The sequence below is a fragment of the Rhinopithecus roxellana genome, chromosome 8, assembly GCF_007565055.1.
Source record: "Rhinopithecus roxellana isolate Shanxi Qingling chromosome 8, ASM756505v1, whole genome shotgun sequence".
Taxonomy (NCBI): domain Eukaryota; kingdom Metazoa; phylum Chordata; class Mammalia; order Primates; family Cercopithecidae; genus Rhinopithecus; species Rhinopithecus roxellana.
This window is the reverse complement of record NC_044556.1, coordinates 121,264,912-121,321,681: the sequence shown is the minus strand read 5'-3', so window position 1 is coordinate 121,321,681 and position 56,770 is coordinate 121,264,912. Positions and strand designations below refer to the sequence as shown.

General features: G+C 40.6%; 1 protein-coding gene, 1 long non-coding RNA gene and 1 pseudogene across 4 annotated transcripts; 2 read left to right on the top strand and 1 right to left on the bottom strand.

Annotated features, from left to right (window-relative positions):
• Positions 1 to 14,405: 14,405 nt before the first annotated feature.
• FMO1 (flavin containing dimethylaniline monoxygenase 1) lies at positions 14,406 to 52,523 on the bottom strand. 2 transcript variants are annotated; one of them, XM_010371302.2, is made up of 9 exons: positions 52,372 to 52,523; positions 42,320 to 42,457; positions 33,318 to 33,506; positions 25,504 to 25,666; positions 22,125 to 22,267; positions 19,192 to 19,391; positions 17,854 to 18,209; positions 17,015 to 17,087; positions 14,406 to 15,069 (listed from the first exon to the last, which is right to left on the bottom strand). In XM_010371302.2, exons 2-9 carry the CDS (start codon positions 42,449 to 42,451, stop codon positions 14,727 to 14,729), a joined length of 1,599 nt encoding a protein of 532 aa, XP_010369604.1. In that variant the 5' UTR covers positions 42,452 to 42,457; positions 52,372 to 52,523; the 3' UTR covers positions 14,406 to 14,726. The 2 variants fall into 2 exon arrangements, with proteins under 2 accessions (XP_010369604.1, XP_010369605.1); XM_010371303.2 differs by lacking the exon at positions 33,318 to 33,506 and having other exon boundaries at positions 52,372 to 52,496.
• On the top strand, positions 29,435 to 30,057 carry LOC115898970 (annotated as a pseudogene).
• LOC115898971 lies at positions 41,854 to 43,818 on the top strand. 2 transcript variants are annotated; one of them, XR_004058602.1, is made up of 3 exons: positions 41,854 to 41,919; positions 42,231 to 42,365; positions 43,741 to 43,818. It is a non-coding gene; the product is annotated as an uncharacterized LOC115898971 (long non-coding RNA). The 2 variants fall into 2 exon arrangements; XR_004058603.1 differs by having other exon boundaries at positions 41,872 to 41,919; positions 42,207 to 42,365.
• Positions 52,524 to 56,770: the final 4,247 nt, after the last annotated feature.

Genomic DNA, 56,770 nt, shown 5'->3' with positions numbered 1-56,770 from the left:
TTCATGAATTTTTTTTTGCTTGGAATCTGTTGCTGGAAAATTATTGTGTTCCTTTGGGGGTGTCATATTTCCTTGTTCTTGTTTCCTTGTTCACATTTTCTCTTCCCTTATATTGATATCTCTGCATCTGGTATAAAAATAACTTCTTCCAATTTCTTTAAGTTGCTTTTGCTGGGGAGGATTTTCCCTGAAGATGTATATACATTTTTGGTTGCATAGGGTGCTTTTACTTTGATTTTAGGTGCATGCAGGAGAGTAGACATCGAATAATTTCTTCAGCTGTAAACAGTATCAGTAGTATCTATGATTTCCTCAGTGGCTTAGGGTGTGGTTGTTAGTAGAGTCTAACTCCCCTCTCCCTAGGCAGCAGGTATGATGTGAGCAATGGCAGTAGCAATGGTGGAGCCACCCTCTGGAGCCCATGCAGTCTGTGCTAGTTTTAGTGTTGGTTGTGACAGGTTGTGTAGGCCAGTCCCTTGGCCTACTGGTAGTGCATGTGAGTGGGTGCTTGCTGTGGTGATATCAGCAGGTTGGGTCAGCCTGTTTAGGTGCCAGTGAAGGTAGACTAGATTTGGCAATCTCCAGGCCTCTGGATAGTGTGTTTGAGTTCTAGAGGGATGGACTGGACTGGCTGTATTGACCTTGCCATGACTATGACTGCTTGCAGAAAAGAGAAAGTGAGAAGTTTAGAGTAAAAAATTTCCTTTTTTAAGTAAATGAGGGAGAAATGGCACACATTATCTCTATTCACATTCTATGTCAAGAACTTCATCTCATGGCCACACAAACTGCAAGGAAAACTGGGAAATGTACTTGCCAGAGAAGTGACAATGTGACCAGGATGAAGGGAGAAACAGACTTTTTGGGTACAAGCAGCTGCCTGTCAGATTCTCCTTCTGGAAGTTTCCTGGAATTACTTCATCCTCTTTTTCTGCAGATTGTGGTCTGAAATTTTGGTCCTATCCACTTACTACCCTGAGAATGAAGCTGGCCCAGGGAGAAGGGCAGATCCAAGGGAAATGTGGAGAATTCCCATTCTAAGGGAATGTCACTGAAGCTACTGGATTAAGTCAACCCAGAAGCCCTCCCTATTTCTGGACTCCCAATTATGTGAGCCACCAACTGTTTCTTGTCATGCTGGTTAACTTTGAAATTTCTGTTTCTTGAAGTATGATGTTTTATAAATTAACCATACTAACATAGGAGTTATTAAGAAATTATTTTTAGACAACTAGAAAGGGTAAAAGAGTTCTCAGTGAAATTTTCCTTCAATAAAAAGCAGCCCCCAAACCATTTCTTCCCTAACAGAAAGCAGCCTGAAAAGTCAAGCTGCAAGCATAAATATGCAAGCTAGAAGCTTTTATATGTAAATGCCAGCAGTTGTACCTGGAAGTCAGGTATGTTCAATATGGTGTTTTGTGCTCTCTTTTCCTTGTCACCACCTGTGCAGGTGTCATAGTGACCGCCAGGTAGAAGCCACATTTGCATAATAAAAAATTAGGGTGGTAGGGCCAGTCTTTTCATGGGCTATTTAAATAGCACACCTGGTCAAACCAATTTCTGGGTCCAAGGTAAATCAATCACTGTGTCCTCAAGCCTCTGTGCAAAATTGATTGTGTTCCACCCCAAACCTGGAGACCTTCTCTTGGGCAGTCTGCTTTCTCAGCATGAGAAAGCTTTCTTTCTCTTCTTTGTCTATTGAACTTTCCACTTCTAAACTCAATCTTTGTGTGTCCATGTCCTGAATTCTTTCTTGGAGCAAGACAAAGAACCACCGGTATATCCTCAGACAACGGAGCCATTTCCATACCACTACTGAGAGACACTGTTATTTACACTGAGAAAGGAAATTAATTTGGGGACCCCGAACACATTTAGCCAAAGGGAAAAGTCAAGCTGGGAACTGGGTCATGAAAATCTGCCTTCCCCTTTTAGTTCCTAAATAAGATGGCTACAAGATGAGGAGCTTGTATTTTGCCCACAAGAAAATTACTAGTGAATTGTTAAAACTTCACCACGGCAGTGCAAATTGATAGCTTATCTTTATAAGGTGCAGTTACCTCAGCTCACCATACCTAAATGCATATCTGATTGTTCCGCTACCCCATGTTGTCTGTGTTATCTTATATAAAATGCAGATTCCTGCATTTTTCCTCTGCTCCTTTCATGTCATCTTATGTAAGAAATGCACTTACCTGAAAACTGTGTGCTTCTTAATATCCTGCCATTTCCACTTTAAATTTGGAGCCCTCAAAATCACCTTTGGAGAAAGGCATAGATCTGTCTCCTGGGTTAGTCCTTAACTTTGGCAAATAAATCTCATAAAATGATTGAGACTTGTCTCATCATTTTTCTTGATTGACATGTGGTAACCACAAAGGGATCCTGAGTGAAAGATACCTGGCTTGCTGCAGTTTGCCTCTTGGTGCTTGGTAGTAGCTTGGACACCTCAGAGCCCAAACCCATAGGATGATTTGCCAAAGTCTGGGACTTCTTTCCTCCAGGAATCTACCAACGTTTTTCAGTTGGGGATCTGAAGTTTGAATGTTGTTAAAAAAAAAAAAAAGTATTTTGTGGGAGTTTTTCCACTCGTTTCCATCAAGGAAGGCAAGCTCATCTGCTTCTGCATCAATGGAGAGTGGTCTTCAGCTTGGGCCCCCATCACTAGGTAAGAAACTGGTTTGGGGTTCTGTCTTGCAAATTCTTTTAAATGACTAACAATAGCATTAACAACAAGCTGGTGTTAATTTCTTGCTTACACTTAGAACACTCAGAAATCGTATAATTTGTGTGATCATTGTGAGTTTTGCTTAACTGTTTTGTTTGTTTATGTTTTTGTGTATGTGTATATGTGTATGGTCAAATCTCTGTTGGATTTGCTTCCCTTAGCCTTTCTAGGCATTCTCAGGTGACTGAGAATCACGTGAGGGTGTCTGGGAGAAATGCTCCCTAAGATGTGCAGTGGCTCTAAATAAGTTTCCCCCTCAGAAGAACATACTTAGGTTCTAATCTCAGTTGGCACTGACCCCTCCTGCACGTTGAGCCCCAACACGTTGCACCTGGTAGCTGCAATGTGTGTGGACCAAACCAGTTCAGCGTGAAAAGCTAGGTTTCCAAGCAGCACATTTTGGGTGTTCCACATGTCCTGACTTAGTCAAATCCAAAGAGGAACTCTAAATTGTGGAGAACGAGGCCTCTAAGACCGCAGCAGCTACACAAGATAAACTTTCCCCTTTAGAAACTCTGGCTGGGTATAAGCAAAATACTTATGGTGAATCATCATGCAAATATTTAACCAAGTGGACCACTATAACTAAAGCAGTTTCTAAATGGCTTAAATGGGGATCTTTTGAGATGCTCAAATTAGTGTACCTGCAAACCAAGATGGAAAACGGAGGGACAAAAACTAAACAACCAGAATGGGAGAGCCATTTTTAGTGGTATCTGGAAAGTAGCAAAAGTGGGAAAGACCATCTCATCTCCCTACAGGAGGTGAACAAACAAGTTAGAAATGCTAGCCAAGAATTTTCTAATCTTTTAACTCCCTTAAAGAAATCCTCAGGGTCTCTTGCTTCCTCCAAGGCACCTCCCTCATCTCCACCTTCACTCCCACTCTACCCTGACCTCTCTGAAATTCCCGGACCAGATCTGTCCCTTACTTCTCCTGCATGTTTAACACTCACTTAACACAAGGCAGTTGGGAATCTGATTTCAAAGACCCCACCCGTTGATGATTACCTGACAGTCCCAGTGCAGCATCTCATTTGGAAGACGTGGAAAAGGGGATTCCGCAGGGACTTCCCTCATGATAACCCCATTTTGGGACCAACAAATAACAGGTATGGGAACCCCATTGGTTGTCTACCAACCCTGGTCAAAGGCCTGGTCAAAAGAATTTCCTGACCCTCATAAATATCCAGTTGGGTTTGCCTGAGAATTTGAGCTCATTATCAGAACCAATGACCCAGGTCATTCAGACCTTTATCAGCTAGTCCGCATGTTGATCTCAGAAGCTAAAGCTAAAGAATGACGGGAAAAACATAACGGTCAGATCCTATAGCAGATTTGACCCCTGAAGGCCCAATAGCATCACAAGAACCAGCCCCACCGAATTCAGAAGACAGGCATAAAAACATGCAGGAACGAGTCACTGCTCTTTTAAATAGCATTCCTTCAGTGTTCCAAAGGGTTATGGATTGGAATAAAATCCAATAATGCTGCTAGAACCCACATGAATCGGTTTTAGATTATTTCACACATTCTGATAAAACTTTAAGACAGTGTTGCAATATGTCAGCTAATTGCTTTAAAAACAATAAAAATGATACATTATTATATGCAAATTTCTTTATTAATTGTTTTTTGAGACGGAGTCTCGCTGTGTCACCCAGGCTGGAGTGCAGTGGTGCGATCTCGGCTCACTGTAACCTCTGACTCCCTGGTTCAAGCAATTCTCCTGCCTCAGCCTCCTAAGTAGCTGGGATGACAGTCACGTACCACCATGCCTGGCTAATTTTTGTACTTTTAGTAGAGACAGGATTTCACCATGTTGGCCAGGATGGTCTCGATTTCCTGACCTCGTGATCCGCCTGCCTTGGCCTCCCAAAGTGCTGGAATTACAGGCACGAGCCACTGCGCCCAGACAAAAAATTTCTCAATTACACGGACTAGATGATGATTTAGCCACCCTTGTAAAACACCACATGACAAATTGGGCCATAGCCAGAACTAATGAACTAGTTAACCTAGCTGACCAGTTAGCCCACACTATGATAAAAAAGGAAAAACAAGATTGAAGATTGCTTGAGTTATGCATTTACAGCTAAAGCAATGAACTTCTCAAACCTCTTGGCCGCAGGAAGATTCTAAGCTTCCTCAGTCTGAGAACTCTTCACTCCCAGTCTGTTACTACTATAAAGACTGGGATACCTTAAGAGGAATTGTCTTAGGCTGAAAGAAAAGGCAGGAAAATGCAACTCTGGAAGATGAGGGATGCTCCAAGGAAATGCAGGGGTTTTACCTCTTCAAATATTCTACCCTGACAGACAAATTGGGAGAGACTAATAAAATAAACCGTAAGCTTACAACTGCCTTAATTGACACAGGTGTGACTATATTTCTGATAACTCCCATCTTAATTAGAACCTCATTGTTGGAGTAATGAAAGAATTTACATGGCGGGTGTGTCTAATAAAACAATCTTTTGTTTTAAGTCCAAACCTGTACCTTACCGGTTCATCAGGTTCAGCTCCTCCACTGAAGGCTCTAAGTGTGACATGCTCAGTAGGTCCCATATGTTTCTTATATGCCCTGGGTCACCTGTCAATCTTTTGGGCTGTGATATCCTCAACATCCATAATGCCCATATCTCTTTTTCATAAAAAGGTGAACTTTTTTTAGAATTGGAGCCAGAGTACCAAAAATACCAAATTAAAAAATGTCCTGACAATGTACCACAATTTACTACTAGTAATGTTAAAACATCAGCTTGTGACTGGGAAAATGAAATGGAGACAGAGGAGGAAATATTGGGGGGAAGAGAAAACATTGGAATAAAAAGCAGGAAACATTACAACTCTTTCTAGCTTCCCCAATCTTCCTTTTAACGCCAGAAGCAGAGCACTCACTCAAGGATGTCCCCTCCCATTTATGGTCTCAGTCAAATACAGATATAAGAAAAATATTCTCAGCCACTCCAATAAAGGTAGAGATGAACCCAAAGAAACCCCTACCCAACCTTAAACAATATTTTCTACGACAGGAAGCCATAGATGGAACTGCCCCTATCATACAAGATTATCTGATAAAGGGGGTTCATTATTCCCTGCACAAGCCCCTGCAACAGCCCTATGTTCCCTGCAAAGAAACCAAGTGGGAGAGAACAGAGAGTTGTGCAGGACTTGAGGGCAATAAACAATACTGTAATACCCAGGTACCCAGTAGTCCAAACCCGCATACCCTTCTATCAGCTAAACCCACTACCAGCCGGTATTTCTCAGTTGTGGATCTCTGTAGTGCCTTCTTTAGTATTCCTGGAGATCCAGACAGTCAGTATTTGTTTGCTTTTGCTTGGAAAGAACAGCAATATATTGGACTGCAATGTCCCAAAGGGTATACAGAAAGTCCGACTTACTTTTCCCAAATATTAAAAGCTGATTTAGATTTAATTTTTCCCCAGGGCTCAACACTCATTCAGTATGTGGATGACTTTCTCCTTTGTCCAGACACATTATCTATCCTTTCAGGAAGATAGTTTATATTTACTCAAACAGCCACCAAGGGACACAAAATGTCCAAAGACAAACTTCTGCTATGATTACTGCAAGTTAAGTGTTTGGGGCATATTATCTTGGTCAAAAGACTGAGTATTAACCCTGACAGAGTGAGAGGAATTTTAGCTTTCCCAATGCCCATCGCTAAGAAAAAACTTTGAGGATTTTTAGGCCTGGGAGGCTGTTGTAGAACTGGATACCATATTTCTCCCTTATGTCTCAACCTCTGTATGCATACCTAAAAAATAAACAACCTGATCCCATCAGGTGGACTCCAGAGGCACAATCAGCTGTACAACAAATAAAGGAAATTCTAACTAATGCCCCAGCTTAAGGCACCCAAATTGCCTTTCTCCCTTTTCGTACATGAAACTAGAGGTACTGCACCCAGGGTACTGACCCAGAGACATGGTGATCATCAGAGACCTATAAGCTGTTATAGCCAACACCTGTACCCTGTGGCGCAAGGGCTGCTTCCTTGTGTGATGGCAATATCAGCCATGACCCTTCTGTACAAGTCTGTTGAAGATATAGTTATGGGTTCCCCTCTTACTATTTTTGTGCCACATTCTCTTGAGGCCCTTCTAAACTCTCATCATACTCAACATCTGTCTGTCAACTGGTTAGCCTCTTATGAAATTTTGCTTTTATCATCTCCTAATATTACAATTTCTTGCTGTAATAATGTTAATCCAGCCACTCTCTTGCCAGGCCCTTCCAACAAAACCCCCCATGACTGCGTTCTGATGACTGACCGACTTCTCTCCCCCAGGACAAACCTACAGGAGATGCCACTGGATAATGCTGAATGGTATACAGATGGATCTTATTTAAGAGGAGAGGATGAAAATTTTAGAGCAGGATATGCTGTGGTTTCCTTACTAGAGGTAATTAAAGCCAGTCCTCTTCCCTAGACCAGATCAGCTGAAGAGGCCAGATTGATTGCCCTGACCCGAGCTTGTCAACTGGCAAAAAGACAAAGCCGCAACCATTTACACTGACAGCTGCTCTGCTTTTGGGGTTGCTCATGACTTTGTTATGTTATGGAAAGAGAGAGGATATTTAACCTCCTTGGGGCACCCATAAAAAATGGACAACAAGTATCAGAGCTGTTAGAAGCGATTCTAAAACCAAAATGTTTGGCAACTGTAAAAATCCCAGGTTATTCAAAATTAGACACCAAAGAAAGTTAGGGTAACCAACTGGCTGATGCTACAGCTGAAAGGGCAGCATCTGAGCCACCAGTCCCATTCGGGAAATGGCCATAAAACCCTAAATACTTAAAAACATGTTGAAAGAAACCCAGAGCATAGCTCCTACAGAAGAGAAATCTACTTGGAAATAGGCAGGGGGATACTTGTCTCTTGAAAGTGAAATATGATGTGGACCTAATAATAAACCCATTATTCCAAAGGGATGTCAGGTGTCCCTTATGGAATACGTTCATAATCTAACCCACTGGAATCTAAATAAAATAATACCCTGGTGTAAACGATATTACTGGAAACCATCCTTCACAGTGGCACAAAAAGTTTACTCTTGATGTGCTATTTGTCCCAAATATAACTTAGGAAAGACCCTCCATGGGGCCCAGGGTCATTTTTTACTTCTGGCTGGACCTTTTGAGGTATGGCAGCTTGACTTTATCTGACTGCCATCATCTCAAGGTTGGAAATACGTTTTTGTAATGGTCTGCATGTTTGCCCATTGGGTTGAAGCTTTTCCCTGCAGGCAAGCAGTAGCCATGGCAGTTGGAAAATTCTACTAGAAAAAATTATCCCACTGTAGGGAGTCCCCTGTGAACTTCACAGTGACAGGGGAGCTCACTTTACTGGCTAGGTTATTCAAAATGTTTGTGAAATTTGACCCATATTTCAACATTTCCATTGTGCCTACCATCCCCAGTCCTCAGGCCTGGTAGACAGGACCAATGGAATAATTAAAACACAATTGGCTAAGCTCACAGAGGCATTTCACCCCCCTGGCCCAAAGCTGCTTACACTCTGATCTACCCCTTTTGGAAAACATTAACTTTCCCCTTATGAAATTATAACAGGAAGGCCCATGTGTATGGGAATGAACATAACCAATCCAACTCTTCTCAAGGGAGATATATAGCAATATTGTGAGGGACTCATTTATTATCTTAAAAAAAATTAAGATTTGGACCAGGCGCCGTGGCTCATGCCTGTAATCCCAGCACTTTGGGAGGCCGAGGCAGGTGGATCATGAGGCCAGGAGTTCGAGACCAGCCTGGTCAATATGCTGAAAACTGTTCCTACTAAAAACACAAAAATTAGCTGGGTGTGGTGGCATGCACCTGTAGTTTCAGCTACTTTGGAGGGTGAGGCAGAAGAATGCCTTGAACCCGGGAGGCGGAGGTTGCAGTGTGCTGAGATCCCTTGAACCCAGGAGGCGGACGTTGCAGTGTGTTGAGATCATGCCACTGCACTCCAGCCCGGGTGACAGAGTGAGACTCCGTCTCAAAAAAAAAAAAAAAAAAAAAAAAAAAAAGAAATCAAGATTTAATAAATAATTCTTCTCACACTGTGCTTCCTGAAGATAAGGTGCCTGGTCATAGTCTGCAACTCAGAAATTTTGTCTACTGGAAAGGACATCTAATAAAGGATTTCCTTCAACCCCAGTGGAAGGGGTACCGTACCAGGTATTATTGACTAATCCATATGCCACAAAATTAGAGGGTATAGACTCATGGATTCACATCTCTCATCTTAAAAAGGCACATCTTAAAAAAACCTCCTGAGTGGACTGTAACTCCCACCAAAGACCTTTGCCTCCAGTTCATTAAACATCAACCTTTAACACAGGATTAGAAGCAGACGACAGCTGTTGTGGACTGCTTAAACCCAAGACATAGAACCAGACCTGTATACAAAAGAATGCCTATGTTTATTGTACAATAACCATTACCATTATTGTCCTAGATATGCTGGCAACCGCTGTCTTATAAAGAACAGAGCACTTACCTTGTCTGATTTAACACCCTTTAGTAACTAAATAAATTTCACAACCTTGAAATGAGACTTGTCTCATCATTTTTCTCCATTGACAACACTTTTTTGTTTCTACAAACAATATGACAACGAACATCTTTGTATAAATATCTTTGTATACATGACAATTTCTATAGAATAGACTGAGATACATAATTGTGTCAAAGGATACATGTGTTTAAAATTATGGACAATATTGCCAAATCGCCCCCAAATATATTTAGTATCATTTTGATTCCACAATGACCACTTTCCTCCCCTAATGGCCTGGAATATCTTCCTTTGAGTCCTTTTATGTCTTGATTTTATAGTATGGCTTTTGCAGAGGAGCATTTTGTTAACATGGGTTCTCCTTTGCTGCCGGCATTTAAGATTAGCTCCTATTTCTAACCTCATATTGCACTCGCTCCTTCTACTCATCTGGCTATAACTCTAATAAGAAGCATACTCTTTATAAAGGCTGCTTATACTTCCACAAAAATGAATGTCTGAAATTAAAAATAATGCATAATTAAATAGTATAAGTTTTACTCTGTAGGGAAATTTGCTCAATAATAGAGGCCGATCTCATATTTTTCCTTTTGGCTTAAAATATTTAGGTCCACTTTAAAATGTCTAACCAAGTTTTCTTTTTTCAGAGGGAGAATTAAATGCAGTCTTCATTCATTTTTAATCAAAGTGCTCTCAAGTTAGAACATGTTAAAAAATGTATTCTGTCTCATGAGGGACAGGACAAGCCTAACGGTGTTGTTTTTCTCAGTTGTTTACAGCCCCCATGTGAAACTTCCTAAATTGGGAAGCAGTGATTGAGACAGGGACACTGAGGTCAGGAGAACCTAGGAAGCTCTTTATTTTTATCTCCTCTTACTATGACTGCTTCTGAGAATGGCATCACCCACAAATTATTCTGGGGGAAGCAGGGAGACAGGAGTAGAGGGACTAAATGGTGGCAAGAGGACCAGGGAAGCCAGGTAGCACTAACCTAGGCAAGAAATTAAATGGGCCTAAACTACCCAGTGAGGAAGGAGGGAGGATAAGGGAGAGATGAGTCTGTGAGATATTAATAGTTAACCTTTAGGTGAGCACTGACCACATGCCAGGCACTGGGCTTAACGCTTTACATGTATTATCTCCATTAATTCTCCCTTATAGCAATGCTAAAGTGTTACTTCAATATTTTACAGATAAAGGAGTTGAAGCTAGAAGACACTAAATAACTAGCCCAAGGTTGTGCAGCAAAGTGGGATTCAACCCGGGCCATCTGACTCTGCAGCCCATGTGTTTGCACTCGGTACCACAGTGGTCTTTGCTCTGTGTTAGAGACACACTTGATAAGGCTCATAGAATGTTGGATATGAAGCATGAGGGTCAGAGGGTCAAAGGTGATTTCTTTCAGTGGAAACATAACTATTAGTAAGTGGTATTGCTATTCCTTGGAAGAGGTGTTAAAAGATAATTTTCAAAGAAAGTAGAATGGTGATTCATACAAATATAAGATAGATTCATGTTAGAGATTTTATTTCACTTGTTATTAAAAAGGAAATTGGTAAGATGTTACAATCAGTTCAAAAGGAAATTTAAAGATAAAATACACATGTATAAATCAGGAATGTTGAAATGAATGTGCAAATGGAGGCACAACTAGTTATCCGCACAGTGGGGAAGGGACGCCAATTAGCCTTCTACTGGACATTATCTACATGTCTATAGACAAGAGTTATTTTGCATTGCTATTAGTTATCTATAATTTATTGAGTTATAAAATAGTTACCATAGAATAAAAATCAGATAACCTCATTAATGTCCTTAGTCAATGTGTAATTATTCACGGAAATTATTCATCTCCCTACAGAGGATAAGGATGATGACATCAGTAGTTAAGTAAGGACTGTTGGGGAAATAAGGACTGTTGGGGAATGAGGTTAATTTTGGGCATATTGCATTTGAGAGGCCTGTGACATACTGTGGTGTCAATGCCCTATGAGGAGCTAGGTCTATGGCCTAGAAAAAATAAATCAGGTGATAAAACATACATCTTGCTTACGTAACATAGTAATAATAGCTATCATTTATTGAACACATACCTTGTACAGTATTTATGCTAAGTACTTTATGTGGATCATGCTATTTAATCCTCATAACACCCTTGTGAGGCAAAATAAATGTTCAAAAGATAACTTCTATGTTATAGAAGGGAAAACTGTGGCTTAGGAAAAGTAAGTGACTTGCTCAAGGTCACACAGCTAGTAAGTGGCAGGGCCCTTGCTCCTAAGCACTGGGCTTGTTCTCCAAGCATCTCCAAGTGATGGGACGTGGAAAGACCCAGAGCATTGGTACATGAGAAGATAGGTAATTTTACTTAAGACTGATCTAGCAGGGGGTACTATTAATAGACATTAAAAATAATTTCAGAACACGTAAAATTACTCTTGGTGATGAAATGCCTCAGAAGCTCTTCTGATTTAAATAGTGTGCAAGAAACAGGAAATGCCTCAGAAGCTCTTCTGATTTAAATAGTGTGCAAGAAACAGAGTAATGTCAAAATGTTTTACATATTTCTTATTTTGCTAGGTTTATGAGAATTCACTCTTTTATTTTCTGAACAGAGAAAAATGATACTTTTTTCAGTAGTGTGGATGGAATAATTTCTAGACTAGAAATGAGAAACCTTTCTTTCTTTTGAGTCTGTTCTATGATATAGTCCTAGAGTAGGCCAAGCACAGCCATAGTCAGGGAAAAAAAGGAGGAATAAGCAGGGAAAAAGATGCATGTGGAGATTCAAACCCATAGATTCAGAAACGAAAGGTATATATAAAGGGAAAGATATGAAAATCTAGCATGAACTATTGACAATTGACAGGCAGACAGGTCCACACACACTCACAGAGTGAGAAAGGGAGAGAGACCTACAGATACTTTCATGGAGTAACATTCTTGTAATATGGCTTTTGTGATATCACTACTAAGGCTTCTGGAGTCATTTGGACATTGGAGACTGTGGGCTTAAATGGTAAAGAGCCTATGATGTATGTTCTGGAGTCTCGTGTTCTGACTCAGCCACATTTTACCTGTTACCTGGGACAAATCAATTGACATCTCCTTGTCTGAGTTTTCTTACTTGTCAAATTGTGTATGTAGTACAGTCGTCTTCCCAATCACATAATTATTGTGAGGATTCAGTGAGGTAACAGTTGGCATTTTATTAATTTTAAAGTAGTATAAAATGTGCAGCATTATAATTACTGCTGTAGTCTTTACATAATATGTGTTTTGTTTTTGCTGGCACCACCACTAATGTTTGGCACAGATTCAAAGGCAGCAGGCGAGGTTTCGTCTGTGTGTGTGTGTGTGTGTGTGAGTGTGGGTGTGTGGGTGTGTGTGTTTGTGTTTATAGTGAAAGGAAGGGAAGGCTTCAGGTACTCTTATTGGTGATTGTTGGCATGGGGAAGGTGGAGGTGGGTTAACTAGAAGCAAGACATCATATGGGACTGGTTTGGGAAGCTTATTTGGCTTTCTTTGGTCACTCCTGAGTTGGAAGCAGGGGCAACAAGAAGCTGGCACTCATTAACCAAGTCCTGACTGTTCTGAGCTGATTGCTGCAGGGGTTGTGGGTAGAAATCTATTGCTGTAAATGGTCTGGGCATTGTCCATATGTATATTCAGTCTCCCAGTGCAGTAGATATGATCAGGTTCAGGTGCCGCTTGTGTCATGATTTGCCACTGTGGCCTGGGGAGTTTATCCTTCCCTGTTTCACCTTGGGCACTAAACTCCTACCCCCCACCCCAGTCAGCTTCATGAGGAAAGTTAAAATATCAGCTTTGTTTCAATGGAGGGAAAAGCATTTCTAGGAGTAATCTAGATTGTATGCAGTGCGGGCAATTCTTCATTATGAGTTTCTGTGGTAAGAGTGAAATAGGTCACGAGGAAAAGTAAGAAATGGAAAAATACTGAAGAGTTGGCAGAGCCAACCAAAGTTGGGGAGAAGTGATCTGTATCTATACAGGCCCCATAGAGCTCACTCTTTCCTGACTCCACAGTTTTTGAATCTTGTTCCTGCATCCAAACTGTGGTCCTCTCTGTGAGGTGAGGTTTACCCACAGGGTTTTCCATATAAGCCATGAGGTGAAGTGAAGCAAAGCCTTTCCTGGTTATGAGTCATATCTTCATCAGATGTAACTGTGAGACAGGCTGGGTCTAGTTTGGTTGAAAACTGCTGCTTTTGACCTGATGTTTGCTTTCGTTCCTCTTTTTCCTTCCCTTTTTTCCTCTCCCTGCTTTCTCTCCATTAAAAGCTTTTTGGCTGTGCTCTTTATCTAATGAGTTCCAGTTGAATTTGGTTGATTCTCACTGACTCTTTCAAAGGAGGCAGCTCAATTTCCCTCTTACATCAGGGTAATCTAATAAGATCTAACCAGGCGGAATTTTTCCTTCGGCTGCTGGAGGCTGGCTCTGAGAGCCCGTGGAGGTGGTGGTTTTCTGTGGAATCTGACTTAGGTCTTTGGGAGGCCGGCTGGAGTACCAGCTTTGTTATAAAGAGTGTTCTGGAGGAATGAACAGTCCCAGGCAGGTACAGTCCTTTGGGAAACTCTCAAGGTAACTCATTGAACCCCCTATCCTTTTGTGGGCGTTATTCATAGAATCCTCATCTTTTTCTCTGTTTTCTGAACCTTTAATAAGAGAACAAAAGATCACTTGAAACAATCAATTTCTAGGTTTATTTTTTACTTTTAATAAGCCAATACTATAAGAAGAGCACTATTTCAGCACAACCCAATTATTTGTCAAGTAAGGGGTTTTAGTTTAGATCTGTGAAAATAGTTGGCCGGGCGCGGTGGCTCAAGCCTGTAATCCCAGCACTTTGGGAGGCCGAGACGGGCGGATGACGAGGTCAGGAGATCAAGACCATCCTGGCTAACACGGTGAAACCCCGTCTCTACTAAAAATACAAAAAAACTAGCCGGGCGAGGTGGCTGGCGCCTGTAGTCCCAGCTACTCTGGAGGCTGAGGCAGGAGAATGGCGTGAACCCGGGAGGCGGAGCTTGCAGTGAGCTGAGATCCGGCCACTGCACTCCAGCCCGGGTGACAGAGCAAGACTCCGTCTCAAAAAAAAAAAAAAAAAAAAAAAAAGAAAATAGTTTATATGGGAAAGAGGTATGATGGCTCACAGTGCTGTCAAGCACAGCTTTCTTTCTAAAATGAACCTGTAACTTTCCAACAACCTTCAAATGAAATCTTAGTTATCATTCTCTAGTGTTAGACATAGTGGAGCTGGAAGAGGCTCAGGAATACCAGTGGTAGCCCTGGGGCCAGCCAGGGAAGCAAGAGTGTGCCCTTTATTAGTGAATATGGTTTATAACTGTGAAGGCAATATTGCTGTAAGAGAGGAATTGGAGCATTGTAAATCTACTCTGTGCATCTGCCATTTAGGAAATCTTTTACTTATAGGAAAATCAGAAAAATAGCCACAAGCAAAGCCAGAAAGCTAAAGAGTTTAAGAAAACTTTCAAAGGGAGATGGAGACTCTTGTACAACTCGACCTTTGGTGACCTTGAATGTTCGGTCCCACTGGGTCATGATGGCATTTCTGGCTCCTTCCCATTTTCCTGGGCCAGTCAAGCGGAACTGGTATGGTGAGCATGGGCCAAAGAAGACGGTCAGAGCCAGGTGTGGATCCGTTAGGAGCATAGAGAACAGCTTGGGTTTTGCATTGATATAGGTCAGGAGTTCATCTATGTATGTGATATAATCTGATTGTAAAGCCTTGCAGTAGCACAAGCCAAACCTTTATAAAAGGAAAATTGGGGGAAAAGGTGAAGACAAAAAAATTAATAATGATAATCTTAGAACAAGTACAAGTGCCCAAAGCAAACAAATACTGCTGCAGAATTTGGGATGGTTTCTGTATTTTCCCCTTTATTTCCCTGGCTATCTAATGGTCGCCTTCTGTTTCTTAAATCAAGATGAGTCCCTTCAAAAGACACTTTATACATATGGCTTTTAATGGGTGCTCTGAATGCTCATAATACATCTTAGTTCTTTTGTGAAATAATTAGCAATTTCTAGAGGAAAATACATTTTAAAATTTCTAAATCTTTATAAAATTCCATTATTTAGTAATAACAAATCCAGTGATTTGTATAATGTGAAAAGCCACAAAAATCCATAGGGTAAAATTCCTTGAAATGCTGGTATTAGGCTTTAATTAATTGATTAATTTTTCTTTTTCTTTTGTTTTTCTTTCTTTCTTTCTTTCTTTTTTTTTTGAGACAAGGTCTTGCTCTGTCACCTAAGCTGGAGTGCGGTGGCATGACCATAGCTCACTGCAACCTTGAACTCCTCAGCTCAAGCAATCCTCCTGGCTCAGCCTCCTGGGACTACAATCATAAGCCACCGTGCCTAACTAACTTTTATTTTGTAGGGATGGGGGCTTGCTCTGTTGTCCAGGCTGGTCTCAAAGTCCTGAGCTCAAATGATCCTCCTGTGTTAGCCTTCCAAAGTGCTGGGATTACAGGCATGAGCCACTGCACCTGGCCCCTAAAATTGTTTGCTGACATGCGTGACAAGATTTTCATTGTATAGCAGTTCTAATTAGTTGTCTATTACACTGGAGTTCCATAATGAAGATCAAATCACATCCCAGGTTGATAAAGAAGAGACATCTAAAATGCTATTATTGATTTGGAATTTGGTACTTTGACAAGGATAGATCAACCCTTGAAGTTTGGGAATATATATGAAGAAGAGAGTGATAATAAGTTCCTTAGAACCTTAATTTCAAGTGAAAACGTATATCAAATATAGAAACAGATGAACAGATAAAACAAAATGGGTACAATCAGAAATGTTTTGGTTGGATTGAGAGTGAGAGGGGAGGGCAAAGACTCTACTTTGCTGGCCATCAGCCTTCCATTGTCTCCGGCCTTGAGTGGTAGCTATAGAGCACAGCACAAGCGAAAACCTTTCCCACAGTGAAGTGGTCAATAAACTTTATTCTGAAAAAGGCCAGACAGTAAATGCCTCAGGCTTTGAGAGCCACATTACAGTTTCTATCTCAACTGCTAAACAACTTTGGTACTGTAACACAAAAACAGCCATTGACAATATGTACATTAATAAACATGGCTGTGTTCTAATAAAATCTTGTTTACGGCAAACATGGTTTCCATTTCATGTGATTTTCCACATATCACAAAATTTTATTTTTCTTCTTCCTTTTTTCCAGCCAATTAAAAATGGAAAGCAAAAGCAACAATAGAGCAGATAAAGACTTATTCAATGAATGAATGAATGAGCAGACACTTCTAGTGTCAGAGTAAATAGGTACAACTGCTTGCCTGCTGATTATGGATAAGGCATGGAATAATGTACCTGGTAGATTAGGGTTAATTATGTAGTACTTGGCTTGGAATCCAAACTCTATGTGATGCTAGAAAACTGTGGGCTGAAGTGATGACTTTGGGGATATTAAAAATTCTAAATTCCCCCTTCCCTTCTGTCTTCTTAAATAGGCTCTCCTAGTATTTTTCTTCTAAGTCGCAGATGCTTCTTTTTTTCTCCAATGTAACTTTCATCTCTCTTCTACTTTTTTCTCTCTCTCTCTTTCTTTCTTTCTTTCTTTCTTTCTTTCTTTCTTTCTTTCTTTCTTTCTTTCTTTCTTTCTTTCTTTCTTTCTTTCTTTCACCAATTTCAGTTATAATTTAAAAACGGTGCATAAGTAGTTAACTTACCAACTGGGCTTGTTTTCTCTCCTTGCATTAATTTCTTCTATCATGACACTCGGTGGTGGTAACTTATTTACACCTGTAGGATTAAAATAAAAACCCAAAATGCAACTTAAGTTTAGGTCTAGTTGTTGACTTATGGATAAAGATGCTTTACTATGGCTCTCCTTTCATGTCCAGTACCAGCTACTCATTGATCCTTCTGGTAAAAATGTTAGCAGCCTGAGCTGACTGGTTGGGACTCCTGGTAATAATGCCATCAGCTGAAAAGATAAGCATCTGGTCATCTCACTAGTTATTTGACATAGCAGAATCTCACAGCTAGTTTGGCTGAATTTTGTCATTCAGTTGCTTGAGTTTAAAAATTTTAATTGAGTCAGTTGATTCAGTCAACTGACAGAACTGTTATCTGTCATTTTGTTTTATTCAAAATAACAGGTAGCTGGGTGCAGTGTGCATGTCGGTAGTCTCAGATACTCAGGAGGCTGAGGCAGGAGGATTGCTTGAGACCAGGACTTTGATGGTTCAGTAATCTATGATCATGCCTATGAATAGCCACTGCACACTAGTCTGGACAAGATAGTGAGACTCTGTCTCTTAAAAATAAAAAAGAAAAAATATAACAGTAGACTTAGATACAGCCTATATTTTTGACCCTGATATACCATTTATGCTGGTAATGGAACACATCATTATGACAGTATAATTCAGCAAACAATATAATGCATCCTGCTTTTAAAGATTCTGTTATTTTAAATAGAAGCCGGATAATAGTCTCAACATTTCCAGTATCCAGAATCATATGGCAAACCAAAAACACATGCCCTGCTATTTCTTCCACTTACCTTTCAGGACTCGAACAGCCCAACGAGCTTGTGTTTCTCCTGTAGGTATCATGGAGCCTAAGGGTTTGATGAGGCCAATAATGGCCAGGGTTGGCTTTTGCAGATGTGCAGGGAAGATATACTTGTACAGTGAGGCCTGGCCATCTTCAACTTTCACCACAGACTCATCAAGAAAGGGGAAAGCAAATGTGTATCCAGTGGCAAAGACAATGATATCGATAGGCTCTTCCTTTGAAGTGTTGTTAAACATGACAGAGTTTTCCTTTACCTCTTTTATGCTTGGCCTGATGAACACTTTCCCAGTGATGATGCGGCCTGGGAGCTCATCATTTAGTACAAACTCTTTCAGCTGAGTCCTAAACAAAACCATGGACAGGGAGGAGACCTGTCAGTGAACAATGCAGCCAGCTCTCCCTTCTCTTTACCTTCCTCTCTCATTCTGGGGCTCTCTCCTTGGTTGGACAAGAATTGTTGCAAGTCTTAGGAGATGTTACTTCAGTGGAAGGGGATTCATGAATGTTCAAGAAGGATTATAAAATATGCTTGCCATTTACTAGAGTTTGCAAGCCTGAGGAGGAAGCCAGCACCTTTTCTAACTTCTGTTTCTCCTGCTGATTTTTAGCATTCATCTATCACTGTCATTCTAGAGGGGGTTGAGAGCTGAAGGGCTACAAGGGAAACCAGGGACTTCTAGATTAGATGAGAACTTCTGAAAGCTCTAGTCTCTTCCTAGGAAGCAGCTGTATAAGGGAAACATGCATGTATTGAAAGGAACAAGGGCAGAATTATATTTTTCTGGCTATACCTTTGGAATCACAAGACAAACACTTTGTGAGTTGATCTTGTATAAGCTGAACCATTTTTGGGGCCAAGGTCAATCTTGACAAAGGGAGGAAGGCTCTACCATTAGAGAGATGGTGAGGGGCAACTGTGGGATTCGGTTTTTCCCACACAGTGAAACTAGGCAAGTGTGTTTCTTTTGTCAACAAAGTCATAGACAAATCATTCTCTTTTTGCTACAGCTGAGGCTCAAGTAACTTGCAAGGTCACAGAGTTCACTTACTAAGTGAGCTTGGGTAAATGGCTAAATTTTGCTGTTTCAGTTTCTCCATAATAAAAGGATTATTATAATAATACTTAAAGTGTTGCTGACAAGGTGAAATACATAATTTCACTTTCTGAGCACTTAAGAACAGTTAGCTGTTATTATCAGGCAACTTTGTATTGTGTTCCAGCACATTCAGTCATATTGCTATGGTACTGCCTGGCTTGTACAGACTGCTGGAAAGGCAGAGGCTCCTCCTTCCTAAAAGCCCTTGGCAGTCACATTATATTTACCTGTCTTCTGGTATTAAGCCGTAATTTGCGTGATTGAGCCAGTTGTTTATCTTTCGCGCCATCAACCAAGTCACAATTGGAGTTGGGAGAGAATTTCTCAACATGTTCTGAAATCGTGTCATGAACACCATGTCCCAAGGGTAGCCTGAGTCAAAGATTCGGCTGATCACCCATCCCCCTCCGGTGGTGCTGAGGAACACCTGGAAGCAATCAAAGACATTCCTTCATTTGACACTGTGAAAAGGGCTCGCTGGTTCTGCCAGAGATTCAAGAAGTGCCATGAATGGAAAGGCGCTGAAAAGTCTGCCACTCTGAAAATACATCCCTGACAAGTTAGTCTTGGTTCTTCTAACTTCTATTTTAAAGTCAATCCTTTTGAGATTAGAATTCAGAGCATCTAGAGTGTTAAAATGCCTTAAGATATATTATTGAATACTTATTATCTGTCAGCCTTTAGCAAACCATAGGGACCTACAGTCTATCTAAGGAAACAATGAACAAGTGATTGCTACTTAGTGTGCTCACTATAATTGTAGGCAGTAAGAACAGGGCATGGCAGTATCAGAGTTGTCTACAGAGTTTCAGTGCAAACCACTGGCTTAACTGACAAATTCTGTACTACTATTACTTTTGGTGTTTGTTCTTTATAACATTGGATGTTTGAGTTTACCAGTTGACTGAGTTCATGAAGCTAATAGTTTTAGTACTTGCACAATAAGGAGTTTCCTGTACAATTGTTTACAAAGAAAATAGTTAAACAATCTGTTACTTTGCTGATACAAAACAGCTGATTTAACAGAGTGTTTCTTCCCCACCCTAAACTGGGGCATGATGGCCACAGCTCCAGCGTCCGTGTTTGTGTTATATATTTTCTTTGGCCTCATAATGGAGCTGGAAAGACAACACTGGAAATGCGGTGGCAAGAACTACAGATACATCAGTGGTTCTGACATGAGGCATTTGCACTAAACCTGCCTCTCTGTGTCTTGATGCAGAATTGGATACAACATTTTGCTAGATGTGAATGATCTTCTAAGCTACAGGGAGTTTCTTTGTTAATAGATAAATGATAAAATGTATGTCAAAGCATGTTTTCTGATTGAAGACATTTCTGAACAATTAGAGAAACAGAAATAATGATATGCAGGTGTGATGGTCACAGTGGCTGGGCCTATGTTAATATTTGTTTCAGGGCCTTCTCTTCCTTTAGGATAATGCCACCAAATTGCTGAGTTTCTACAAATCAATCAATCAATCAGTCAATGGGCCAGGCACAATGGCTCACATCTGTAATCCTAGCACTTTGGGAGGCTAAGGTGAGTGGATCACTTGAGGTCAGGAGTTCAAGACTAGCCTGGCCAACATGGCGAAAACCCGTCTCTATAACAAAAAAAAAACAACAAAATACAATCTTTCAATGAATGAATCAATCATCGAGCCTTGTTTTGAAAGTCCAGAAAAGAGATATCAATGTTACACGCTCCCAACCTTTTTCCTTGACAGCTGTTTTCACTTCTGAAATTATTGGTCTATTTATTTACACTTATTTATTTGGCATCTGTTTTTCCCACAACTATAAGCTCCATGACAGCGGGTGTCTTGATTTTGTTGGTTGTGTTTGCCAGTGTATCTCCAGAGCCTGGTACAATGTTTGGCACATGAGATGCCAGCATCTAGTATATATTAGTCAGCTGAATGGCCCTCAATGAGTTTACAGCATAGTTGAAAAGAAGATATATATGATAAAAGGTAATTTGCAATATTAAGAATTTAAAAGTGAAAACTGAGGGGTGAAATTACAATATTACATAAATTCTGAATAGGGAGAGATCACTTCATGTTGGAGTGAGATATCTGGGAATGTAAAGGTAGATTGTGATAGAAGAGAAAGGGGCTCTGCAGAAGAGAGAGGGGAACTAAAGACAGGAACTGGAAAGCGCTACAGTTGATCATCATGCAGGAAACAGAAGTTAAAATTAAAATGGCAGATTTGGTCCAGATTATAGAAAACTCTCTGATGCAGAGCCACTACATCTGCAATTTAGTTTTTTTCAGGTAAAGAGAATAATTAGAGGTTTTTCGGCATGAGAGTGCTATAATAAGAGCAGGCTTTTCTGAGGATTTGTTTGTTGGTAGTTGGGGTCTAGATGGCTTGTGGTGGGAGGCAGTGACCTGTGGGTAATGGTACAAGGCAAAAATGAAATGCAGGGCAAAACTCTTGAGATGCCTGAAGGTAGCAGGTAGAATAGGGTAGTTAGGAACATAGGCTTTGAGTCAAAGAGACTTGGGTTTGAGAACTGGCTCTGCCACATGCTGGTGATAAGATTTTAGGCAGGTTCTTTAACTTCTTTAAGCCTTGGTTTCCTCATGTGCAGTCAAGGATACTAACAGTACCTACTTCAATGGCTTGTTTTGGTGATTGGTTAAAGTAGTGCAGTAAAAACACATTTACTGCAGTGCCGGCCACAGAATAATCCTAACAAATATTAACTATTTCTACAATTATTATTGGGGGGACAATGCAATATCTTCAGTGTGAGGTGGTATGGACCCAATGAGGGTGTTGGTAATTAATAAGGAGAGGAAGGGGCAAATGGGAGATAGTAGCAGGAAAAAGTTGGTAGAATGTTCTGACCTATGGGACTGAGTAGGGAAGAAATATGTCCTGTAGCTCTTGTTGGATGGCTGGGAAAATGATGAGAAAAAAAAAAAAAGTAAAAAGGAGTCAGAGAAGTTGGTTTTAGAGCAAAGATGACAACTGTGATCCATAGAAAAATTTGTGAACGTTCAGTAAAAATTAAATTCTTTAGTAATCTGTTGTGTGTGTGTGAGGCATTTTATTCCTTTAACATTTATCACAGTGTCAAACACCATTTGCTTGAGGCATGCATCTTAAGATAAAGCTCTTCACCCAGTAACATCAGGAATGGTACCTTTTCCGCCAGGTGGCTGGCCTCCACAGCAATGTCTGTGCCAGAATTTCCCATTCCAATCACAAGGACTCTCTTGTCCTTAAATATATCTGGATTCTTATATTGCCGGCTATGAAAGTACTGGCCTTTAAAGGCATTAATACCTATAGAAAATAAAAGAGAAGTCACATAGAGAATTTACAGGATCAGTGAATGAAACATAAATATTTTTCAGTTGATAATATTCTTTTGACAGATGATTTTGGTCATTTTTATAGTATTCTCAAGTCTGAGAAAATATGAAATATGAATACATGACTTTACAAGACATTGGCAGGTAATTATTTAATGGGGGTTATTACTCCATCTCACTAGATAGGCCTCCAGTTTTACGTACTAGATAATTAACTACTGAGCTGAAATATTGTGGCATAAAGACATATTAAGCAAAAGTATAAGGAGTCAATATCGTTTTAAAGGTTGATAAAAGTCAACAGGATAATAATATTCTATTGATTAATACTTGATTTATATAAGCTTTTCATAAGCAAGGAGCAAGGACAAGGAAGCTTAAGGGAACTGTGAGTCAGTGTCTCTTTTCAGAAAACTTTTTGACCTCTGCTGTGTGCCTGGTACTGTGCTAGATGGTATGGGGGGAATAAGATAAATAAAATATTGTCCCTATTCACAAAGTTTCATGTTAGTTGGGGAAGTTTACTTGGTGACTGTAACTCAGGCTAAGTTTGCTGGGTGGGCCAGAGTTGGCTCAGAGAAAAAGGAATTATGTCAGTTACACCAGGATTCAATCTACTGGGCTGACTTGATAGGATACCTTAGTCAGTGATGCTGAATCTTATTGAAACATCACACGAATGGAGAATGTTTGAAAATACTCTTTTTTTTTTAACAGCAATAACTTAAGCAGAAAATACTCTTAAGACAACATTACATAATCAGAAGTAATTTGTACTAAATAAATAACTTCTTTTTTCCTAAAAAAAGTAATAAGACCTCTAGATTCTCAGGGGAAAAATGTATATACTTGTGGGGAGTGACCTTACAAGGCCTGCTGGCTCTTTAGCTCACCTTGAATTAGTAGAAATCTAACATGAATCCAAATTAAAACCTAACCACAACACAGAGCATTTGGAATTCAGCAAGGATGTAACAAAGTTCGAATATTTACTCAGCACAGGAACCCAATATGGATCAGAGAACTGTTGAGAAGAAAGAGCTGGAAAAGTCTAAGCAGAAACATAGAATTATCCCTAAGTCTCATGTTATTTTAGATTCTCTTTGGATGGGCTTTTTTGGGGGGGATCACAAATGGACAAAAATGAGACTCTGTGGCTGTCTCTTAACAGACTAATACTTTCTCTTATCTCACAGGAAGACAGAGTAAGAACTTACACTAGGTAAATGTGGCTGTGTTAGTAAGTAGCAGAATATCCTATCTAAGAAAAAAAATTGTATATAAAAAAGAAAAAAGGTAAATAGCAGAATGTATATATGTGAATGATAAAAGTAGTCATCTTGGGAAATCATACGTTTATTCTAACTGTGATACCTATTATTTTTACTAAGGCTTTTTAGCACAACTTCTTTGGAATTGCTTCTAGAGCTTGTGATACATATTTTTACATATCTTTAGTGAATTTGAATTTTTATGACGGTTAACAACCATCGCAAGGAGTATGTGCCATCTAAGCAAGTCTGCTATAAGTCAGGAGATAGAGAGGTTGGGAGAACTCCTCCTCAAGTCTAAAAATCACAGAATTCCAGAGCTCAAAGCCTCCTTAATCATTTAGCCAGGGATTTTAAATTGGTAGTGGTTGATAAGATGGGTTTTAAGAAAGACTGCAAGTCTTGTAGAGCTCTTCTTCCTTGATTTGTGATATATACTGTTGGTTAAAGTAATCCAAGCTCTTCAATTTGTGGGTGAATTTGAGGCTTAGAAAGGTTAAGTGGGAGACTCAGGACTAACAGCTAGGTGGTTGTATATGCCAGAATTCATACCTGCTGGGTCCCTATCTCTTCTACTCAAACTGAGCATATTGGCTCAATTGCTTTCAGGTATGCTTTATTATTTTAATCTGATGTAAACTTGTGTGACTTTTGGGGGCAAATCCAGGACCATGAGAGGTGTATGTTTATGGTATTGGAATCACTACAGGTCATATGTAGACTGTGATTTCTCCACTGGACTCCATAAAACTCGATTCTTTCCTCCAATACAGGTTACATGTTGCTTTATTCACCTCTATATTCTTAGCACCTAGTGCAATATACTGTAAGTGCTGAATGAGTGTAGTTTACTCCCTATGCCATGGAACTTTCTGGATTCTTGCGGTGACTAGGTACTCCTTTCTGGAATTTTGGAGTGGATGGCTGCTCAGAGCCTTGCTCTGCAGGCAAGAATGACAAAAAATTGGGTTGTCTTCTGTGATGATGAGAGTCCATTTTTGGATGGGTTCAAGAAGAGGCTATGGAACCTGTCTCAGAATTGCTGAAAAATAATTTCCTGCATTGGGAAGAAGACTTAACTTGCTTCTTTCCAAGTCAATGATTCTATTCTCTGGCAATTTTCAGGATATGCTTTATCCTAATCTAACCTGATCTGACTGACCTCTGGTGGGCAGATCCAGAATCATAGCATGTTTATAAATTTATGGTGGTAAGATGAGTCTTGGGTCATTCTAGGCAATCATTAGATGATTTGGAGAAAAGTTTCTTGAAATTTTAACTTTTTGAATGCTTGTTACAGATGAAATAAACCAAACCGTTAAATTTTCTGTTCCATTGAGTTAAAATCCAGTTAAAATTTGGCATAGATTAACATGACCATGGTTGCAAAAGGCAGATAATGAAACTGAGACCCAAAGATGTCTTAACTTGTCTCCCAAGACTAATCTCCCTGTTGACTATTGACCAGTGCCGTAAACCTCTAATCTAATTGCTATCACTCACATAAAAGAAACAAATAGAAAAAATTACTTTTTTTCTTTATTCACAGATTGACTTTTATGGTCTCTAAGCTCAACTTTGGCAATGTGTACCTGTTGCTGAGGTTAACAACTTGTGTAAGCATCCCATGTCTTAGAAGACTTTCTGAGTGCTACCAGTCACTTGAGGGACACTGAATATTGGTAAAGCATAAAACTGCTTATAAAGTTATCCATTTTGCTCTTATATATTCATAGATTATTTGGAACAAATGAAAACCAAAAACTGGCCAGAAAATGCTGGCTAGAAAAAAACAAAACAAAACAAAAAAAGCCTCCTGTTATCTCCCAACTTTAACTATTTAATGGAACAGCCATAGGAATTCATTCCCAGACCAATCAAGCATCAGAATGGCTCCCATGAGAAAACTTAAAGTTAGTTACAGAAAATGCTGTACCTGGAAAGGAGTCCAGTGGCAAATAAGGGTTAGTGAGAAAGCCAGTGCAGACCATGACAGCATCAAAGATGGCTGACTCTTGCTTCTCTTCATGCATAGTGACCACCTCCCATTGCCCAGAGACAGTAAAATCTGAGCATTTTGTTACACTGCAGACTTTGGTCTAAAAAAGGAATCACAGATATGATTAGCAGTTGTCAATTAAGCACTTGCCAGTTGATGTACCAATGACATTTTAAAAGTTCTAGAACACAGAATAAACATAGTTAATAAGTATAACCCTGGAAACCTAATCAGGTTACCAGACTAATTGTGATTCCCTAGATGGAAGTAGTCTAAGCTTGGAGAGATTATCTAAGACATGTGGTGACATCCAAAAATTTTAAGTGATTTGCTCAAATTCTCACTGATAGAATCAGAATTAGAACCTAAGTTTCTGATGCCTTTTTCATTATTCTTTCTGTTATGCAACCTTATTTCTCACAGGGCTGTCTCTTTAACAATAATTCCTTTGACAGATACATGGGTAAGATATAATTGAAAACACGAATTTGGTCCTGGTTATATTAGCTTATGAGGTTTTATAGAATATGTTGCTGAAGTTTTTCCAGAACTAGAAAGCAATTGAAAAGTGCTAACATTATGGCCTGAATTTTTTTGAGAGCAGTTCTCATTTCAAAGAATCTGTTTTTTGTGCTTAGTGAGTACATACATGTACATGATTACTGGGCTTTAGTTCAGGAAATATATGTACAATAAATCTCAGACAAGTCAAATTTGAAAGGATAAATTATTCAGTGACCAAAAGGCTTCCTATCTTCCTTTCTTTTTAAAGTTTTAAATAATATAGGCTTCTTAAGTCCCTCTTAATGGGTTCACTATTTGGTTTATACTATTTGAAGTGCTTATTGTGTTTCTGCATTTGTATTGCAGCTGTCTTTTCTAAAACTAAATTTTCAGTTAGTTTAAAATCCTTCAAAATATATTTATTTTTAATCATAAAAATAATAAATGTGTAGCCTGGGCAACATGGCAAAACCCCATCTTTACAAAAAAATACAAAAATATTAGCCAGGTGTGGTGGCCCATGCCTGTAGTCCCAGCTACTCAGGAGGCTGATAAGGGAGAATCACCTGTGCTTGGGAAGTCAAGGCTTCAGTGAGCCATGATAGTGTCTTTGCACTCCAGCCTGGGCAACAGAGTGAGACCCTGTCCCCCACCCCAAAAAAGTTTGTCATTAAAAATTTGGAATATATAGAGAGGAATGAGAAGCAAAACCAAACATAATCAACTACAGATCACATTTGAGTAATAGCTATTTGTGTTTACTTTGTTTTTTGAGATGGAGTCTTGCTCTGTCACCCAGGCTGGAGTGCAGTGGTGCAATCTTGGCTCACTGCAACCTCTGCTTGCCTGGTTCCAGTGATTCTCCTGCCTCAGCCTCCTGAGTAACTGGGACTACAAGCACGTGCTACCACATCTGGCTAATTCTGTGTATTTTTAGTAGAGATGGGGTTTCACCGTGTTAGCCAGGATGGTCTTGATCTCCTGACCTCGTAATCCACCCACTTTGGCCCCCCAAAGTGCTGGGATTATAGGAGTGAGCCACCACAGCTGGCCTCGTGTTTACTTGTTAAAACTTTGGTGAACATCTAGCTTTTTAAAAATTGTTCTAAAAAGGCCTTGTGCCTGGCACAGTGGCTCATGCCTATAATCCCCACCCTTTGGGAGGCCAAGGCAGGAGGATAGCCTGAGCTCAGGAGTTCAAGACCACTCTGGGCAGCATAGTGAGACCTTATCTCTACTAAAAGTTAAAAAAAAAATTAGCTGGGCATGGTAGTATGTACCTGTAGTCCCAGCTATTAATACTTGGGAGGCTGAGGTAGGAGGATTTCTTGAGCCTAGGAGGTGGAGGCTGCAGGGAGACAAGATCCTGCCACTGTACTCCAGCTTGGGTTACAGAGTGAGACTTTGTTTCAAACAACAACAACGAAATAAAAAAGGTCTTGGGCAGCATATAGTAAAGGAAGTACTTCAAATTCAGAAATTCTGATGCATTAAAAAGAATATTTTTATATGTTGTGTATATTCATTATGATAATGCTTTATTTTTACTGTATCCATTGCCAAATAAGGAAGTGGAATAAAATACTCTTTGGAAATCTCTTTAGGAGGATGTGCTAGTCCATTTTCACAATGCTGATAAAGACAGATTAGAGACTGGGCAATTTACAGAGGAAAAAGGTTTAATGGAGAACTCACAGTTCCATGTGACTAGGGAAGCCTCACAATTACGGCAGGAGCAAAGAGGAGCAAGTCACATCTTACATGGATTATGTCAGGCAAAGAGAGAGCTTGTGCAGGGAAACTCTGCCTTATAAAGCCATCAGATCTTGTGAGACTTATTCACTATCACGAGAACAGCATGGGAAAGACCTACCCTTATGATTCAGTTACCTCCCTCTGGGCCCCTCTCACAACATGTGAGAATTCAAGATGACATTTGGGTGGGGATACAGCCAAGCCATATTACTCTGCCCCTGGCCCATCCCAAATCTCATGTCCTCACATTTCAAAAGCAATTATGCCTTCCCAACAGTCCCCCTCAAAGTCTTAACTCATTTCAGCATTAACTCAAAAGTCCACAGTCCAAAGTCTCAACTGTGACATGGCAAGTCCCTTCCACCTATGAGCCTGTGAAATCAAAAGTTGGTTAGTTACTTCCTAGATACAGTGGAGGTACAGGTATTGGGTAAATACAGCCATTCCTAATGGGAGAAATTGGTCAAAACAAAATTGGCTACAGGCCCCATGCAAGTCTGAAGTCCAGCAGGCCAGTCAAATCTTAAAGCTCCAAAATGATCTCCTTTGACTCCATGTCTCACATCCAGGTCACGCTGACACAAGAGTTGGGTTCCCATGGTCTTGGGCAGCTCTGCTCCTGTGGCTTTGCAGGGTACAGCTTCCCTCCTGGCTGCTTTCACAGGCTGTCATTGCGTGTCTGCAGCTTTTCCAGGCACATGGATCTGACATTCTGGGGTCTGAAGGACGGTGGCCCTCTTCTCACAGCTCCACTAGGTAGTGCCCCAGTAGAGACTCTGTGTGGGGGCTCTGACCCCACATTTCCCTTCTGCACTGCCCTAGCAGAGGTTTTCCATGAGATCCCTGCCCCTGTAGCAAACTTCTGCCTGCACATCCAGGCATTTCCAAACATCCTCCGAAATCTAGGTGGAGGTTCCCAAACCTCAGTTCTTGTCTTCTGTGCACTTGCAGGCTCAACACAACGTGGAAGCTGCCAGGTCTTCGGGCTTGCACCCTCTGAAGTCACTGCCTGAGCTCTATGTTGGCCCCTTTTAGCCACAGCTGGAGCAGCTGGGATTCAGGCACCAAGTCCCTTGGCTGCACACAGTATGGGGACTCTGGGCCTGGTCCATGAAACCACTTTTTCCTCCTAGGCCCACAGGCATGTGATGGGAGGGGCTGTGGTGAAGACCTCTGACATGCCCTGGAGACATTTTCCCCACTGCTTTGGGGATTAACATTGGGCTCCTGGTTATTTATGCATATTTCTGCAGTTGGCTTGGATTTCTTCTCAGAAAATAAGATTTTTTTTTTAATTGCATTGTTAGGCTGCAGGTTTTCTGAACTTTTATGCTCTGATTCCCTTTTAAAACTGAATGCCTTTAACAGCACCCAAGTCACCTCTTGATTGTTTTGCTGCTTAGAAATTTCTTCCGCCAGATACCCTAAATCATCTCTCTCAAGTTCAAAGTTCCACAAATCTCTAGGGCAGGAGCAAAATGCCACCAGTCTCATTGCTAGAACATAAGAAGAGGCAGTACAATGAGCTCCATAGAGACAGTGCTGGGGCAAGTGAGAGCTGGATGGGCACTGGGCAACTCTGTGCCTTGCTAAGGAAAAATAACTAAACATGGGCAAAGAAGATCCTAAGAAGCCCAGAGGCAAAATGTCATCATGTGCAATTTTTGTGCAAACTTGTAGGGAGGAGCATAAGAAGAAGCACCCAGATGCTTCAGTCAATTTCTCAGAGCTTTCTAAGAAGTGCCCAGAGTGGTGGAAGACCATGTCTGCTAAGGAGAAAGGAAAATTCGAAGATATGGCAAAGGCGGACAAGGCCCGTTATGAAAGAGAAATGAAAACCTATCGACAGGAAAGGAGTTCAAAGATCTCAACGCACCTGAGAGGCCTCCTTCAGCCTTTTTCCTGTTCTGCTCTGAGTATCACCCAAATATTGAAGGAGAACATCCTGGCCTGCCCATTGGTGATGTTACAAAGAAACTGGGAGGGATGTGGAATAACACTGCTGCAGATGACAAGCAGCCTTGTGAAAAGAAGGCTGTGAGGCTGAAGGAAAAATACGAAAAGGTTATTGCTGCTTATTGAGCTAAAGGAAAGCCTGATGCAGCAAAAAAGGGATTTGTCAAGCCTGAAAAAAGCAAGAAAAAGAAGGAAGAGGAGGAAGATAAGGAAGATGAAGAGGATGATGATGAGGAGGAAGATGAAGAAGATGAAGATGAAGAAGATGATGAATAAGTTGGTTCTAGCACAGTTTTTTTCATGTCTATAAAGCATTTAATCCCCCTCTACACAACTCACTCCTTTAAAAATTGCAATGTAAGGCTGTGTAGGATTTGTTTTTAAACTGTACAGTGTCTTTGTTTTTATAGTTAACACACTAACGAATGTGTCTTTAGATAGCCCTGTCCTGGTGGTATTTTCAATAGCCACTAACCTTGCCTGGTATAGTATGAGGGTTGTAAATTGGCATGGAAATTTAAAGCAGGTTCTTGTTGGTGCACAGCACAAATTAGTTATATATGGGGGTTGTAGATTTTTCATCTTCAGCTGTCTCTGATGCAGTTTATATGAAATAATTGTTTTCTGTTAACTGAATACCACTCTGTAATTGCAAAAAAAAAAAAAAAAAAAAAAAAGGTTCAGCTGTTTTGTTGACATTCTGAATGCTTCTAAGTAAATACAGTTTTTTAAATTAGTATTGTTCTCCTTTTTATAGGTCTGAAATTTTTCTTCTTGAGGGGAAGTTAGTCTTTGCTTTTGCCCATTTTGAATCACATGAATTATTACAGTGTTTATCCTTTCATACAGTTAGCTAATAAAAAGCTTTTGTCTACACACCCTGCATATCATATGGGGGTAAAGTTAAGTTGAGATAGTTTTCATCCATAATTGAACATCCAAAATCTTGATCAGTTAAGAAATTTAACATAGCCCACTTATATTTACAAACTGAAGAGCAATCAATCTACTCAAAGCATGGGATTATTAGAATCAAACATTTTGAAAATCTGTCCTTGAAGGAGTAATAGAAAAGTATGTTCTAACCCTTACATGAGGACTCTATTCTTTAACTCCCATTACCATGTAATGGCAGTTATATCTTGCAGTTCCCACATTAAAGAAGACCTGCGAATGTATCCCCAAAAGCATGAGCTTAAAATACAAGACTGCTGTATTAAACTTTTTGTTGACATTAGTCTCAGTGAAGAGTATGAAAATGCTGGCTATAGATGTCTTTTCCCATTTATCTAAATATGGACTGCTCAGGAAATGAGACTTTCCATTAAAAGTATTTTTAATTAATTGGGCCAACTTTTAGAACAAAGATGTCACATTCAAAAGAGCATGTATTTTCCTATATTATGGTTTGCCCCATCAAAAATCCAAATAGGAGGAAAGAAGACACTTAAACTTTGCATCTCAGTATGAATTATTCAATTTATTTGAATGATTTTTCTTTACAAAACAAATTCATTCATTAGTCATGTTTATCTGCTTAGCAGTTTAGGGAACAATTTGGCAATTTTGTAGTTTTCAAGATTATGGTTTTCTTAAAGTGCCAGTATTTTAAAATAACATTCTTGTAATTTTATGCTTTTTATGTAATTCATGCTTTTGTGATGGAGTGCTGTTTTGTTATAGAATTTTGACTTGGATTCTTTCCATTTGCATTTGTTTATGTAGTTTCAGGAGGAATACTGAACATCTGAGTCCTGGATGATACTAATAAACTAATAATTGCAGATTTTTTTTTTAAAAACAAATAAGCAAACAAACAAAAAACTATAACAAGAGTCACCTTTACTCCAGTTCCCAACAAGTTCCTCCTCTCCATCTGAGACCATCTCAGCCCGGACCTTATTGTTCATATCACTATCAGCATTTTCGTCAAAGCCATTCAACAAGTCTCTAGGAAGTTCCGAAGTTTCCCACATTTTCCTTTCTTCTTCAGAGCCCTCCAAACTGCTCTAACCTCTGCCAGTTACACAGTTCCAAAGTCACTTCTACATTTTTTAGTATCTTTTCACCAACTCCCCACTCTACTGGTACCAATTTACTATATTTGTTTTCATGCTGCTGATAAAGACATACCAGAGACTGGGCAATTTATAAAGGAAAGAGGTTTAATGGAGAACTCATAGTTCCTCATGGCTGGGGAAGCCTCACAATCGTGGCAGAAGGTAAGGAGGAGCACGTCACGCCTTACGTGCATGGCGGCAGGCAAAGAGAGAGCTTGTACAGGGAAGCTCCACCTTCTAAAGCCATCAGATCTCATGAGACTTATTCACTATCAGGAGAACAGTATGGGAAAGACCTGCCCCCATGGTTAAATTACCTCCCACTGGGTCCCTCCCCCAACATGTGGAAATTCAAGATGAGATTTGGATGGTGACACAGCCAAACCATATCAGAGGGCTTTTAAGGTCAGGAATGTGAATGTAAATTTTATTTTCCACTTATTTTGGTCAATGTCTCCATTTCTGTTGCTTTCTATGTATAATTTTCTGTGAATTCCTCATCATCCTCATCTCTGATAGGAGAGGGAGAAAGGAGAAGGGAAACATAGATTTTCATATGTTTCTTGGAGAGGAAACAGAGAAAAAGAGGGGGAAAAAAAGAGAACAAAAAGGATATATTATTCATTTGTCCCTGTCCTACTACCTTCCTCCTGTCTTTAACCTCTGAAATGGGAGAGGAATGGGGCATTGTAGAATAACAATATTCAAAGATTTTTCTATTTTCAAGAATATCTAGAAAAGATTTCCTTCACATAGCAAGGTTCTCTTGTGTATGGGCCACTGCACATGTTTATTCCTATAAAAGGATAGTCAAGAAGAGAGTGGGAGCTGGGAGTGGTGGCTCATGCCTGTAATCCCAGCACTTTGGGAAGCCAAGGCAGGAGGATTGCTTGAGCTCAGGTGTTTGAGATTGCGTGGCCAACATGGTGAGACCCCATCGCTACAAAATATAAAAAGCTAGCTGGGTGTGGTGGTGTGCATCTGTGTTCCCAGCTACTTGGGAGGCTGAGGTATGAGAATCACCTGAGCTTAGGAAGTCCAGGCTGCAGTGAGCCATGATCACGCCACTGCATTCCAGCCTGGGCAACAAAGTGAGACCCTGTCTCAAAACAAACAAACAAACAAAACCAAACAGGAGACTGGGGAAAGGGGCTGGTAGTTCTCAGTGTCCATGTGGGTAGGCATTTGGCCCAAGCTGAAAATGTGGCTTGATATTTTTTAGGTTCCCTAAGATACTTGGATATAAGTATTGCAAACTAAAATTTTATACTTGTGAATCTTTACACAAAGTATCCGCCCCCACCTCCAGATTTACTTGAAGTGGGGAGTGAGTATAGGGAGAAAATAAATCCAGTCAGGTGTCATTAATATTGCCAGTTTAGTATCTCATCTACAGAGCCCATGGCTAGGCTGGAGAGATAAGAGAAAATATGTAAGAAATACTTTCTGACTACTGACTGATGTTTCTTGTCTTACCTTGAATTGAATGTGTTTCAGAAGGTTGAAGTGGTTTGCATACATTTTGAGATATTCCAGGAATTGAGAATTTGGGATATAGTTTGGATAATCTTCTGGGAATGGAAAGTCAGAGTAACAAGACATCTCCTTGCAGCTGTTGGAAACCACAGACTTGTAGAGACTGGCTCTGCCTTCTTCAACATGTTCCTGTACAAACAGTGCACACACATGAACATTCATTGCATGCTCACAAATAAGCCTGGGAAGAACTCACCTGTCCAGATGCGCACAGTATCACTGCCAAGCACAGGATAATATAGAAATACATGAGAATCAGGAAATAGTATTTATCTGAATGATGGGCAATTGCTAGGTAATTTGGTTTTATGGGGTATTCTGGAAATGATTATGGAGAAGATGGTTCAGATTATGAAGGATCTTGTATCCAAAGTTAAGGAATTTGGATTTTACAGGAAGGTTATGCCAATCTACTGAACGTTCTAAATGTAGAAGTGATTCATATCACTTCTACATTTTGGAAAGATAACTCTGGTTCTACAAAAGGTGAATTAGACAGGACTAGGACAGAAGGAAGGGGGCGTTAGTCCGGAGCCTAAAACACAAATCCACTTAATTGCTAATGAGGGCATGGCATGAGCAGGGGCAATGACAACTGGAACCCAGAAAGGTGAGCTTTGTGAGATGGCAGTAAGGTAGAATATATAGGATTGCAAAATCAATTAGATTTAGGGGTTGAGAGAGGAAGCAGTCAAAGGTTTCCAGATTGGACAACTGTGTGTGTGGCATAGCACTAACCAATTTCCCACCCCCAGTTTTTACTCAAATAACTAGCAAATATCAATATCTCATAAGACTACAGCAAAGTTGAATAATAAGCAGTTTCAGTAATGTTTTTAATATATATTGCCTCTGTCTTTTGGGCAGTAGTAAGGAGGATTATTCTGATTTCAGTGGGAAGGTTCTTGTATTTTAACATTATTTACCATCTTGCATATGTATAGTTCATTTTTCCTGTGAAATAAAAATTATTTAATTTATGCAGACAAGTAGAAACATTAACATAAATCTCACATACAGAGAGGGCTTTCTCTGTTTCTGCAAAGGATATAAATTGATATCACATATAGATTTTCATGTATCTGCATGAAATATACAGCAATCACAGATAACAAAATTATAAACATATCTCTGTGGTTTAAATTAATGTTGTTTATCTCATTGACTGATAAGAGTTGATTATAACCTGCTTATCTGTGGCCCACCCGTCACACAGACTCAGCTAAAATGCTTGAGAAAGATGACTATTTAAATCTTGATATTTTATTCAGCTGGAATATCTAAAGCAGTGTTATTCAAATATAGTCTGCAGAGTAATACTGATATGAATTGTTTATTACCAGTCTGTTACAGGATAAATACAGAAATCGAGAGTAAGCATTTAGAAACTTTTATAGCAATAATTTGACGTTGCTCAATATGTAAGCATGTGGACACTGTTTTGTTGACCAGGATATAAATCAGTCTTGTTTTTGTCTAACTTGTGTGATGAGTTTGAGTTGTGTACTAGTCATATGCCATAGGACTGTATTATCATGTGCAGTGTTTTAAGGTTATTTTGAAAACTGTCACCTAAAAGTGCATTAAATCTGGAATCATTTGCTTTCACTGAAAGATAATTTATATTTAAACTTATAGTATAAGTTATTTGAACTGGTTACGGATAAAAGACTGAAGATACATTAAAAAAATGTAGCACTATCAGCTTCATTTTGGATAGCAGTTAAAAAATACCCTGAACTTGCTGAGACTGGTTTAAAAATCTCTTCCTCATTTCAATCAACATAGCTCTGTGAGCCTCCTTTCTCTACTTTGACTGCTGTTAAGCAATGTTTAGAAATAGTTTAGATACACATTATCCCCTGCAAAGAGCATTGCCATCCATTCAAACCAGATTAGGTAAATTGACAACCAGGAAGCAAGATTAATTGTCATATTAAAAACCTTAAATAGTAATATAAAAATGTGTATTTAAAATGTGTCTACCAGTGTCTAACATGAAGAACTGCAATTTCATACAAAATATTTGTTTGGCAAAAAGTTACAAGGGTAATGATGACTCTCTGTGTCAATTGCCTATGTTTCAAAGAGCAATGTGTTCATTTTTTGTAATTGTTTTCCCTTATATCTGTGTTGTTTAATGATACTTACTGAAATTAATTTTATAATTTCTGACTCTATAAATTTAAAATTTACATTTTGTATTTTTTCTTTGTGTGATTTTCATTTTTCTAAGGATTCTTTTTATTATATTTGACAACAGTCTACAATTAATTGGAAAAAAACTTGATTGTTCTTCACTGTTTGAGAAGCTCAGCTTTGTAGCTCAGCACCTTTTAATTTTGTTAGGATGTGCTTGGGTAGTCTTATTAACATGTGGATGCTGACTCTGTAAGTCAGGCTGAGCCTGAGATTGTGCGTTTATTTTTTTTCTTTTCTTTTCTTTTTTTTTTTTTTTGAGATGGAGTCTTGCTCTGTTGCCCAGGCTGGAGTGCAGTGGCCCGATCTCGGCTCACTGCAATCTCCACCTCCTGAGTTCACACCATTCTGCTGCCTCAGCCTCCCGAGTAGCTGGGACTACAGGTGCCTGCCACCATGCCTGGCTAATTTTTTTTTTTGTATTTTTACTAGAGACGGGGTTTCACCGTATTAGCCAGGCTGGTCTCGATCTCCTGATCTTGTGATCCGCCCGCCTCGGCCTCCCAAAGTGCTGTGATTACAGGTGTGAGTCACTGCACCCGGCCGAGATTGTGCATTTCTAACAAGCTCCTACGCAGATGCTGCTGGCCTATGGACCATATTTTGAGTGAGAGTGCTTTAGGGTGCCCAATAGGATGTATAGAGGCCACATAAACACTTTTGAATTTACCAGTGGCCACATTAAAAAAGTAAAAAGAAACAAGTGAAATTAATTTTAAGAGTATATTTTATTTAACTCAATATACCCAAAATATACTTTTTCTCTCTATATAAATTTAATATATATAAAAATTTGTGTGTGTATATATATAAATTAAAAATTTGAAAGCATTTTATAATGGCATGTTTAAATATCAGCGATTCATAGGAACTGAATAAGCGAGGGAACCATTTATTTTATGAAAACTTAAAGCCAATAAACTGACAAAAATAGAGGGAAAAAGAAACTTTCTGTTTCTCAAAACATAGGAAGATAATTGTCAAGGCAGAAGGATGAAGTGCTTCCAGGAAACGACTGAAGCCTGTTGTGAAATAATGTATCACAGATGTTAATATATGAGAAACTGTAGCTTAGAGAAGAAACCTAGCCCTTAGGATAAAATCTAAGACCAGTACTTACTCTTGTCTCTCTTTCCTTCCACTGATTGCTTCTCTTGGAAATAGAAAAGGTCTGGAGTATTTAGCATATACACAGAGAGTATGAGTCTGTGCCCCTTCTGAATGGTATTGGTAGGACCTGGGCCCTCACCTCCAGTGTTCACCTCACTGTGCAGTCTGCCCCAGTGATTTCCAGGCCCTGCCAGACTTCAATACCCAGCCCGCACCCTCCCACCTGTGCTGCAGATACTCTGAGCATTGTACCTGTGGGGTCCAGCAGTTGTCTTGAACTCTGACGGTGGAAACACATGCCCTCTAAAAATGGATGGGGCCACTTAGGAGAAGATTTTTGTTTTCATGAAGAGAAACATGGGTAAGTGGAGAAAAAAGGAGAGGAGCGTTGAACTGTGGAAAGAAGGAAGAGACTAAGAGCACGAGCAGAGGGGTTTCTGTTCTTCTGGTCCATTTTGGTCCTGCAGTACAGTGGGGAGGTCACCATCACCACTGGCATACTTGCTTGGACTCCTTGAGACACAGCCCAGGATTTGCCTGATTCTTGAGCTGTGAAACAGACTCCAGAAATGCATGCAATGTAGTTCTTAACAGAATAGGCCTCAATATCAGACTGCCTGGGTTTATACTCAAGCTCTATGTTTTTAGCTGGGTGATCTGGGAATTTTCTTAACTTTTCTCAGTTTTTATATCTATATGCTGGAACAACAATATTATATATCCCCTAGGATAAATTGGAGTGATAGCTATCATGCTAATGGAACAATGAAGCAATGGTATCATGCTAATGGTACTAATGGAACAATGCCTCTAGGCTGTCAATAATATTAATCATTATTTGTATTATTCTTTCACAGCTACCATGGAAATTTATTTTCTTGAGTTTGTGTCCTTCAGGCAGGAGTGTAGGCAATGGGAAGAAAATTTTGTCAAGTCAGTTTTCTTTCTCATTTTAAAAACAGATATAAAGTGATGATAAAATTCACCCCTAAATAGAGACCTTCTCTCTATATGCACAATATTCACATCTCCTGCTCTCCAAGAATTTTAATTTCTTCCTTCTTTTCATTTCCTTAAAATAGCTGGGACCCAGTTTATTTTGTTGCCCCTTCTCCCTGGTGAGATTCAGACTCTCGCTGGAGGGCAGGGACCAGTTCCTGGGTCTATATCGCAGGGGAGCTGTGGATACCTCAGAGGAAATTTGAGGCACCTTCAAGAATGTAAGCTCCATGAGGATAGGGGCCTGTCAGGGGTACCCCACTAGGATGATAGTAATTAAAACATGTTTATTGGATATATGAATACACGTTTTAGAAATAAGGATTTTAATGAAAGTTCACAGGAATCAGATTTGCCAAACCTAAAGAAGAAATAGTTGAGGAACTATTCCTCAGTGATTTATGAGTGTGAATTATTTTTACACTTCATCATTGCCCTCACTGAATGTAAACATATGTGGTATGTAAGGCACATAGTAGGATTTCAATCAATGTTTGTTGAATAAACGAAAGCGTGCATGTGCTGAGGAAAAGAACTGGATGCACATGAGGAAGACATCATTCTAGGGAGGGTTAATGGGCCCCAGCAAATGTTACAGGGAGGTGAAGGGTGAAGTTCAGTGTTTCTACCCCACAGTACTGTTAGTCACCTCTAGATGATGTCTGTGTGCTTTTACCTGAAGACTGTTTCTCAAAGTCTCTTCCTGCACTACAATTATCTGAAAGTAATATTTGATGATAATTCCTCAAATTTTGTTTCAAGTATCACTTTGTAACGATGATAGTCAACCTACAGTGTTACTTTCCTAAGCCTCCCCTCCCTCTGAAGAGTCTGAGAAGTGTTCCACGCACATGCCCGGCCTCTACTTGGGTCAGAAGTGGTTCTTTATCCCTGTAGCATTTTTCTTGTTAGTGGTTTCTACCCCCTCTCCTTCCCCAGGGTATGATGTTCTTTCTTTTTCATTGTAACTCCTGCCTGATCTCTCTTTTCCTTAAAACTGTGGTAGCTGGGAGAGGCCAGAGTCACGACATTGTGAGTATCCAATGAAATGGAGTAATTTATTTATTTATTTTTGTCTTTTCTTTTCTTTTTGTGGAGAATGGGGTCTTGCTATATTGCCCAGGCAGGTCTTGAACTCCTGAGCTCAAGCTATCCTCCTGCCTCTGCCTCCCTAAGAGCTGGGATTACAGGCAGGAGCCACTGTGCCTGACCAAAATGCAGTAATTTATAAGGTCTCCATTCTCTGGGCCCTCTCTGTATCTGGAAATGGAAACTTTCTCCACATGTGTTTTATTGGATCTCTGCAATTTGCCTTTCTACTTTTGCATTAGGGTCCCTTCCACCCTAAGGCAATAAGAATTCCATTTTGAACATTTTCTGGCAAGCATAGCTATTGCCAGGGCAGGGTTTTTGATTCTAAAGGTTTTAAATGGGCCACCTACCTTGAATGCAAAGACATCTCTAACTGTGTGTATGTGTGTGTGTGTGTGTGCCTGTGTGTGTTGGGGAAGGAGGGAAAGGAATGCCTCTAGAAAGACTCAGGCATATAAGAGACTCATTGCATATAAGAGCTGAATGCACCTTTAAGGCTACCTAATTTAGGAATTTCCAGTCAAGCTTTAGAGGAATCTCAAGGTATTACAGAGGTGTCTAAAAAGGCTGCAGTGTCAAGAGAAGGCTGCTGCATGAAGGTGAGGGTGGATTTTCCTAAGCCCCCTACTAATTCAGCTTTTGTATGTGTTTCATACTGGTCCCATGTTTTCATTTTATAAATGAGGTAATAGAGCTGGAATGACTTGTAAGTTGGGTGCCATTTTACCTTGGCTACTGCTTGATACTCCTCTTACTCATCTTTTTGATGTCCAATTGCATTGTCCAGAATATTTCTTCTTCTTCTTTTTTTTTTTTTTTTTTTTTTTTGAGATGTAGTCTTGCTCTGTTACCCAGGCTGGAGTGCAGTGGCACAATCTCAGCTCACTGTAGCCTTTGCCCCCCAGGTTCCAGCAATTCTCCTGGGTAGCTGGAATTACAGGTGCATGCCACCGTGCCTGGATAATTTTCATATTTTTAGTAGAAACGGGGTTTTGCCATGTTGACCAGGCTGGTCTCGAACTCCTGACCTCAGGTGATCTGTCCACCTTGGCCTCCCAAAGTGCTGGGATTACAGGCGTGAGCCACCATGCCTGGCTGACCTCTATTTTTCTAATTCTTCAACCCCATTTACTATCCCCACACCCTCTTCACCCTCTGCAGGTGCCATATTTTCTCAATAGAATTGAGGCCTCTGGTGTGTGTGCTCTTATATCTTCTTCCTCTACCTCAAAATTTCTCCTCCATGTTCACCTTCCATTCCCCTCCAATCTCTGGGGAGGGTGTATCTCTTGTCTTCCCACCTTGCCAGGGCTAACCCTTGCACCTGTGCCTACAATTCCACTCCTCTCTTTTCCTGCCAGGATCATGTCTCAATTTGGATTTATGTGCTCAGTTATTTCCAGTCATCCAGATAGTTTCTATTTGCCCACAAAAATCTTTGGGTCTTCCCATCATGCAAACAAAACAAACACAACAACCAGGAAATCTCCTTAATTTTGATCCTCATTACCCATTGCTTTTTAAACTGAGTGTAAACTGCTTGCCCAAACATGCAGCCACCCTTTTCCCTCGCATTCCTCCTCTTACATGTACCTTATGCACCAAAAAGCTATTTTAATTTTCCAAATATGCCCAGTACTTTTTCTTTACTGTCCCTACCCTCCCTGGTGTCTTCTGCTCAATCTTGTCTACCTGTTGAAATTTTTCAAAGTCCATCACACACTACCTCTTCAGTGAAGCCTTCTCTGGCTTCCTAAATGTGGCTATCATCCTGCTCTCAATGAAATGCCCACAGCACTGTTTCTGACTTGCAAAATCCTAGCCTTCTTCCATCTGCCTAACAGCTCCTGAGGGCAGGGTGAATCCTTGTCATTTTTGTGTCCCCCACAGTGCTTTGTGCTTTGTGCACTGGTGTTTGACCTACCTGATTTACACAACCAGAAATGGGCCCACCTGGATCTAGACCCATTTCTCATGATTCTTAGATCAATGATTTTTAGTGTTAATAATTAGGTGCCTGTGACCTATATAAGGAGCATTTATGTCTGGTGTTGCAGGAGGCTAAGTACTGCTTTTGATCTTTAGGTTTAGTTTTTGTTTTGACTGAGATTACTTTAGTTAAATAACTCTGCTAATTTAGTTAGGCAGTTTCATCTTTCAAGCCAACTCCTGACCCTGACTGATTAGGTATGCTTCTTTGGAATAATGTTGTTAAGAAGGATTCTGAGGCTCCCTAGGGGAGACTTGAGTATATTACATCATGTTTGATTAGTCATGTCTTCGATGGACATGGGAGGGGGTAGATTTTTGGTCTAGGTGTCAGGTTTCCGCCATCCTGTTGGAACATGTGTGGTTTGATTCCTGAGAAGAGGCATGCTCTTTTACCTGGTCCTCTTTGGCGGTCTCTAGGCATTGATGATCACATTTGGTGGTGGGTACACTTTAAGACATGCAGTTCTTTATGTGATGCCAAGCTGCCTATGCTGGAGGACTGTGGCTAAACTAGTAACCTTGGCTTCTCTGGAGTTTTACTCACCGAGCTAGAGAATAATTACTTTATTTCAGTTCCAAATTCTACCTTTCTGTAATAGAGAAATGCTGTGTCTTTCTCTCAGCCCCTCAGGGGATCTGAGGCCAGATTATCTGATACCTTGCTTCTTTTCACTCTTTCTGACAGCTTTCTCCTCAGCAAATTTAAAGCTCATGGGAAATGTTTTTGCTTAAAAGGAGGGAAAATAGAAACTCTGGAAAGATTTGATGCAAATGTTTCCCTGACTGAGCCATGGAGTTCAGAGAACATTTTCCCTGCCCGGCTTCAGGGTTTCACTGGCTTTAAGAAGGGCCCTTGTGATCTCATGGGACCCCAGGCCAGGCAAGGGTGGGCTTTACAGTCCTCTTTCCTCGGTCCTTACCCCTTCATTCCTTTCTCTGATCCGGGCAGTAACCCTGCTGAGACTTGAGTATATTACTTTTCTTCTGCTCAGGGAATTAAACAAAAGACTCAAAACTCACATTCTTTACTTCTGTTTGTTCTTGGCCTGCACTGGGATTGCCGGGGCAGCAGGACCTTGATTATGGAGCTCATCCTACACGGAGCCCTGAGTCTTTAATGCAGATGGAGCCAGGCTGGGAAAAGAAGCAGGTAAAAGCTGCTCAGTCTTGCAGGCAGAGGCTGAAATTCATGCTCTTGCCCCTAGCACTGCCGTCTCTGGCCTTGCTTCAGATGCCCTTGTCCTGCTCCTCTGCTCCTGGGCTTTCCTGGCCTGGCCCAGTTACCCCATTCTCTTCCACACTTCTTGGGCATCTTTGGAAACACTTCTTCCCCTTGGCTCTAGATAAAGTGTACAAGTCTGTTCTGACTTCCACCCAAGCTCACCCGTGTCCTGTTTCTTTTACAATTTCAATGGCTCCTCGTGGCCACCTGTTTAGCAGACATTTCTAACCTTCCTCAAGGCCACCAACCCTTGTGAAAGAAGCACAGATATAATTTCCCAGCTGCCAAGCCATTCTCCAATAGACAAAGTTGTTGAAACCTCACTTACGGTGAATCTCCACAGCCCTCCAAGGTCGTCGCTCCTCTCAAAGCAGGTGGGCTCCAGTCCTTCTTCCAGACAGCACTTGATGGAGGCCAGGCCGCTGACCCCAGCTCCCACAATGGCAACTCGCTTGGCCATGTTCTCCTGCACAGGAAAAATGAAGCAGGCTTTTTATTCATATGCTCCACCCCATCCTTGGCTGCTTTAACAAGCCAGGAAAAATAATTTGGAGGATTAGGCGATTTGCTCAGTTTGAATCTTCTGTAGCGGGTCTCTGGTGTGTGAATGTGAGAAGGGAAGTGTTCAGGTCACAGGTAAACCCTGTGCTTGGTATGTTCCCACCCCTCATGCAGCACTGGTGCCAAATGTTAGTACAGTTGTCAAGGCTGCAGCTTGCTGGCAGAGCTGCTGGAATTGGACATTTTACTGGACAGAGTCTTGCACTTCAGACCGTGCTGCTGTCTCTAGTTTCCATTCTGCAGCCCTAGAACTGCACAGATCAGCAGACTAGGAAAAGGTCACCTTGTCAGACACATTCTCTTTATCACATACAAAACTGAAGCTCAGATTGGTGTGGTGACCTGACACAACACCACACAGCACCTGGTGAGGTGGAGTTGGGACCACGAGCCACCACACCTGTGGTACCACAGGTACTACTACAGCATTGCCCTGTGTGATCCTGCCCCGGCACAATGCCACAGCCCCAGCTGTGCTGTTGGTATGTCCCTTTCACAGGTCACCAGTGATGGTCACCAGTGGGAGAGAGAGAGGGTGGCTGCCAGGGACGGTTTGTGGTAGAAGGGTAGGCATGCAAAGCCATCCCTCCCCTCTCAATTGAATACTGATTCACCTCCAGGGCACATGGCACAGTCACTACTGGGATGGGCCAGAGGACCTTCTGGCACCAGGCCATGTGTTAATAACACATGTATAAGAACACTGAGAGGCAATAGAGTGCATTGATTAAGCAACCAGGCTCTGGATCCAGGCTGCCTGAGATAAAGCCCAGCTCTGTCAGTTACTACGGTGTAATCTCGGACAGATTAACCCTTCTGTGCTTCACAAATATAAAGAAAACAATAGTAGCTTCCTTGAAGTGTTTTGTGAGAATCAAGTGAGTTAATAATGTAAACTGTCTCAGAATAGCTCCTGGAACATAGTAAGTGCTCAGTAGCTGTAAGTTATTGAAACTTTAAAAGCATTTCCAAGAACTGGTTTCATCTGCCTTTCACATCAATGATCCTCTGTTCTTTTAATTCCTATAGCATTTCTGGTCAGTAGCACACACATTTAACACTAAATAATATGATGTTAGCTTTCCCCCCCAATATATTTTTGTGACACTTGTATCTCCCTAAGTTTCTTAAGTGCAGTGCCCCCAAAGACATAATTTTTCTAAAAATTTGCTATTTTTTATTTCACAGGTGAAATCTCTTCTGAAATCTGGATATGCATCTTTTGTTTTTTTTTTTGCATTAGGAACCTGAGAGAAGCAGCTCAACTATGGAGACTAAAATATCCAATATTTTAGTCCTAACTATAGAGACTAAAATACTCAATAATTTTTAAAATGAAATAAAAAGGTCCTCTTCTTTCAAGCAACATGTAAAAGTGTTGTAGGGCTGCTTGCTTCCCGTAGCAACCAGATATAATTTACTGGAGAAGAACTAGTAGATTCCTTTGAGGGGAAGTCATGTTTTAGGCCCTGATAGACACTATAAAATCAAAAACCTTGTATAATTTCTCCCTCTCTGGGCCCAAAAGGAGTAAGGTGACCTCACATTTAGAGAGGCAGTTGAAGTATGGGTATTGGGGGTGGACACATGTGTTTCAGAATCCTGCTCTCTCATGAGTCAACTTGGTGACATAGGAAAATGACTTATCCCCTTTGAGCCTCAGTTTACTCCTTCGCAAGATGGGATAGAATGCTACTCTTTTTATTTTTTTTTGAGATGGAGTCTTGCACTGTTGCCCAGGCTGGAGTGCAGTGACGCTATCTCGGCTCACTGCAAGCTCCGCCTCCTGGGTTCACACCATTCTCCTGCCTCAGCCTCCTGAGTAGCTGGGATTACGGGCGCCCGCCACCATGCCCAGCTAATTTTTTTTATTTTTAGTAGAGACGGGGTTTCACCGTGTTAACCAGGATGGTCTTAATCTCCTGACCTCACGATCTGCCTGCCTCAGCCTCCCAAACTGCTGGGATTACAGGATTGAGCCACTGTGCCCGGCTGAATGCTACTCATTTTTGTACGACATAGTAGCCATTTGATAAAAAATATCCACTTTTATGAGAAAAACAATTCCAGGAAAAAGGAAAGGGTATTGCCTATATACATATGATATTGGCAGTTGTGCACAGAAGCATACTGGCTCTATAAAGACAGCAGGTCTGACCATAGCACGACATTAGTGCCCACAGCAGGACAGCAGGAAACAAAGCAGGTTCTTTGTGTTAGGGGAGGGTGAGGAGCCATTTCTTTTTTTTTTTTAGAGACGGAGTCTCGCTCTGTCACCCAGGCTGGAGTGCTGTGGCCGGATATCAGCTCACTGCAAGCTCTGCCTCCTGGGTTCACGCCATTCTCCTGCCTCAGCCTCCCGAGTAGCTGGGACTACAGGCACCGCCACCTCACCCGGCTAGTTTTTTGTAGTTTTTAGCAGAGACGGGGTTTCACCGGGTTAGCCAGGATGGTCTCGATCTCCTGACCTCGTGATCTGCCCGTCTCGGCCTCCGAAAGTGCTGGGATTACAGGCTTGAGCCACCGCGCCCGGCCGAGGAGCCATTTCTATGAGCCGGGTTGAGAAAAAGGGTGAGGCAATTTTCCTATCTCCCTTGAAACTAGAGAGGAGGCCGGTAGAGGGGGGTGTTTTTTCCCTGGAGAAAGGCTAGTAGTGTTTATCCTGCAAGGATGTCCAGGAGGATGTCCCAGACAGAAGGAATGGGCTCCTGGTGTGGGAAGGACCACTGTTATATATTTCCTTGCCTGGGATGTAGCTTCAGGTGCACACTGCTGACTGAAAGCACCTGGCTCATTTAGTAAGAAGGGACTAACTACTCCAAGTGCCTGGAGAAGAGGGAAATCTAGCTGGAGACCTGGATCTGCTGTGAGCTAACTGTGGAGACCTTGAGCAGGGGACTGAACTGCCTTGGGCTCACTTTGCAAAAGAGAATCTAAGTAATCTCTTAATCTAAGCACCTGACTCAGTAATGTAAACTTTTGCCTTTAAACATTTGAAGGATCAACATGGAGAGAAAGATTAGAATTATGGCCAGTGGTGGAACTGAAAAGGCACATTTTTGCGTATAGCCCCTTCCAGTGTTTCAAGCTCTAAAATTGGCTTTATTCAAGCAGCATCTAGATGACACATATTTGGAGGTATTATAAGCAGATTAACAGATCCTATAGAGGGTGGAATCAAATGCCCTATAAGATTCTATCAACTCAGATCTGTGATTCATTCTCTGATGAGTTCAGGCATCAAACACTCAGTGGCTTCTATATTGCTAAGCCCAGGGCTGCATATTGGGATTGCAAATGAAGAAAAAGGCATGATGCTTTCTCGAGAGCAGCAATCAGTCTGATCAGGAAGTCAGACATGAAAATAAATAATTACAAGAGTCTGTGTAAGATGCTAAGACAGAAATATGTCTTATGTACAAATTGCGATAAGAGCACGAAGAAAGAGGTGCCAGTTCTGACAATGAGTTAGTAGGGAAACAACACAGAGGAGTACTGTTTGCTCCAGATTTTGAAGGATGAATAGACTTCAGTGGGCAGAGGCAGGAAGAAAGTGGCCTTTAGAGTTAGGGAGCACTGACACGAGGGCTGGAGGTGGTCACAGAGGCGCGTGAGGCTGCTTGACCCCACAGTGAGCTTGCCTTACTCTTGACTCCTAGACCAACCGCAGTGTATCATTCACAAGACATTGTTGATGAACCGATCATGTCTATTAGTTTTCTGTATGTATAAGGCATATGTTTTCCCAAAGTAGGCATTTTCTTTGGCTCATCTCTTATTTTCTTGTAGTTCCTAGCAACACACTTAGTCTATAATAGCTGTTAGTAGGCATTTTCTTTGTCTCGTCTCTTATTTTCTTATAGCTCCTAGCAACACACTTGGTCTATAATAGCTGTTAGTAGGCATTTTCTTTGTCTCGTCTCTTATTTTCTTATAGCTCCTAGCAACACACTTGGTCTATAATAGCTGTTGTGTAACTATTTGGCAGTGGGTTGATTTTGTGATGGGTAAAATGAATTCATTCATCATCTTATATCCATTTCAATTTAAAAATTAACTCAGGCCAGGGGTGGTAGCTCATGCCTGTAATCCTAGCAGTTTGGGAGGCCGAGGTGGACAGATCACTTGAAGTATTCGAAACCAGCTGGCCAACATGGTGAAACCCTGTCTCTACTAAAAATACAAAACAATTAGCTGGGTGTGGTGGTGTGCACCTGTATTCCCAGCTACTTGGGAGGCTGAGGCAGGGGAATTGCTTGAACCTGGGAAGCAGAGGTTGCAGTGAGCTGAGATTGTGCCACTGCACTCCAGCCTGGGTGACAGAGCAAGACTCCATTTAAAAAAAAAAGTTAACTCAGTAAAAATTTGCTATAAGCTAATATCCTAGGTCAAACATTCCTTCCTCAAAATTATCTTTTATTGGCTAGTCCAAAGGTAGTGAGCTATCTCAATTGATTGCTCACAGTCAGTGACGGAGTTACAGATTTAACTCCTTGTTCTGCTTTTTCCCCCCTTCTCGCTACTGTACTTGACTAGTCTGAAAAAACACACAACTTTTTGTTAAACATCCAATAAACAGAAGCCTTCTCCCTAGGCCACCACCATACCTTAGCTGGACCAGATGTAGTCAGAATTATCTGAGCAGTAAATCTCCCTGGGGCTTTTCCTTATTATTATTATTATTAGGATGGAGTTTCGCTCTTGTTGCCCAGGCTGGAGTGCAATGGCATGAACTTGGCTCACTGCAACCTCCGCCTCCCAGGTTCAAACGATTCTCCTGCCTCAGCCTCCCGAGTAGCTGGGATTACAGGTGTACACCACTACGCTTGTCTACTTTTGTATTTTTAGAAGAGACGGGCTTCTCCATGTTGGTCAGGTTGGTCTGGAACTCCTGACCTCAGGTGATCCACCCACCTCAGTCTCCCTTATTAATTTTTAAGGAGATGAGATCTCACTATGTTGCCCAGGCTAGTTTTGAACGTCTGGGCTTACGTGATCCTCCTGCCTCTGCATCCTAAAGTATCTGACACAACAGCCATGGGCCACCATGCCTGGCAGTCTTTTGAGTTTTTCATGGGACAGGTAGAGGGTTTAATTTGATATTTTTGTGGTTATCTACCTTGAAAATTTCGGGTTTATTTTTGAAGACAAAGTCACAGTGTATCTGGAATCAGAGCCATGGGGTAAACTAGAAATGTGTATTTAATGATTGTATTTTAGAAAGTGAAGGAAATGAGTAGGGAAATATAAGAATGACAATAAGAGAAAGAAAAAGAGGAAAAGAAAAAAGGACACAAAGTCTGTTTCAAAGTCACCCTGAAAGGTATTTTGCTTTTTCTTTACGTTTTCAGTTCAGATCTGCTTGGTGTATCACCATGTTCCCATCTGAGTTGTTGTCAAACGTGAGAAAAGCCAGTATGAGAGCACATGAATGTGGAGGCACACAGTATCAATATTAGCCTCACTCTCAGATCAAAATTCATGCTTCCAACCACTCCTTCAAGTATTGACAGTTACATGAAATCAAACCGATTTCTTATTTTTTATTTGAAAGACGGAGATTCATTTAAATCAACAAACTCATATTCCTGAAGCCCCAGACTGTGGTAGGCAGACCTCTCTCTTCCATCCCCTCACCCCCACCCCTTAACCACAGTGAGAGGAATGGAAGATGAGAAAACACGAGGGCCTCTGCCAGAAAAGGCTGCCCCAGATGTGTGGTGAGCACCGTGCAGCTGTGGCTGTGGTGGCAGCTGCCACAGGCCCCTCCCTGTAAGTTAAGTCCCTGCAGCCACAGTGGTGGGAGAAACATACTTGTAGAAGCAAGGCCAGTTCAGCATCAGAAGGCAGAGGCAGCGTCACGGACTCCCAGCCATGGAATGGATGGAGGGCACAGGGCTCAGGGACAGAACAGGCCAGCGGGAAAGAGGAGAGGCATGGCGGGAGGCTGAGGACCCTAAATTTTGGCCCCAGGGAAAGAGACGAGGCCAGTTGGTCCAGTTTTGATGGGTATGGGGAAGGGACTGTATTAGTAAGCACAGGGGGAGAGGCTGCCAATAGGCACCCCAGATGTGACAGGATAGGCTGAATCCCCACCCTGGCAGAAGGGAGCTTGACAGCTCTGGGGCTCTCTGGGAATGTCACTGCTAAAATGGATATATATATATATATATATACACCATTCATGGGAGGGCAGGGGCAGGGCCTGGGGTGGGATCAGAGGATCTGGCATCGCATCCTATAGCTGGTCATGCCTACCTGAGAGGCCTGGAGGAAACCAAAGTGGTTTAAAATATTTAAGTGTGCTTCTTTAGAAAAAATTTTGTCTCCTCACACCACTTTTTTTTTAAACTAAAAATAATTTCTTGTTAGTGACTGCTTTGCATTTAGAATGATTGATAACACTTTATAGGGATTTTGTTAGGGTGAAAAGTGCACTGACATGCCACTGCTGTTACTGGAGTGTGATTTCCCGTGCAAATGCAAAAACAACATTTAAAATGTGATTGCTCCTTATGTGGATATGCGGCAGCACTCCTCTGGAGGGGGCACCAGCTGTAGGGAGTCTGTCCCTTGCAGACCCCTGAGCCGCGACGGATGAATAAAGTACACTGACACACAGATATTCTGCTCTGCCAGTCCAGCTGAGGGTCTGAGCCACTTACAGGCTTGCTGCTGAGCCTTGTAAGCAGTTGCACCTTGGCAGGAAGCCTGTAAGCAGCTGGGACACTCAGAATGTCTGTGTGTCAGTATACTTTATTCATCGGTCACTGGGTCAGGGGTCTGCAAGGGACAGACACCCCACAGCTGGTGCCCCTCGAGAGGAGTGCTGCCCCAGCTGGTGACACATGTGAGGCGCTGTGTGAGGAACTGTGCGAGGAATGCTGTGAAGGAAACGCAAGGGACCGCCCGAAAACGAAGGTGAAAAAAGGAACCCCCGCGGTCAAGTCATTGAGTAATCAGTAAGTCATTACTGCGGCAGCGCCCCTCACACGGGGCTCCAACTGCGGCAGCACTCCTCTCCAGGGGGCACCAGCTGCGGGGAGTCTGTCCCTTGCAGACCCCTGACCCCGCCACGTATGAATAAAGTACACTGACACACATGTATTCTGCTCTGCCAGTCCGGCTGAGGGTCGGAGCCACTTACAGGCTCCCTGCTGAGTCCTGTAAACAGTTGTGACTTGACCCTGATCAGCTAGTCAGACTCACATTTATTCAGTAAGATTAATTAACAGAAGCTTGAGTCAACACTATTAGAGGGTAGTTGACATTATGGACTTCCCGAGTAAAAAGCACTTAAGCACCTGCGGTACATCAAAGGTTAGTTTTAAGATCATATGAGTAAACAAACTAGCTAGGTAAACTACTCTGCCTTCCTTTGTTACTACTTTAATTTGTTTAACTAAAGGTAAAGATCAGGTTGCCTTCAACCATATCTATTATTGAAGTTATGCAAATTTATTGGCCTTCCAAGAAGATTTGTGTCTATCTCTATAATAATTACCTTTAATATTTTTCCCATCCCAACATGGATATTTAATAAAAATTTGGCCATTTCTTTGTTGGAAGTTTTAAAATAAATTTATTATTATTTTAATGAGAAAAGCTGCAGTAAAGCTAAATATAAAAGAAATAAGTAATAAAAATAAGAAAATAGGACTAAATTAGGAAGGTAGATGTCAATGGGTGAAAATTGAATTAGAAAAGAAGTAAAATAACTTAAGCAACATAAAATTATTAAATGAGTTGGGAAATCACTATTGGTTGTATAAAAGTGACTGATTTTTAACTACAGGGTTAGAAACTAATATGCCTTTTTTTTGGTGAATTTTATACTGCTTCTTCTACTTTAAAGTTGTAAAATACAAATATGTAATTTACAGAAGTCAGATTGAGTGTCTGCTTTGGTTTAGCAGGACAATAGATCATGAGGGGTCTGAACATGAAGTAAGGCCTGCCTTGCCCAAACTGCAGAGGTACCGTGAGTTATTTTAAAATTTTGAAGAAGCACAGTGATTCTTGATGTCAGTCGAACACTGTGCTAAGTATTAGCCGAAAGTAGTTGACAGTTTTAATATTTTATAAGACTGTGTTCCATTTGGTGACATCATATCTTTGCAAAGCTGGGTGTTTGGCAATTGCTATGACAAAAAGCAAGTATTGCATGAAAACCGAGGTGGAACAGAAGTGAAGGGATCATGTCTGATCTGATTCTAAGGTTTGAGAAGTTGTGCAGAGCTCAGCAGGTACATAAACCCTATTATTAAGTAATTGTGATTAAGAATGAAATAAAAATATTTTTCTTTTAGTTTGTATATTACTTGTTCAAACAACTACAGAGTTGTTAGAACATAAATAATTATTAAGTTTTTGTCTGCTTAATAAGAGGAACTATAATCTGGGGGCACCATGAAGAACTCGCATACCAAGGGTTCCTTGAACCTAGCAAGTTGAAAACTCCTGGGCAGGAGTCTTACTTTCTGAGTTTATTTTATTGACGTGGAGATCTTATTTGCTACTGCCAAGAAAATGCATATGATACTATATTTGAACCTTGCACTGTATCAATTAGCCAATGTTTACCTGTTTCCAGTGTGACTCACCTATGCATTTACTAGGAAGCCATTGGCACTGTCAGATTTGTATCCAGCCCTCTATTTATGCATTCCCCATCTTCTCCTCCTTCCTTTCTTTCTCTCTCTCTCTCTCTCTCTCTCTTTCTCTCTCTCTCACACACACACACACGCACACACCCACCCACCCCTACACCTTAGTGCATGAAAATACTTCAGAATACTGGTTGGCACAGACTGCACAATGATACCCTATTCCTCAAATGGGTTGTGACATTTCAGGAGTAATCAGAGATTCAGCTGGATGGCAGTTGGGGTGGGTGAAGGTACCTACTTAGTCCCTGGGAACAAAGGAGAACAGCTAGTAAGACTTGGGTCTGAGGAGGGCCATACTCTGGGATTTCTGTCCGCTAGCAGCAGCTCCTCATTTACTCAAATGTTCCTAACCACAACAAGCAAATAACAAAAGTTCTCCCAGGCTTTAGGTCCTCTGTGCCAGTTACAAGGCCATAGCAGGTTCCCTAGGATGCAGGGGAAACTCTAAGAAATAACCAAGGACTCAGTTTCTCCATCTGCAAAACAGATAGCATAGACCTGGATATCTAAAAATGATTTTCAAACCCTTGATGTTTATAATCTTGTGAATTTAGCTGGAGCGGGATTAGTAAAAAAGATCTGCCAATCACATGGAAATCAATAAATTTTGACCTAATGCACAGAATGAAGCATGAAACACTTTTAACAACAGAAAAAAGATGACATGACAGAACAGATTAATCAAATTCTAAAGGGGCTTGCCTTTTGCTTCCCACTTGTGCCAAATGCCAACATTTGGTAGTCACCCTTCAAAAGCTATGATCTCATACAATATTAGAAGGCGCTGATGGAAGCACTAAAAAAATGACTTTTCCTCTTGCATTAGAAATCCAAGTTTTTCCCATTTGATTCAACCACTTAATAATCTACCCAGCAGTATACTTATGTGTGTACATGGAAGACATAGATAAGTATACTGCTGGGTAGATTATTAATCGGTTGGATCAATGATATTGTTCCATTATAAGTATCCAAACATTTACTACTCCTTACTACTCCTATACTTCGGGCCAAGGAGTAGCCAGGGTTGGCCAGAGAAAGCTGCTTTCTGATAAGGTGGTTCTTCCCTGGAGCACAACAACAAAACAGGAAAAATCCAGGTCCCACCTTCCTCATCCAAAGAAATCCGAGATTATATCTAGTTACTTACTTTATGTACTTGTAATTTCTGGTGCCAGTAGCTCTGCCACAGAAGACTCTGGTATTAGCAGAAATCAAAATGAATCAGCATGAGCAGTGCTGGCTTGGGAGTCCACAGCACAGTGGATGAACCTGGTCTAAGAGATAAGGAATGTTAAATTTGAAACCCAAAGTTAGCTGTTGTTTATATTTTAACTTGTTGATTGACGTAACAGTGAAATGCTAGGAGAAACACTGTCTGGTGGTATGTACTTTAGACTCACTCTTCTGCCTACAGACTGTAAACTAAGTTAGGGAGTTACACCAGCATCCTCACTTGTTCATCAATTTTATTCTCTAAGGGGATGAGAATAAAATAAGACAACTATGTTAACAGTTGCTACACCGCAGATTCACTTTTAAGGACTTTGATCCATTTCACCCTTAGAGACAATTATTATTTTTAAAAAATCATATATTACTCACATTAGTAAACTCAATTTGTAAAAATTATTGTGTTCACCAGCTATTATTATCAGAATCACGTTGGAAAAATTGTATAACTTTTCTCAGCTTTAGTTTCCTCAATTTAAAATAGGCATAATCAAGTGACTGCCAGGGGCTGGGGAAAGAAGGGAATGGGGAAGGATTGCTAATGAGTATGGAGTTTTCTTTTGGGTGTGATGAAAGTGTTTTGAAACTGGATAGAGGTGGTGGTTACAAGCATTGTGAATGTACTAAATGCCGCTGAATCCTATACTTTGAAGTGGTTAATGACAGATTGTTGGAAAATGGTGGATAGGAGGCAGGACTAATTTGCGGCTTCTACACAGAGAGAACAGCATGTGGAGACTCATATAGTGAAATTTTTCTCCAAGAAGTACTGCATGAACATACCAAGAAAACCAAAAGAATTCACAGAACCTTTGAAAGAGGTGGCTTGCTGCTGCAAACTCCATGAGACAACTGAAAAACTGTGAGTGCCCAAACACACATCCCTGCTAAAAATCCAGATCACAGGAGAAGGATTTAACCTTACCTAGAGCTGAAATGAATTTAGAGAGCAAAACAAAATATAAAAGTAGAAGCAGTGGGAAGAGCCCTGTAGGTACTCTTGGTGCCCAGGGAAGTCATTTCTGACTTTATCTCACAGGGGTCCTTGGGGAGGGCTGCCAGTGGAGTTGGGGAGGGACCACAGGGAGAAGGAAACTTCCAGCTGAACTTTGTAATAGTTTTGACCATTAGCCTGAGAAACATGAATACTTATCCAGGAGAGCTTAGGGCAATCTTGCATTCTCCCTATACTACTACAGCTGATGCTTTCTTGAAAATGAGGAATTGGAGTCATTACACAAAAAAGATACTTGTACATGCTTGTTTATAGCAGCACAATTTGCAATTGCAAAAATATGAAACCAGCCCAAATGCCCATCAATCAATGAGTGGATAAATAATTTGTGGCTTATATATATACCGTGGAATACTACTCAGCCATAAAAAGAGATGAAATAAAGACATTCACAGCAACCTGGATGGAGTTGCAGAACATTATCCTAAGTGAAGTAACTTGGGAGTGGAAAACTGAACATTCTATATTCTCACTCATAAGTTGGAGCTAGGCTATGAGAGTACAAAGGCATAAAAATGATACAATGGACTTTGGGGACTTGGCGGGAAGGGTTGGAGTGGGGGGTGATGAATTAAAGACTACACATTGGATATAGTGTACACTGCTCAGATGATGGGTGCACCAAAACCTCACAAATCACCGTTAAGAACTTATCCAGGTAACAAAACACCACCAACTCTCCCAAAAGCTATTGAAATAAAATAAAATAAAATAAAAAATTCTAAAAAGTAAATAAAACAGACATAATAACATCTGCATCAGATAGTTGTGGTGGGGATTAGAAGAGATAATCTATGTCAAGAGATTTGTGTATACATAGTAAATACTATGTATGATTGTAATTATGATGACGACGATGATGATGCTGTCATTGCTGGACCAGATAAGGTGTCTTTATTGCTGGTTCATAACCTTGAGATGACTCCCACAGGTGCTGACAATAAACTCCATGAGAGGTGGGTGAACTGAAGCAGAGAGAAATTTCTGAAAGAATATGTCTTTTCCCTTGATTTTCAACGTGGTATAACACTTTGACCTGGAGGTCCTGTGTATCACTGAGTATGTTGCTTGCTTATTGGGCTCACCTTTTGCCTTATTTCTGGCTTCTTAAATATTTGGCACAGAGACAGCATTGTTAGCTCTGCGAAATTCAGCTGCTTTGCTGCAGCTATGAAAATAATAATATTTGAATGATTTCAACCTTAATTATACCCAGAAAGTAAGCCTTTAAGATGACTGTTAGTTCAAGTGTGTTTTTAAAAATCAGAAGATGTTTGATTTGTAATTTACCTTGGTGTGCAGCCTATACCCATCAAGGTATTGGGATTTGCTACACTAATGGTAGGACTTAACTTGTCCCTGGGCCTTACCAGGCATGCTGCTAGCATAAGGAGAATCAGAGGACATTAAAGTGTTGGTTGAGAATAACATGATGATTTTATTATATCATCTCATTTTCCATAATCAGCAAGAGATCTGTAGTAATTAAAAATGAGAAGACTGGCCTTTGGTGGCACCTTCAGTTTCTGCTATTTTTAGGGATTTTTGTTAGTCAGTTGTACTCTAGGCCATGGGATAAGGAAAGATATCTAGTCCCCTTATTTGAGTGGACCTAGACCCTAAGAAGCCAGATTGGTAGACAGTAATGTTCTTTAGGAAATATTCTGGACTTCCTACCTTCAGGGAAGATGGTAGGCTTGTTCTTCTTGGCCCTCTAGCGGTTGGTTGGGAGGAATGTGACTAGTTCTGGTCAAATAACTGTGAGCTAGAGTAAGATGTCCTTTCTGGGCTAGAGCACTTAATTGCCAGTAAGATTTCATAGAACTTTCTTTTCCTTCAGTGTGGTAATCAGCAACTTTCAAGATAGCTCTTCTATTAGTCCGAATACCTGGTGATTGTGATGGGCAGAGTCTATGCTAATGGACACATACACGAAATAATCTCTGTTTTATTTCAAGGTACTGAGGTTTGGGGATTGGTTGTTAATGGATTATACCAAGCCTCTATTGATGAATGCACTAGAGGGATGTTTCTTGGCTCCTTCATTGTATTTCTCAATCATCTTCTTTTTTTAAAAAATATATTTTTTTATTTCAATAGGTTTTTAGGGAGCAGGTGGTGTTTAGTTACAAGAATAAGTTCTTTAGTGGTGATTTGTGAGATTTTGGTACACTCATCACCCAAGCTGTGTACACTGTACCCAATGTGTAGTCTTTTATGCCTCACCTCCCTCCTGCCCTTTCCCCTAAGACTCCAAAGTCCATTGTATCATTCTAGAATAATGCTCTCCAATTCCATCCAGGTTGCTGCAAATGCCATTATTTTGTTCCTTTTTATGGCTGAGTAGTGTTCCGTGGTATATATATACCACAAATTATTTATCCACTCGTTGATTGATGGGCATTTGGGCTGGTTCTATATTTTTGCAATTGAAAATTGTGGTGCTGTAAACATGCTTGTGCAAGTATCTTTCTTGTGTAATGACTTCTTTTCCTCTGGCTAGATATCCAGTAGTGGGATTGCTGAACCAAATGGTAGAACTACTTTCAATTCTTTAAGGAATCTCCATACTGTTTTCCATAGTGGTTGTAGTATAGTTTAAATTTGCACCAGCAGTGTAAAAGTGTTCCCTTTTCACCACATCCATGCCAATATCTATAATTTTATATTTTAAAAATTATGGATATTCTTGCAGGAGTAAGGTGGTATTGCATTTCCCTGATCATTAGTGATGTTGAACATTTTTCCATATGCTTGTTGGCCATTTGTATATCTTCTTTTGAGAATTGTCTATTCATGTCTTTAGCCCAGTTTTTGATGAGATTGTTTTTTTTTGTTGTTGTTGTTGCTGATTTGTAGAGTTCCTTGTAGATTCTGGATATTAGTCCTTTGTTGTACGTATAGATTGCAAAGATTTTCTACCACTCTGCGGGTTGTCTGTTAACTCTGCTAATTATTTCATTTGCTGTGCAGAAGCTTTTTAATTTAATTAAGTCCTATCTATTTATCTTTTTTTTGTTGCATTTGCTTTTGGGTTCTTGGTCATGAAGTCTTTGTTTAAGTCAATGTCTAGAAGAGATTTTCTGATGTTATCATCAAGTATTTTTAAGGTTTCAGGTGCTAGATTTGTCTTTCATTCATCTTGAGTTGTCAACCATCTTCTTCAGTCTCACTTCCCTTATTCTATTTCACTTCTATGATTCACATTTAGAGTCATAGAATTTTAGAGCTGAAAAAGATCTTAGAATTTACTTAGTCTGAAAATTGGACCATCCCATGCAATATTTTTTTCTCTCTACAA

Bases quoted from the DNA above. Each gene is read 5' to 3' on its own strand.
- FMO1 (XM_010371302.2), bottom strand. From the start codon at position 42,451: ATGGCCAAGCGAGTTGCCATTGTGGGAGCTGGGGTCAGCGGCCTGGCC. The intron at 22,268-25,503 runs GTACAGCATTTT...TATTTTCTATAG, and splicing joins GCCACTGGACTCCTTTCCAG to GTATTAATGCCTTTAAAGGC. The intron at 18,210-19,191 runs GTAAATATAATG...GGTTTTGTTTAG, and splicing joins GGCTTAATACCAGAAGACAG to GACTCAGCTGAAAGAGTTTG.